This window comes from Cervus elaphus, chromosome 1 (genome assembly GCF_910594005.1).
Source record: "Cervus elaphus chromosome 1, mCerEla1.1, whole genome shotgun sequence".
Lineage (NCBI taxonomy): Eukaryota > Metazoa > Chordata > Mammalia > Artiodactyla > Cervidae > Cervus > Cervus elaphus.
This window is the reverse complement of record NC_057815.1, coordinates 2029518-2101428: the sequence shown is the minus strand read 5'-3', so window position 1 is coordinate 2101428 and position 71911 is coordinate 2029518.

The window sequence follows — 71911 nt, the reverse complement described above, 5'->3', positions numbered from 1 at the left end:
GTGGAAAGGGACCCTTGGTCTCCCGCCTCAGCTGGAGAGGCGTCCCAATTGCCCTGCCAAGCCTCGAGGAGCATCCCCAGTTGTCCCTCGCAACTAGGCAGGAGTCCTGACGTCGCTGAACAAACACGTGGGTGGAAGGGCCATCCCCGTCGTAACTCGAGAATATACCCCAGGTTCCCGCCGCAACTCGAGAAAAACCATGAGACTTCCCCCTCGCCGCGAGATGAGGCCCGATTCCCCTGCACTGCTTGCAGAGCAATTCCGTGTTGCACATCACACATGAAAGGAGCCTTGATTTCCTTGATGGCACTCCAGAGAAACCCCAAGAACACTGTTTCAAGGCTAGAGGGATCCTGAGGTCACTGTAGCCACACGAAAGAGCACCGTGGCCCAAAAATCAACTCGAGATGAAAGGATAGTCCCTGGCTTCGACTCCAGAGGAATACCACCTTACCACAAGCACCTCAAGAGGAGGCTTCTCTCAGCTCTAGGTATGTGAGAGGGACCCTGAGTTTGCGGCCTCAAGTGGAATGGTCACCGCGAAGCCCTGACTCGAAATAAGGCCGGATATCCCTGCAGTGACTTGAATGCAGGCACGTCTTGCATCTCAAAAGACGAAAGGATGTCTGAATCCCCTGTGGAGACCTCAGAGAAAGATCTAGTTCCCACCTCATCGCGACCGGAGGCGTCACATCCTTTGAAAACTTCAGAGGTACGAGGAGATCAGTGCCTCCAAAGGAGACGATGCCTGACTCCTCGTGAAACTTGATAGGAGTCCCAGGATTCCTGTGGCACATGGAAAGGGACCCTTGGTCTCCCGCCTCAGCTGGAGAGGCGTCCCAATTGCCCTGCCAAGCCTCGAGGAAAATCCCGAGTTGTCCCTCGCAAATAGGCAGGAGTCCTGACGTCGCTGTTCAAACACGTGGGTGGAAGGGCCATCCCCGTCGTAACTCGAGAATATACCCCAGGTTCCCGCCGCAACTCGAGAAAAACCATGAGACTTCCCCCTCGCCGCAAGATGAGGCCCGATTCCCCTGCACCGCGTGCAGAGCAATTCCGTGTTGCACATCACACATGAAAGGAGCCTTGATGTCCTTGATGGCACTCTAGAGAAACCCCAAGAACACTGTTACAAGGCTAGAGGAATCCTGAGGTCACTGTAGCAACACGAAAGAGCTCCGTGGACAAAAAATCAACTCGAGATGAGAGGTTAGTCCCTGGCTTCGACTCCAGAGGAATACCACCTTACCACAAGCACCTCAAGAGGAGGCTTCTCTCAGCTCTAGGTATGTGAGAGGGACCCTGAGTTTGCGGCCTCAAGTGGAATGGACACCGCGATGCCCTGACTCGAAATAAGGCCGGATATCCCTGCAGTGACTTGAATGCAGGCTCGTCTTTCATCTGCCAAGACGAAAGGATGTCTGAATCCCCTGTGGAGACCACAGAGAAAGACCTAGCTCCCCACCTCATGGCGACCGGAGGCCTCACATCCTTTGAAAACTCCAGAGGTACGCAGAGATCAGTGCCTCAAAAGGAGACGATGCCTGACTCCTCGTGAAACTTGATAGGAGTCCCAGGATTCCTGTGGCACGTAGAAAGGGACCCTTGGTCTCCCGCCTCAGCTGGAGAGGCGTCCCAATTGCCCTGCCAAGCCTCGAGGAGAATCCCGAGTTGTCCCTCGCAACTAGGCAGGAGTCCTGACGTCGCTGAACAAACACGTTGGTTGAAGGGCCATCCTCGTCGTAACTCGAGAATATACCCCAGGTTCCCGCCGCAACTCGAGAAAAACCATGAGACTTCCCCTTCGCCACGAGATGAGGCCCGATTCCCCTGCACTGCGTGCAGAGCAATTCAGTGTTGCACATCACACATGAAAGGAGCATTGATTTCCTTGATGGCACTCCAGAGAAACCCCAAGAACACTGTTTCAAGGCTAGAGGGATCCTGAGGTCACTGTAGCCACACGAAAGAGCACCGTGGCCCAAAAATCAACTCGAGATGAAAGGATAGTCCCTGGCTTCGACTCCAGAGGAATACCCCCTTACCACAAGCACCTCAAGAGGAGGCTTCTCTCAGCTCTAGGTATGTGAGAGGGACCCTGAGTTTGCGGCCTCAAGTGGAATGGACACCGCGATGCCCTGACTCGAAATAAGGCCGGATATCCCTGCAGTGACTTGAATGCAGGCACGTCTTGCATCTCAAAAGACGAAAGGATGTCTGAATCCCCTGTGGAGACCTCAGAGAAAGATCTAGTTCCCCACCTCATCGCGACCGGAGGCGTCACATCCTTTGAAAACTTCAGAGGTACGAGGAGATCAGTGCCTCCAAAGGAGACGATGCCTGACTCCTCGTGAAACTTGATAGGAGTCCCAGGATTCCTGTGGCACATGGAAAGGGACCCTTGGTCTCCCGCCTCAGCTGGAGAGGCGTCCCAATTGCCCTGCCAAGCCTCGAGGAAAATCCCGAGTTGTCCCTCGCAAATAGGCAGGAGTCCTGACGTCGCTGTTCAAACACGTGGGTGGAAGGGCCATCCCCGTCATAACTCGAGAATATACACCAGGGTCCTACCGCAACTCGAGAAAAACCATGAGACTTCCCCCTCGCCGCGAGATGAGGCCCGATTCTCCTGCACTGCATGCAGAGCAATTCCCTGTTTCACATCACACATGAAAGGAGCCTTGATTTCCTTGATGGCACTCCAGAGAAACTCCAAGAACACTGTTTCAAGGCTAGAGGGATCCTGAGGTTACTGTAGCAACACGAAAGAGGTCCGTGGACCAAAAATCAACTCTAGATGAGAGGTTAGTCCCTGGCTTCGACTCCAGAGGAATACCACCTTACCATAAGCACCTCAAGAGGAGGCTTCTCTCAGCTCTAGGTATGTGAGAGGGACCCTGAGTTTGCGGCCTCAAGTGGAATGGACACCGCGATGCCGTGATGCAAAATAAGGCCGGATATCCCTGCAGTGACTTGAATGCAGGCTCGTCTTTCATCTCCCAAGACGAAAGGATGTCTGAATCCCCTGTGGAGACCACAGAGAAAGACCTAGTTCCCCACCTCATCGCGACCGGAGGCCTCACATCCTTTGAAAACTCCAGAGGTACGCGGAGATCAGTGCCTCCAAAGGAGACGATGCCTGACTCCTCGTGAAACTTGATAGGAGTCCCAGGATTCCTGTGGCACGTGGAAAGGGAACCTTGGTCTCCCGCCTCAGCTGGAGAGGCGTCCCAATTGCCCTGCCAAGCCTCGAGGAGAATCCCGAGTTGTCCCTCGCAACTAGGCAGGAGTCCTGACGTCGCTGAACAAACACGTGGGTGGAAGGGCCATCCCCGTCGTAACTCGCGAATATACCCCAGGTTCCCGCCGCAACTCGAGAAAAACCATGAGACTTCCCCCTCGCCGCGAGATGAGGCCCGATTCCCCTGCACTGCATGCAGAGCAATTCCGTGTTGCACATCACACATGAAAGGAGCCTTAATTTCCTTGATGGCACTCCAGAGAAACCTCAAGAACACTGTTTCAAGGCTAGAGGGATCCTGAGGTCACTGTAGCAACACGAAAGAGCTCCGTGGACCAAAAATCAACTAGAGATGAGAGGTTAGTCCGTGGCTTCGACTCCAGAGGAATACCACCTTACCACAAGCACCTCAAGAGGAGGCTTCTCTCAGCTCTAGGTATGTTAGAGGGACCCTGAGTTTGCGGCCTCAAGTGGAATGGACACCGCGATGCCCTGACTCGAAATAAGGCCGGATATCCCTGCAGTGACTTGAATGCAGGCTCGTCTTGCATCTGCCAAGACGAAAGGATGTCTGAATCCCCTGTGGAGACCACAGAGAAAGACCTAGTTCCCCACATCATCACGACCGGAGGCCTCACATCCTTTGAAAACTTCAGAGGTACGCGGAGATCAGTGCCTCCAAAGGAGACGATGCCTGACTCCTCGTGAAACTTGATAGGAGTCTCAGGATTCCTGTGGCACATGGAAAGGGACCCTTGGTCTCCCGCCTCAGCTGGAGAGGCGTCCCAATTGCCCTGCCAAGCCTCAAGGAGAATCCCGAGTTGTCCCTCGCAACTAGGCAGGAGTCCTGCCGTCGCTGAACAAACACGTGGTTGGAAGGGCCATCCCCGTCGTAACTCGAGAATATACCCCAGGTTCCCGCCGCAACTCGAGAAAAACCATGAGACTTCCCCCTCGCCGCGAGATGAGGCCCGATTCCCCTGCACTGCGTGCAGAGCAATTCCGTGTTGCACATCACACATGAAAGGAGCCTTGATTTCCTTGATGGCACTCCAGAGAAACCCCAAGAACACTGTTTCAAGGCTAGCGGGATCCTGAGGTCACTGTAGCAACACTAAAGAGCTCCGTGGACCAACAATCAACTCGAGATGAGAGGTTAGTCCCTTTCTTCGACTCCAGAGGAATACCACCTTACCACAAGCACCTCAAGAGGAGGCTTCTCTCAGCTCTAGCTATGTGCTGAGTTTGCGGCCTCAAGTGGAATGGACACCGCGATGCCCTGGCTCGAAATAAGGCCGGATATCCCTGCAGTGACTTGAATGCAGGCTCGTCTTGCATCTCCCAAGATGAAAGGATGTCTGAATCCCCTGTGGAGACCACAGAGGAAGACCTAGTTCCCCACCTCATCGCGACCGGAGGCCTCACATCCTTTGATAACTCCAGAGGTACGCGAAGATCAGTGCCTCCAAAGGAGACGATGCCTGACTCCTCGTGAAACTTGATAGGAGTCCCAGGATTCCTGTGGCACATGGAAAGGGACCCTTGGTCTCCCGCCTCAGCTGGAGAGGCGTCCCAATTGCCCTGCCAAGCCTCGAGGAGAATCCCGAGTTGTCCTTCGCAAAAAGGCAGGAGTCCTGACGTCGCTGAACAAACACGTGGGTGGAAGGGCCATCCCCGTCGTAACTCGAGAATATACCCCAGGTTCCCGCCGCAACTCGAGAAAAACCATGAGACTTCCCCTCGCCGCGAGATGAGGCCCGATTCCCCTGCACTGCGTGCAGAGCAATTCCGTGTTGCACATCACACATGAAAGGACCCTTGATTTCCTTGATGGCACTCCAGAGAAACCCCAAGAACACTGTTTCAAGGCTAGAGGGATCCTGAGGTCACTGTAGCCACACGAAAGAGCTCCGTGGCCCAAAAATCAACTCGAGATGACAGGTTAGTCCCTGGCTTCGACTCCGGAGGAATACCACCTTACCACAAGCACCTCAAGAGGAGGCTTCTCTCAGCTCTAGGTATGTGAGATGAGAGGGACCCTGATTTTGCGGCCTCAAGTGGAATGGACACCGCGATGCCCTGACTCGAAATAAGGCCGGATATCCCTGTAGTGACTTGAATGCAGGCTCGTCTTGCATCTCCCAAGACGAAAAGATGTCTGAATCTCCTGTGGAGACCACAGAGAAAGACCTAGTTCCCCACCTCTTAGCGACCAGAGGCCTCACATCCTTTGAAAACTCCAGAGGTACACGGAGATCAGTGCCTCCAAAGGAGACGATGCCTGACTCCTCGTGAAACTTGATAGGAGTCCCAGGATTCCTGTGGCACGTGGAAAGGGACCCTTGGTCTCCCGCCTCAGCTGGAGAGGCGTCCCAATTGCCCTGCCAAGCCTCGAGGAGAATCCCGAGTTGTCCCTCGCAACTAGGCAGGAGTCCTGACATCGCTGAACAAACACGTGGGTGGAAATGCCATCCCCGTCGTAACTCGAGAATATACCCCAGGTTCCCGCCGCAACTCGAGAAAAACCATGAGACTTCCCCCTCGCCGCGAGATGAGGCCCGATTCCCCTGCACTGCATGCAGAGCAATTCCGTGTTGCACATCACACATGAAAGGAGCCTTAATTTCCTTGATGGCACTCCAGAGAAACCCCAAGAACACTCTTTCAAGGCTAGAGGGATCCTGAGGTCACTGTAGCAACACGAAAGAGCTCCATGGACCAAAAATCAACTCGAGATGAGAGGTTAGTCCCTGGCTTCGACTCCAGAGGAATACCACCTTACCACAGGCACCTCAAGAGGAGGCTTCTCTCAGCTCTAGGTATGTGAGAGGGACCCTGAGTTTGCGGCCTCAAGTGGATGGACACCGCGATGCCCTGACTCAAAATAAGGCCGGATATCCCTGCAGTGACTTGAATGCAGGCACGTCTTGCATCTCAAAAGACGAAAGGATGTCTGAATCCCCTGTGGAGACCACAGAGAAAGACCTAGTTCCCCACCTCTTCGCGACCGGAGGCCTCACATCCTTTGAAAACTCCAGAGGTACGCGGAGATCAGTGCCTCCAAAGGAGACGATGCATGACTCCTCGTGAAACTTGATAGGAGTCCCAGGATTCCTGTGGCACGTGGAAAGGGACCCTTGGTCTCCCGCCTCAGCTGGAGAGGCGTCCCAATTGCCCTGCCAAGCCTCGAGGAGAATCCCGAGTTGTCCCTCGCAACTAGGCAGGAGTCCTGACGTCGCTGAACAAACACGTGGGTGGAAGGGCCATCCCCGTCGTAACTCGAGAATATACCCCAGGTTCCCGCCACAACTCGAGAAAAACCATGAGACTTCCCCCTCGCCGCATGATGAGGCCCGATTCCCCTGCACTGCGTGCAGAGCAATTCAGTGTTGCACATCACACATGAAAGGAGCCTTGATTTCCTTGATGGCACTCCAGAGAAACCCCAAGAACACTGTTTCAAGGCTAGAGGGATCCTGAGGTCACTGTAGCCACACGAAAGAGCACCGTGGCCCAAAAATCAACTCGAGATGAGAGGATAGTCCCTGGCTTCGACTCTAGAGGAATACCACCTTAACATAAGCACCTCAAGAGGAGGCTTCTCTCAGCTCTAGGTATGTGAGAGGGACCCTGAGTTTGCGGCCTCAAGTGGAATGGACACCGCGATGCCCTGACTCGAAATAAGGCCGGATATCCCTGCAGTGACTTGAATGCAGGCTCGTCTTGCATCTCCCAAGACGAAAGGATGTCCGAATCCCCTGTGGAGACCTCAGAGAAAGATCTAGTTCCCCACCTCATCGCGACCGGAGGCCTCACATCCTTTGAAAACTCCAGAGGTACGCGGAGATCAGTGCCTCCAAAGGAGACGATGCCTGACTCCTCGTGAAACTTGATAGGAGTCCCAGGATACCTGTGGCACATGGAAAGGGACCCTTGGTCTCCCGCCTCAGCTGGAGAGGCTACCCAATTGCCCTGCCAAGCCTCGAGGAGCATCCCGAGTTGTCCCTCGCAACTAGGCAGGAGTCCTGACGTCGCTGAACAAACACGTGGGTGGAAGGGCCATCCCCGTCGTAACTCGAGAATATACCCCAGGTTCCCGCCGCAACACGAGAAAAACCATGAGACTTCCCCCTCGCCGCGAGATGAGGCCCGATTCCCCTGCACTGCGTGCAGAGCAATTCCGTGTTGCACATCACACATGAAAGGAGCCTTGATTTCCTTGATGGCACTCCAGAGAAACCCCAAGAACACTGTTTCAAGGCTAGAGGGATCCTGAGGTCACTCTAGCAACACGAAAGAGCTCCGTGGACCAAAAGTCAACTCGAGATGAGAGGTTAGTCCCTGGCTTCGACTCCAGAGGAATATCAACTTACCACAAGCACCTCAAGAGGAGGCTTCTCTCAGCTCTAGGTATGTGAGAGGGACCCTGAGTTTGCGGCCTCAAGTGGAATGGACACCGCGATGCCCTGACTCGAAATAAGGCCGGATACCCCTGCAGTGACATGAATGCAGGCTCGTCTTGCATCTCCCAAGATGAAAGTATGTCTGAATCCCCTGTGGAGACCACAGAGAAAGACCTAGTTCCCCACCTCTTCGCGACCGGAGGCCTCACATCCTTTGAAAACTCCAGAGGGACGCGAAGATCAGTGCCTCCAAAGGAGACGATGCCTGACTCCTCGTGAAACTTGATAGGAGTCCCAGGATTCCTGTGGCACGTGGAAAGGGACACTTGGTCTCCCGCCTCAGCTGGAGAGGCATCCCAATTGCCCTGCCAAGCCTCGAGGAGCATCCCGAGTTGTCCCTCGCAACTAGGCAGGAGTCCTGACGTCGCTGAACAAACACGTGGGTGGAAGGGCCATCCCCGTCGTAACTCGAGAATATACCCCAGGTTCCCGCCGCAACTCGAGAAAAACCATGAGACTTCCCCTTCGCCGCGAGATGAGGCCCGATTTCCCTGGTTACACATCACACATGAAAGGACCCTTGATTTCCTTGATGGCACTCCAGAGAAACCCCAAGAACACTGTTTCAAGGCTAGAGGGATCCTGAGGTCACTGTAGCCACACGAAAGAGCACCGTGGCCCAAAAATCAACTCGAGATGAGAGGATAGTCCCTGGTTTCGACTCCAGAGGAATACCACCTTAACACAAGCACCTCAAAAGGAGGCTTCTCTCAGCTCTATGTATGTGAGAGGGACCCTGAGTTTGCGGCCTCAAGTGGAATGGACACCGCGATGCCCTGACACGAAATAACGCCGGATATCCCTGCAGTGACTTGAATGCAGGCGCGTCTTGCATCTCCCAAGACGAAAGGATGTCTGAATCCCCTGTGGAGACCTCAGAGAAAGATCTAGTTCCCCACCTCATCGCTACCGGAGGCCTCAAATCCTTTGAAAACTCCAGAGGTACGCGGAGATCAGTGCCTCCAAAGGAGACGATGCCTGACTCCTCGTGAAACTTGATAGGAGTCCCAGGATTCCTTTGGCACATGGAAAGGGACCTTTGGTCCCCCGCCTCAGCTGGAGAGGCGTCCCAATTGCCCTGCCAAGCCTCGAGGAGAATCCCAAGTTTTCCCTCGCAAATAGGCAGGAGTCCTGACGTCGCTGAGCAAACACGTGGGTGGAAGGGCCATTCCCGTCATAACTCGAGAATATACCCCAGGGTCTCGCCGCAACTTGAGAAAAACCATGAGACTTCCCCCTCGCCGCGAGATGAGGCCCGATTCCCCTGCACTGCATGCAGAGCAATTCCGTATTGCACATCAAACATGAAAGGAGCCTTGATTTCCTTGATGGCACTCCAGAGAAACCCCACGAACACTGTTTCAAGGCTAGAGGGATCCTGAGGTTACTGTAGCAACACGAAAGAGGTCCGTGGACCAAAAATCAACTCGAGATGAGAGGTTTGTCCCTGGCTTCGACTCCAGAGGAATACTACCTTACCACAAGCACCTCAAGAGGAGGCTTCTCTCAGCTCTAGGTATGTGAGAGGGAACCTAATTTTGTGGACTCAAGTGGAATGGACACTGCGATGCCCTGACGCTAAATAAGGCCGGATATCCCTGCAGTGACTTGAATGCAGGCTCGTCTTGCATCCCCCAAGATGAAAGGATGTCTGAATCCCCTGTAGAGACCACAGAAAAAGACCTAGTTCCCCACCTCATGGCGACCGGAGGCCTCACATCCTTTGAAAACTCCAGAAGTACGCGGAGATCAGTGCCTCCAAAGGAGACGATGCCTGACTCCTCGTGAACCTTGATAGGAGTCCCAGGATTCCTGTGGCACGTGGAAAGGGACCCTTGGTCTCCCGCCTCAGCTGGAGAGGCGTCCCAATTGCCCTGCCAAGCCTCTAGGAGAATCCCAAGTTGTCCGTCGCAACTAGGCAGGAGTCATGACGTCGCTGATCAAACACGTGGGTGGAAGGGCCATCCCCGTCGTAACTCGAGAATATACCCCAGATTCCCGCCGCAACTCGAGAAAAATCATGAGACTTTCCCCTCGCCGCGAGATGAGGCCCGATTTCCCTTCACTGCGTTCAGATCAATTCCGTGTTGCACATCACACATGAAAGGAGCCTTGATTTCCTTGATGGCACTCCAGAGAAACCCCAAGAACACTACTTCAAGGCTAGAGGGAACCTGAGGTCACTGTAGCAACACGAAAGAGCTCCGTGGACCAAAAGTCAACTCGAGATGAGAGGTTAGTCCCTGGCTTCGACTCCAGAGGAATACCACCTTACCACAAGCACCTCAAGAGGAGGCTTCTCTCAGCTCTAGCTATGTGCTGAGTTTGCGGCCTCAAGTGGAATGGACACCGCGATGCCCTGACTCGAAATAAGGCCGGATATCCCTGCAGTGACTTGAATGCAGGCTCGTCTTGCATCTCCCAAGACGAAAGGGTGTCCGAATCCCCTGTGGAGACCACAGAGAAAGACCTAGTTCCCCACCTCATCGCGACCGGAGGCCTCACATCCTTTGAAAACTCCAGAGGTACGCGGAGATCAGTGCCTCCAAAGGAGACGATGCCTGACTCCTCGTGAAACTTGATAGGAGTCCCAGGATTCCTGTGGCACGTGGAAAGGGACCCTTGGTCTTCCGCCTCAGCTGGAGAGGCGTCCCAATTGCCCTGCCAAGCCTCGAAGAGAATCCCGAGTTGTCCCTCGCAACTAGGCAGGAGTCCTGACGTCGCTGAACAAACACGTGTGTGGAAGGCTATCCCCGTCGTAACTCGAGAATATACCCCAGGTTCCCGCCGCAACTCGAGAAAAACCATGAGACTACCCCCTCGCCGCGAGATGAGGTCCGATTAACCTGCACTGCGTGCAGAGCAATTCCGTGTTGCACATAACACATGAAAGGAGCCTTGATTTCCTTGATGGCACTCCAGAGAAACCCCAAGAACACTATTTCAAGGCTAGAGGGATCCTGAGGTCACTGTAGCAACACGAAAGAGCTCCGTGGACGAAAAATCAACTCGAGATGAGAGGTTAGTCCCTGGCTTCGAATCCAGAGGAATACCATCTTACCACAAGCACCTCAAGAGGAGGCTTCTCTCAGCTCTAGGTATGTGAGAGGGACCCTGAGTTTGCGGCCTCAAGTGGAATGGAGACCGCGATGCCCTGACTCGAAATAAGGCCGGATATCCGTGCAGTGACTTGAATGCAGGCTCGTCTTGCATCTCCCAAGATGAAAGGATGTCTGAATCCCCTGTGGAGACCTCAGACAAAGACCTAGTTCCCCACCTCATCGCGACCGGAGGCCTCACATCCTTTGAAAACTCCAGAGGTACGCGGAGATCAGTGCCTCCAAAGAAGACGATGCCTGACTCCTCGTGAAACTTGATAGGAGTCCCAGGATTCCTGTGGCACGTGGAAAGGGACCCTTGGTCTCCCGCCTCAGCTGGAGAGGCGTCCCAATTGCCCTGCCAAGCCTCGAGGAGAATCCCGAGTTGTCCCTCGCAACTAGGCAGGAGTCCTGACGTCGCTGAACAAACACGTGGGTGGAAGGGCCATCCCCGTCGTAACTCGAGAATATACACCAGGTTCCCGCCGCAAGTCGAGAAAAACCATGAGACTTCCCCCTCGCCGCGAGATGAGGCCCGATTCCCCTGCACTGCGTGCAGAGCAATTCCGTGTTGCACATCACACATGAAAGGAGCCTTGATTTCCTTGATGGCACTCCAGAGAAACCCCAAGAACACTGTTTCAAGGTTGAGGGATCGTGAGGTCACTGTAGCAACACGAAAGAGCTCCGTGGACCAAAAATCAACTCGAGATGAGAGGTTAGTCCCTGGCTTCGACTCCAGAGGAATACCACCTTACCACAAGCTCCTCAAGAGGAGGCTTCTCTCAGCTCTAGGTATGTGAGAGGGACCCTGATTTTGTGGACTCAAGTGGAATGGACACGGCGATGCCCTGACGCTAAATAAGGCCGGATATCCCTGCAGTGACTTGAATGCAGGCTCGTCTTGCATCCCCCAAGATGAAAGGATGTCTGAATCCCCTGTGGAGACCACAAAGAAAGACCTAGTTCCCCACCTCATGGCGACCGGAGGCCTCACATCCTTTGAAAACTCCAGAGGTACGCGGAGATCAGTGCCTCCAAAGGAGACGATGCCTGACTCCTCGTGAAACTTGATAGGAGTCCCAGGATTCCTGTGGCACGTGGAAAGGGACCCTTGGTCTCCCGCCTCAGCTGGAGAGGCGTCCCAATTGCCCTGCCAAGCCTCGAGGAGAATCCCGAGTTGTCCCTCGCAACTAGGCAGGAGTCCTTACGTCGCTGAAAAAACACGTGGGTGGAAGGGCCATCCCCGTCGTAACTCGCGAATATACCCCAGGTTCCCGCCGCAACTCGAGAAAAACCATGAGACTTCCCCCTCACCGCGTGATGAGGCCCGATTCCCCTGCACTGAGTGCAGAGCAATTCAGTGTTGCATATCACACATGAAAGGAGCCTTGATTTCCTTGATGGCACTCTAGAGAAACCCCAAGAACACTGTTTCAAGGCTAGAGGGATCCTGAGGTCACTGTAGCCACACGAAAGAGCACCGTGGCCCAAAAATCAACTGGAGATGAGAGGATAGTCCCTGGCTTCGACTCCAGAGGAATACCACCTTAACACAAGCACCTCAAGAGGAGGCTTCTCTCAGCTCTAAGTATGTGAGAGGGACCCTGAGTTTGCGGCCTCAAGTGGAATGGACACCGCGATGCCCTGACTCGAAATAAGGCCGGATATCCCTGCAGTGACTTGAATGCATGCGCGTCTTGCATCTCCCAAGACGAAAGGATGTCTGAATCCCCTGTGGAGATCTCAGAGAAAGACCTAGTTCCCCACCTCATCGCGACCGGAGGCGTCAAATCCTTTGAAAACTCCAGAGGTACGCGGAGATCAGTGCCTCCAAAGGAGACGATGCCTGACTCCTCGTGAAACTTGATAGGAGTCCCAGGATACCTGTGGCACGTGGAAAGGGACCCTTGGTCTCCCGCCTCAGCTGGAGAGGCGTCCCAATTGCCCTGCCAAGCCTCGAGGAGAATCCCGAGTTGTCCCTCGCAACTAGGCAGGAGTCCTGCCGTCGCTGAACAAACACGTGGTTGGAAGGGCCATCCCAGTCGTAACTCGAGAATATACCCCAGGTTCCCGCCACAATTCGAGAAAAACCATGAGACTTCCCCCTCACCGCGAGATGAGGCCCGATTCCCCTGCACTGCGTGCAGAGCAATTCGGTGTTGCACATCACACATGAAAGGAGCCTTGATTTCCTTGATGGCACTCCAGAGAAACCCCAAGAACACTGTTTCAAGGCTAGCGGGATCCTGAGGTCACTGCAGCAACAGGAATGAGCTCCGTGGACCAAAAATCAACTCGAGATGAGAGGTTAGTCCCTGGCTTCGACTCCAGAGGAATAGCACCTTACCACAAGCACCTCAAGAGGAGGCTTCTCTCAGCTCTAGCTATGTGCTGAGTTTGCGGATTCAAGTGGAATGGACACCGCGATGCCCTGACTCGAAATAAGGCCGGATATCCCTGCAGTGACTTGAATGCAGGCTCGTCTTGCATCTCCCAAGACGAAAGGATGTCCGAATCCCCTGTGGAGACCACAGAAAAAGACCTAGTTCCCCACCTCATCGCGACCGGAGGCCTCACATCCTTTGAAAACTCCAGAGGTACGCGGAGATCAGTGCCTCCAAAGGAGACGATGCCTGACTCCTCGTGAAACTTGATAGGAGTCCCAGGATTCCTGTGGCACGTGGAAAGGGACCCTTGGTCTCCCGCCTCAGCTGGAGAGGCGTCCCAATTGCCCTGCCAAGCCTCGAGGAGAATCCCGAGTTGTCCCTCGCAACTAGGCAGGAGTCCTGCCATCGCTGAACAAACACGTGTGTGGAAGGGCCATCCCCATCGTAACTCGAGAATATACCGCAGGTTCCCGCCGCAAGTCGAGAAAAACCATGAGACTTCCCCCTCGCCGCGAGATGAGGCCCGAGTCCCCTGCACTGCGTGCAGAGCAATTCAGTGTTGCACATCACACATGAAAGGAGCCTTGATTTCCTTGATGGCACTCCAGAGAAACCCGAAGAACACTGTTTCAAGGCTAGAGGGATCCTGAGGTCACTGTAGCCACACGAAAGAGCACCGTGGCCCAAAAATCAACTCGAGATGAGAGGTTATTCCCTGGCTTCGACTTCAGAGGAATACCACCTTACCACAAGCACCTCAAGAGGAGGCTTCTCTCAGCTCTAGGTATGTGAGAGGGACCCTGAGTTTGCGGCCTCAAGTGGAATGGACACCGCGATGCCCTGACGCAAAATAAGGCCGGATATCCCTGCAGTGACTTGAATGCAGGATCGTCTTGCATCTCCCAAGACGAAAGGATGTCTGAATCCCCTGTGGAGACCACAGAGAAAGACCTAGTTCCCCACCTCTTCGCGACCGGAGGCCTCACATCCTTTGAAAACTCCAGAGGGACGCGAAGATCAGTGCCTCCAAAGGAGACGATGCCTGACTCCTCGTGAAACTTGATAGGAGTCCCAGGATTCCTGTGGCACGTGGAAAGGGACACTTGGTCTCCCGCCTCAGCTGGAGAGGCATCCCAATTGCCCTGCCAAGCCTCGAGGAGCATCCCGAGTTGTCCCTCGCAACTAGGCAGGAGTCCTGACGTCGCTGAACAAACACGTGGGTGGAAGGGCCATCCCCGTCGTAACTCGAGAATATACCCCAGGTTCCCGCCGCAACTCGAGAAAAACCATGAGACTTCCCCTTCGCCGCGAGATGAGGCCCGATTTCCCTGGTTACACATCACACATGAAAGGACCCTTGATTTCCTTGATGGCACTCCAGAGAAACCCCAAGAACACTGTTTCAAGGCTAGAGGGATCCTGAGGTCACTGTAGCCACACGAAAGAGCACCGTGGCCCAAAAATCAACTCGAGATGAGAGGATAGTCCCTGGTTTCGACTCCAGAGGAATACCACCTTAACACAAGCACCTCAAAAGGAGGCTTCTCTCAGCTCTATGTATGTGAGAGGGACCCTGAGTTTGCGGCCTCAAGTGGAATGGACACCGCGATGCCCTGACACGAAATAACGCCGGATATCCCTGCAGTGACTTGAATGCAGGCGCGTCTTGCATCTCCCAAGACGAAAGGATGTCTGAATCCCCTGTGGAGACCTCAGAGAAAGATCTAGTTCCCCACCTCATCGCTACCGGAGGCCTCAAATCCTTTGAAAACTCCAGAGGTACGCGGAGATCAGTGCCTCCAAAGGAGACGATGCCTGACTCCTCGTGAAACTTGATAGGAGTCCCAGGATTCCTTTGGCACATGGAAAGGGACCTTTGGTCCCCCGCCTCAGCTGGAGAGGCGTCCCAATTGCCCTGCCAAGCCTCGAGGAGAATCCCAAGTTTTCCCTCGCAAATAGGCAGGAGTCCTGACGTCGCTGAACAAACACGTGGGTGGAAGGGCCATTCCCGTCATAACTCGAGAATATACCCCAGGGTCTCGCCGCAACTTGAGAAAAACCATGAGACTTCCCCCTCGCCGCGAGATGAGGCCCGATTCTCCTGCACTGCATGCAGAGCAATTCCGTATTGCACATCAAACATGAAAGGAGCCTTGATTTCCTTGATGGCACTCCAGAGAAACCCCACGAACACTGTTTCAAGGCTAGAGGGATCCTGAGGTTACTGTAGCAACACGAAAGAGGTCCGTGGACCAAAAATCAACTCGAGATGAGAGGTTTGTCCCTGGCTTCGACTCCAGAGGAATACTACCTTACCACAAGCACCTCAAGAGGAGGCTTCTCTCAGCTCTAGGTATGTGAGAGGGAACCTAATTTTGTGGACTCAAGTGGAATGGACACTGCGATGCCCTGACGCTAAATAAGGCCGGATATCCCTGCAGTGACTTGAATGCAGGCTCGTCTTGCATCCCCCAAGATGAAAGGATGTCTGAATCCCCTGTAGAGACCACAGAAAAAGACCTAGTTCCCCACCTCATGGCGACCGGAGGCCTCACATCCTTTGAAAACTCCAGAAGTACGCGGAGATCAGTGCCTCCAAAGGAGACGATGCCTGACTCCTCGTGAACCTTGATAGGAGTCCCAGGATTCCTGTGGCACGTGGAAAGGGACCCTTGGTCTCCCGCCTCAGCTGGAGAGGCGTCCCAATTGCCCTGCCAAGCCTCTAGGAGAATCCCAAGTTGTCCGTCGCAACTAGGCAGGAGTCATGACGTCGCTGATCAAACACGTGGGTGGAAGGGCCATCCCCGTCGTAACTCGAGAATATACCCCAGATTCCCGCCGCAACTCGAGAAAAATCATGAGACTTTCCCCTCGCCGCGAGATGAGGCCCGATTTCCCTTCACTGCGTTCAGATCAATTCCGTGTTGCACATCACACATGAAAGGAGCCTTGATTTCCTTGATGGCACTCCAGAGAAACCCCAAGAACACTACTTCAAGGCTAGAGGGAACCTGAGGTCACTGTAGCAACACGAAAGAGCTCCGTGGACCAAAAGTCAACTCGAGATGAGAGGTTAGTCCCTGGCTTCGACTCCAGAGGAATACCACCTTACCACAAGCACCTCAAGAGGAGGCTTCTCTCAGCTCTAGCTATGTGCTGAGTTTGCGGCCTCAAGTGGAATGGACACCGCGATGCCCTGACTCGAAATAAGGCCGGATATCCCTGCAGTGACTTGAATGCAGGCTCGTCTTGCATCTCCCAAGACGAAAGGGTGTCCGAATCCCCTGTGGAGACCACAGAGAAAGACCTAGTTCCCCACCTCATCGCGACCGGAGGCCTCACATCCTTTGAAAACTCCAGAGGTACGCGGAGATCAGTGCCTCCAAAGGAGACGATGCCTGACTCCTCGTGAAACTTGATAGGAGTCCCAGGATTCCTGTGGCACGTGGAAAGGGACCCTTGGTCTTCCGCCTCAGCTGGAGAGGCGTCCCAATTGCCCTGCCAAGCCTCGAAGAGAATCCCGAGTTGTCCCTCGCAACTAGGCAGGAGTCCTGACGTCGCTGAACAAACACGTGTGTGGAAGGCTATCCCCGTCGTAACTCGAGAATATACCCCAGGTTCCCGCCGCAACTCGAGAAAAACCATGAGACTACCCCCTCGCCGCGAGATGAGGTCCGATTAACCTGCACTGCGTGCAGAGCAATTCCGTGTTGCACATAACACATGAAAGGAGCCTTGATTTCCTTGATGGCACTCCAGAGAAACCCCAAGAACACTATTTCAAGGCTAGAGGGATCCTGAGGTCACTGTAGCAACACGAAAGAGCTCCGTGGATGAAAAATCAACTCGAGATGAGAGGTTAGTCCCTGGCTTCGAATCCAGAGGAATACCATCTTACCACAAGCACCTCAAGAGGAGGCTTCTCTCAGCTCTAGGTATGTGAGAGGGACCCTGAGTTTGCGGCCTCAAGTGGAATGGAGACCGCGATGCCCTGACTCGAAATAAGGCCGGATATCCGTGCAGTGACTTGAATGCAGGCTCGTCTTGCATCTCCCAAGATGAAAGGATGTCTGAATCCCCTGTGGAGACCTCAGAGAAAGACCTAGTTCCCCACCTCATCGCGACCGGAGGCATCACATCCTTTGAAAACTCCAGAGGTACGCGGAGATCAGTGCCTCCAAAGAAGACGATGCCTGACTCCTCGTGAAACTTGATAGGAGTCCCAGGATTCCTGTGGCACGTGGAAAGGGACCCTTGGTCTCCCGCCTCAGCTGGAGAGGCGTCCCAATTGCCCTGCCAAGCCTCGAGGAGAATCCCGAGTTGTCCCTCGCAACTAGGCAGGAGTCCTGACGTCGCTGAACAAACACGTGGGTGGAAGGGCCATCCCCGTCGTAACTCGAGAATATACACCAGGTTCCCGCCGCAAGTCGAGAAAAACCATGAGACTTCCCCCTCGCCGCGAGATGAGGCCCGATTCCCCTGCACTGCGTGCAGAGCAATTCCGTGTTGCACATCACACATGAAAGGAGCCTTGATTTCCTTGATGGCACTCCAGAGAAACCCCAAGAACACTGTTTCAAGGTTGAGGGATCGTGAGGTCACTGTAGCAACACGAAAGAGCTCCGTGGACCAAAAATCAACTCGAGATGAGAGGTTAGTCCCTGGCTTCGACTCCAGAGGAATACCACCTTACCACAAGCTCCTCAAGAGGAGGCTTCTCTCAGCTCTAGGTATGTGAGAGGGACCCTGATTTTGTGGACTCAAGTGGAATGGACACGGCGATGCCCTGACGCTAAATAAGGCCGGATATCCCTGCAGTGACTTGAATGCAGGCTCGTCTTGCATCCCCCAAGATGAAAGGATGTCTGAATCCCCTGTGGAGACCACAAAGAAAGACCTAGTTCCCCACCTCATGGCGACCGGAGGCCTCACATCCTTTGAAAACTCCAGAGGTACGCGGAGATCAGTGCCTCCAAAGGAGACGATGCCTGACTCCTCGTGAAACTTGATAGGAGTCCCAGGATTCCTGTGGCACGTGGAAAGGGACCCTTGGTCTCCCGCCTCAGCTGGAGAGGCGTCCCAATTGCCCTGCCAAGCCTCGAGGAGAATCCCGAGTTGTCCCTCGCAACTAGGCAGGAGTCCTTACGTCGCTGAAAAAACACGTGGGTGGAAGGGCCATCCCCGTCGTAACTCGCGAATATACCCCAGGTTCCCGCCGCAACTCGAGAAAAACCATGAGACTTCCCCCTCACCGCGTGATGAGGCCCGATTCCCCTGCACTGAGTGCAGAGCAATTCAGTGTTGCATATCACACATGAAAGGAGCCTTGATTTCCTTGATGGCACTCTAGAGAAACCCCAAGAACACTGTTTCAAGGCTAGAGGGATCCTGAGGTCACTGTAGCCACACGAAAGAGCACCGTGGCCCAAAAATCAACTGGAGATGAGAGGATAGTCCCTGGCTTCGACTCCAGAGGAATACCACCTTAACACAAGCACCTCAAGAGGAGGCTTCTCTCAGCTCTAAGTATGTGAGAGGGACCCTGAGTTTGCGGCCTCAAGTGGAATGGACACCGCGATGCCCTGACTCGAAATAAGGCCGGATATCCCTGCAGTGACTTGAATGCATGCGCGTCTTGCATCTCCCAAGACGAAAGGATGTCTGAATCCCCTGTGGAGACCTCAGAGAAAGACCTAGTTCCCCACCTCATCGCGACCGGAGGCGTCAAATCCTTTGAAAACTCCAGAGGTACGCGGAGATCAGTGCCTCCAAAGGAGACGATGCCTGACTCCTCGTGAAACTTGATAGGAGTCCCAGGATACCTGTGGCACGTGGAAAGGGACCCTTGGTCTCCCGCCTCAGCTGGAGAGGCGTCCCAATTGCCCTGCCAAGCCTCGAGGAGAATCCCGAGTTGTCCCTCGCAACTAGGCAGGAGTCCTGCCGTCGCTGAACAAACACGTGGTTGGAAGGGCCATCCCAGTCGTAACTCGAGAATATACCCCAGGTTCCCGCCACAATTCGAGAAAAACCATGAGACTTCCCCCTCACCGCGAGATGAGGCCCGATTCCCCTGCACTGCGTGCAGAGCAATTCGGTGTTGCACATCACACATGAAAGGAGCCTTGATTTCCTTGATGGCACTCCAGAGAAACCCCAAGAACACTGTTTCAAGGCTAGCGGGATCCTGAGGTCACTGCAGCAACAGGAATGAGCTCCGTGGACCAAAAATCAACTCGAGATGAGAGGTTAGTCCCTGGCTTCGACTCCAGAGGAATAGCACCTTACCACAAGCACCTCAAGAGGAGGCTTCTCTCAGCTCTAGCTATGTGCTGAGTTTGCGGATTCAAGTGGAATGGACACCGCGATGCCCTGACTCGAAATAAGGCCGGATATCCCTGCAGTGACTTGAATGCAGGCTCGTCTTGCATCTCCCAAGACGAAAGGATGTCCGAATCCCCTGTGGAGACCACAGAAAAAGACCTAGTTCCCCACCTCATCGCGACCGGAGGCCTCACATCCTTTGAAAACTCCAGAGGTACGCGGAGATCAGTGCCTCCAAAGGAGACGATGCCTGACTCCTCGTGAAACTTGATAGGAGTCCCAGGATTCCTGTGGCACGTGGAAAGGGACCCTTGGTCTCCCGCCTCAGCTGGAGAGGCGTCCCAATTGCCCTGCCAAGCCTCGAGGAGAATCCCGAGTTGTCCCTCGCAACTAGGCAGGAGTCCTGCCATCGCTGAACAAACACGTGTGTGGAAGGGCCATCCCCATCGTAACTCGAGAATATACCGCAGGTTCCCGCCGCAAGTCGAGAAAAACCATGAGACTTCCCCCTCGCCGCGAGATGAGGCCCGATTCCCCTGCACTGCGTGCAGAGCAATTCAGTGTTGCACATCACACATGAAAGGAGCCTTGATTTCCTTGATGGCACTCCAGAGAAACCCCAAGAACACTGTTTCAAGGCTAGAGGGATCCTGAGGTCACTGTAGCCACACGAAAGAGCACCGTGGCCCAAAAATCAACTCGAGATGAGAGGTTATTCCCTGGCTTCGACTTCAGAGGAATACCACCTTACCACAAGCACCTCAAGAGGAGGCTTCTCTCAGCTCTAGGTATGTGAGAGGGACCCTGAGTTTGCGGCCTCAAGTGGAATGGACACCGCGATGCCCTGACGCAAAATAAGGCCGGATATCCCTGCAGTGACTTGAATGCAGGATCGTCTTGCATCTCCCAAGACGAAAGGATGTCTGAATCCCCTGTGGAGACCACAGAGAAAGACCTAGTTCCCCACCTCATCGCGACCGGAGGCCTCACATCCTTTGAAAACTCCAGAGGTACGCGGAGATCAGTGCCTCCAAAGGAGACGATGCCTGACTCCTCGTGAAACTTGATAGGAGTCCCAGGATTCCTGTGGCACATGGAAAGGGACCCTTGGTCTCCCGCCTCAGCTGGAGAGGCGTCCCAATTGCCCTGCCAAGCCTCGAGGAGAATCCCGAGTTGTCCCTCGCAACTAGGCAGGAGTCCTGACGTCGCTGAACAAACACGTGGTTGGAAGGGCCATCCTCGTCGTAACTCGAGAATATACCCCAGTTTCCCGCCGCAACTCGAGAAAAACCATGAGACTTCCCCCTCGCCGTGAGATGAGGCCCGATTCCCCTGCACTGCGTTCAGAGCAATTCCGTGTTGCACATCACACATGAAAGGAGCCTTAATTTCCTTGATGGTACTCCAGAGAAACCCCAAGAACACTGTTTCAAGGCTAGAGGGATCCTGAGGTCACTGTAGCAACACGAAAGAGCTCCGTGGACCAAAAATCAACTCGAGATGAGAGGTTAGTCCCTGGCTTCGACTCCAGAGGAATACCACGTTACCACAAGCACCTCAAGAGGAGGCTTCTCTCAGCTCTAGGTATGTGAGAGGGACCCTGAGTTTGCGGCCTCAAGTGGAATGGACACCGCGATGCCCTGACTCGAAATAAGGCCGGATATCCGTGCAGTGACTTGAATGCAGGCGCGTCTTGCATCTGCCAAGACGAAAGGATGTCTGAATCCCCTGTGGAGACCACAGAGAAAGACCTAGTTCCCCACCTCATCGCGACCGGAGGCCTCACATCCTTTGAAGACTTCAGAGGTACGCGGAGATCAGTGCCTCCAAAGGAGACGATGCCTGACTCCTCGTGAAACTTGATAGGAGTCCCAGGATTCCTGTGGCACATGGAAAGGGACCCTTGGTCTCCCGCCTCAGCTGGAGAGGCGTCCCAATTGCCCTGCCAAGCCTCGAGGAGAATCCCGAGTTGTCCCTCGCAACTAGGCAGGAGTCCTGCCGTCGCTGAACAAACACGTGGTTGGAAGGGCCATCCCCGTCGTAACTCGAGAATATTCCCCAGGTTCCCGCCGCAACTCGAGAAAAACCATGAGACTTCCCCCTCGCCGCAAAATGAGGCCGGATATCCTGCACTGCGTGCAGAGCAATTCGGTGTTGCACATCACACATGAAAGGAGCCTTGATTTCCTTGATGGCACTCCAGAGAAACCCCAAGAACACTGTTTCAAGGCTAGCGGGATCCTGAGGTCACTGCAGCAACAGGAATGAGCTCCGTGGACCAACAATCAACTCGAGATGAGAGGTTAGTCCCTGGCTTCGTCTCCAGAGGAATAGCACCTTACCACAAGCACCTCAAGAGGAGGCTTCTCTCAGCTCTAGCTATGTGCTGAGTTTGTGGCCTCAAGTGGAATGGACACCGCGATGCCCTGATTCGAAATAAGGCCGGATATCCCTGCAGTGACTTGAATGCAGGCTCGTCTTGCATCTCCCAAGACGAAAGGATGTCTGAATCCCCTGTGGAGACCTCAGAGAAAGATCTAGTTCCCCACCTCATCGCGACCGGAGGCGTCACATCCTTTGAAAACTCCAGAGGTACGCGGAGATCAGTGCCTCCAAAGGAGACGATGCCTGACTCCTCGTGAAACTTGATAGGAGTCCCAGGATACCTGTGGCACATGGAAAGGGACCCTTGGTCTCCCGCCTCAGCTGGAGAGGCGTCCCAATTGCCCTGCCAAGCCTCGAGGAGAATCCCGAGTTGTCCCTCGCAACTAGGCAGGCGTCCTGCCGTCGCTGAACAAACACGTGGTTGGAAGGGCCATCCCAGTCGTAACTCGAGAATATACCCCAGGTTCCCGCCACAATTTGAGAAAAACCATGAGACTTCCCCCTCACCGCGAGATGAGGCCCGATTCCCCTGCACTGCGTGCAGAGCAATTCGGTGTTGCACATCACATATGAAAGGAGCCTTGATTTCCTTGATGGCACTCCAGAGAAACCCCAAGAACACTGTTTCAAGGCTAGCGGGATCCTGAGGTCACTGCAGCAACAGGAATGAGCTCCGTGGACCAACAATCAACTCGAGATGAGAGGTTAGTCCCTGGCTTCGACTCCAGAGGAATAGCACCTTACCACAAGCACCTCAAGAGGAGGCTTCTCTCAGCTCTAGGTATGTGAGAGGGACCCTGATTTTGCGGACTCAAGTGGAATGGACACCGCGATGCCCTGACGCGAAATAAGGCCGGATATCCCTGCAGTGACTTGAATGCAGGCTCGTCTTGTATCTCCCAAGACGAAAGGATGTCCGAATCCCCTGTGGAGAACACAGAAAAAGAACTCGTTCCCCACCTCATCGCGACCGGATGCCTCACATCCTTTGAAAACTCCAGAGGGACGCGGAGATCAGTGCCTCCAAAGGAGACGATGACTGACTCCTCGTGAAACTTGATAGGAGTCCCAGGATTCCTGTGGCACGTGGATAGGGACCCTTGGTCTCCCGCCTCAGCTGGAGTGGCGTCCCAGTTGCCCTGCCAAGCCTCGAGGAGAATCCCGAGTTGTCCCTCGCAACTAGGCAGGAGTCCTGACGTCGCTGAACAAACACGTGGGTGGAAGGGCCATCCCCGTCATAACTCGAGAATATACCCCAGGTTCCCGCCGCAACTCGAGAAAAACCATGAGACTTCCCCCTCGCCGCGAGATGAGGCCCGATTCCCCTGCACTGCATGCAGAGCAATTCAGTGTTGCACATCACACATGAAAAGAGCCTTAATTTCCTTGATGGTACTCCAGAGAAACCCCAAGAACACTGTTTCAAGGCTAGAGGGATCCTGAGGTCACTGTAGCAACACCAAAGAGCTCCGTGGACCAAAAATCAACTCGAGATGAGAGGTTAGTCCCTGGCTTCGACTCCAGAGGAATACCACGTTACCACAAGCACCTCAAGAGGAGGCTTCTCTCAGCTCTAGGTATGTGAGAGGGACCCTGATTTTGCGGCCTCAAGTGGAATGGCCACCGCGATGCCCTGGCTCGAAATAAGGCCGGATATCCCTGCAGTGACTTGAATGCAGGATCGTCTTGCATCTCCCAAGACGAAAGGATGTCTGAATCCCCTGTGGAGACCACAGAGAAAGACCTATTTCCCCACCTCATCGCGACCGGAGGCCTCACTTCCTTTGAAAACTCCAGAGGTACGCGGAGATCAGTGCCTCCAAAGGAGACGATGCCTGACTCCTCGTGAAACTTGATAGGAGTCCCAGGATTCCTGTGGCACGTGGAAAGGGACCCTTGGTCTCCCGCCTCAGCTGGAGAGGCGTCCCAATTGCCCTGCCAAGCCTCGAGGAGAATCCCGAGTTGTCCCTCGCAACTAGGCAGGAGTCCTGACGTCGCTGAACAAACACGTGGTTGGAAGGGCCATCCTCGTCGTAACTCGAGAATATACCCCAGTTTCCCGCCGCAACTCGAGAAAAACCATGAGACTTCCCCCTCGCCGCGAGATGAGGCCCGATTCCCCTGCACTGCATGCAGAGCAATTCCGTGTTGCACATCACACATGAAAGGAGCCTTGATTTCCTTGATGGTACTTCAGAGAAACCCCAAGAACACTGTTTCAAGGCTAGAGGGATCCTGAGGTCACTGTAGCAACACGAAAGAGCTCCGTGGACCAAAAATCAACTCGAGATGAGAGGTTAGTCCCTGGCTTCGACTCCAGAGGAATACCACGTTACCACAAGCACCTCAAGAGGAGGCTTCTCTCAGCTCTAGGTATGTGAGAGGGACCCTGAGTTTGCGGCCTCAAGTGGAATGGACACCGCGATGCCCTGACTCGAAATAAGGCCGGATATCCGTGCAGTGACTTGAATGCAGGCGCGTCTTGCATCTGCCAAGACGAAAGGATGTCTGAATCCCCTGTGGAGACCACAGAGAAAGACCTAGTTCCCCACCTCATCGCGACCGGAGGCCTCACATCCTTTGAAAACTTCAGAGGTACGCGGAGATCAGTGCCTCCAAAGGAGACGATGCCTGACTCCTCGTGAAACTTGATAGGAGTCCCAGGATTCCTGTGGCACATGGAAAGGGACCCTTGGTCTCCCGCCTCAGCTGGAGAGGCGTCCCAATTGCCCTGCCAAGCCTCGAGGAGAATCCCGAGTTGTCCCTCGCAAAAAGGCAGGAGTCCTGACGTGGCTGAACAAACACGTGGGTGGAAGGGCCATCCCCGTCGTAACTCGAGAATATACCCCAGGTTCCCGCCGCAACTCGAGAAAAACCATGAGACTTCCCCCTCGCCGCGAGATGAGGACCAATTCCCCTGCACTGCGTGCAGAGCAATTCCGTGTTGCACATCACACATGAAAGCACCCTTGATTTCCTTGATGGCACTCCAGAGAAACCCCAAGAACACTGTTTCAAGGCTAGAGGGATCCTGAGGTCACTGTAGCCACACGAAAGAGCTCCGTGGCCCAAAAATCAACTCGAGATGAGAGGTTAGTCCCTGGCTTCGACTCCAGAGGAATACCACCTTACCACAAGCACCTCAAGAGGAGGCTTCTCTCAGCTCTAGGTATGTGAGAGGGACCCTGATTTTGCGGCCTCAAGTGGAATGGACACCGCGATGCCCTGACTCGAAATAAGGCCGGATATCCCTGCAGTGACTTGAATGCAGGCTCGTCTTGCATCTCCCAAGACGAAAGGATGTCCGAATCCCCTGTGGAGACCACAGAAAAAGACCTAGTTCCCCACCTCATCGCGACCGGAGGCCTCACATCCTTTGAAAACTCCAGAGGTACGCGGAGATCAGTGCCTCCAAAGGAGACGATGCCTGACTCCTCGTGAAACTTGATAGGAGTCCCAGGATTCCTGTGGCACGTGGAAAGGGACCCTTGGTCTCCCGCCTCAGCTGGAGAGGCGTCCCAATTGCCCTGCCAAGCCTCGAGGAGAATCCCTAGTTGTCCGTGGCAACTAGGCAGGAGTCCTGACGTCGCTGATCAAACACGTGGGTGGAAGGGCCATCCCCGTCGTAACTCGAGAATATACCCCAGGTTTCCGCCGCAACTCGAGAAAAATCATGAGACTTCCCCCTCGCCGCGAGATGAGGCCCGATTCCCCGGCACTGCGTTCAGAGCAATTCCGTGTTGCGCATCACACATGAAAGGAGCCTTGATTTCCTTAATGGCACTCCAGAGAAACCCCAAGAACACTGCTTCAAGGCTAGAGGGAACCTGAGGTCACTGTAGCAACACGAAAGAGCTCCGTGAACCAAAAGTCAACTGGAGATGAGAGGTTAGTCCCTGGCTTCGACTTCAGAGGAATACCACCTTACCACAAGCACCTCAAGAGGAGGCTTCTCTCAGCTCTAGGTATGTGAGAGGGACCCTGAGTTTGCGGCCTCAAGTGGAATGGACACCGCGATGCCCTGACTCGCAATAAGGCCGGATATCCCTGCAGTGACTTGAATGCAGGCTCGTCTTGCATTTCCCAAGACGAAAGGATGTCCGAATCCCCTGTGGAGACCACAGACAAACACCTAGTTCCCCACCTCATCGCGACCGGAGGCGTCACATCCTTTGAAAACTCCAGAGGTACGCGGAGATCAGTGCCTCCAAAGGAGACGATGCCTGACTCCTCGTGAAACTTGATAGGAGTCCCAGGATACCTGTGGCACATGGAAAGGGACCCTTGGTCTCCCGCCTCAGCTGGAGAGGCGTCCCAATTGCCCTGCCAAGCCTCGAGGAGAATCCCGAGTTGTCCCTCGCAACTAGGCAGGCGTCCTGCCGTCGCTGAACAAACACGTGGTTGGAAGGGCCATCCCAGTCGTAACTCGAGAATATACCCCAGGTTCCCGCCACAATTTGAGAAAAACCATGAGACTTCCCCCTCACCGCGAGATGAGGCCCGATTCCCCTGCACTGCGTGCAGAGCAATTCGGTGTTGCACATCACACATGAAAGGAGCCTTGATTTCCTTGATGGCACTCCAGAGAAACCCCAAGAACACTGTTTCAAGGCTAGCGGGATCCTGAGGTCACTGCAGCAACAGGAATGAGCTCCGTGGACCAACAATCAACTCGAGATGAGAGGTTAGTCCCTGGCTTCGACTCCAGAGGAATAGCACCTTACCACAAGCACCTCAAGAGGAGGCTTCTCTCAGCTCTAGGTATGTGAGAGGGACCCTGATTTTGCGGACTCAAGTGGAATGGACACCGCGATGCCCTGACGCGAAATAAGGCCGGATATCCCTGCAGTGACTTGAATGCAGGCTCGTCTTGTATCTCCCAAGACGAAAGGATGTCCGAATCCCCTGTGGAGAACACAGAAAAAGAACTCGTTCCCCACCTCATCGCGACCGGATGCCTCACATCCTTTGAAAACTCCAGAGGTACGCGGAGATCAGTGCCTCCAAAGGAGACGATGACTGACTCCTCGTGAAACTTGATAGGAGTCCCAGGATTCCTGTGGCACGTGGATAGGGACCCTTGGTCTCCCGCCTCAGCTGGAGTGGCGTCCCAGTTGCCCTGCCAAGCCTCGAGGAGAATCCCGAGTTGTCCCTCGCAACTAGGCAGGAGTCCTGACGTCGCTGAACAAACACGTGGGTGGAAGGGCCATCCCCGTCATAACTCGAGAATATACCCCAGGTTCCCGCCGCAACTCGAGAAAAACCATGAGACTTCCCCCTCGCCGCGAGATGAGGCCTGATTCCCCTGCACTGCATGCAGAGCAATTCAGTGTTGCACATCACACATGAAAAGAGCCTTAATTTCCTTGATGGTACTCCAGAGAAACCCCAAGAACACTGTTTCAAGGCTAGAGGGATCCTGAGGTCACTGTAGCAACACGAAAGAGCTCCGTGGACCAAAAATCAACTCGAGATGAGAGGTTAGTCCCTGGCTTCGACTCCAGAGGAATACCACGTTACCACAAGCACCTCAAGAGGAGGCTTCTCTCAGCTCTAGGTATGTGAGAGGGACCCTGATTTTGCGGCCTCAAGTGGAATGGCCACCGCGATGCCCTGGCTCGAAATAAGGCCGGATATCCCTGCAGTGACTTGAATGCAGGATCGTCTTGCATCTCCCAAGACGAAAGGATGTCTGAATCCCCTGTGGAGACCACAGAGAAAGACCTATTTCCCCACCTCATCGCGACCGGAGGCCTCACATCCTTTGAAAACTCCAGAGGTACGCGGAGATCAGTGCCTCCAAAGGAGACGATGCCTGACTCCTCGTGAAACTTGATAGGAGTCCCAGGATTCCTGTGGCACGTGGAAAGGGACCCTTGGTCTCCCGCCTCAGCTGGAGAGGCGTCCCAATTGCCCTGCCAAGCCTCGAGGAGAATCCCGAGTTGTCCCTCGCAACTAGGCAGGAGTCCTGACGTCGCTGAACAAACACGTGGTTGGAAGGGCCATCCTCGTCGTAACTCGAGAATATACCCCAGTTTCCCGCCGCAACTCGAGAAAAACCATGAGACTTCCCCCTCGCCGCGAGATGAGGCCCGATTCCCCTGCACTGCATGCAGAGCAATTCCGTGTTGCACATCACACATGAAAGGAGCCTTAATTTCCTTGATGGTACTTCAGAGAAACCCCAAGAACACTGTTTCAAGGCTAGAGGGATCCTGAGGTCACTGTAGCAACACGAAAGAGCTCCGTGGACCAAAAATCAACTCGAGATGAGAGGTTAGTCCCTGGCTTCGACTCCAGAGGAATACCACGTTACCACAAGCACCTCAAGAGGAGGCTTCTCTCAGCTCTAGGTATGTGAGAGGGACCCTGAGTTTGCGGCCTCAAGTGGAATGGACACCGCGATGCCCTGACTCGAAATAAGGCCGGATATCCGTGCAGTGACTTGAATGCAGGCGCGTCTTGCATCTGCCAAGACGAAAGGATGTCTGAATCCCCTGTGGAGACCACAGAGAAAGACCTAGTTCCCCACCTCATCGCGACCGGAGGCCTCACATCCTTTGAAAACTTCAGAGGTACGCGGAGATCAGTGCCTCCAAAGGAGACGATGCCTGACTCCTCGTGAAACTTGATAGGAGTCCCAGGATTCCTGTGGCACATGGAAAGGGACCCTTGGTCTCCCGCCTCAGCTGGAGAGGCGTCCCAATTGCCCTGCCAAGCCTCGAGGAGAATCCCGAGTTGTCCCTCGCAAAAAGGCAGGAGTCCTGACGTGGCTGAACAAACACGTGGGTGGAAGGGCCATCCCCGTCGTAACTCGAGAATATACCCCAGGTTCCCGCCGCAACTCGAGAAAAACCATGAGACTTCCCCCTCGCCGCGAGATGAGGACCAATTCCCCTGCACTGCGTGCAGAGCAATTCCGTGTTGCACATCACACATGAAAGGACCCTTGATTTCCTTGATGGCACTCCAGAGAAACCCCAAGAACACTGTTTCAAGGCTAGAGGGATCCTGAGGTCACTGTAGCCACACGAAAGAGCTCCGTGGCCCAAAAATCAACTCGAGATGAGAGGTTAGTCCCTGGCTTCGACTCCAGAGGAATACCACCTTACCACAAGCACCTCAAGAGGAGGCTTCTCTCAGCTCTAGGTATGTGAGAGGGACCCTGATTTTGCGGCCTCAAGTGGAATGGACACCGCGATGCCCTGACTCGAAATAAGGCCGGATATCCCTGCAGTGACTTGAATGCAGGCTCGTCTTGCATCTCCCAAGACGAAAGGATGTCCGAATCCCCTGTGGAGACCACAGAAAAAGACCTAGTTCCCCACCTCATCGCGACCGGAGGCCTCACATCCTTTGAAAACTCCAGAGGTACGCGGAGATCAGTGCCTCCAAAGGAGACGATGCCTGACTCCTCGTGAAACTTGATAGGAGTCCCAGGATTCCTGTGGCACGTGGAAAGGGACCCTTGGTCTCCCGCCTCAGCTGGAGAGGCGTCCCAATTGCCCTGCCAAGCCTCGAGGAGAATCCCGAGTTGTCCCTCGCAACTAGGCAGGAGTCCTGACGTCGCTGATCAAACACGTGGGTGGAAGGGCCATCCCCGTCGTAACTCGAGAATATACCCCAGGTTTCCGCCGCAACTCGAGAAAAATCATGAGACTTCCCCCTCGCCGCGAGATGAGGCCCGATTCCCCGGCACTGCGTTCAGAGCAATTCCGTGTTGCGCATCACACATGAAAGGAGCCTTGATTTCCTTAATGGCACTCCAGAGAAACCCCAAGAACACTGCTTCAAGGCTAGAGGGAACCTGAGGTCACTGTAGCAACACGAAAGAGCTCCGTGAACCAAAAGTCAACTGGAGATGAGAGGTTAGTCCCTGGCTTCGACTTCAGAGGAATACCACCTTACCACAAGCACCTCAAGAGGAGGCTTCTCTCAGCTCTAGGTATGTGAGAGGGACCCTGAGTTTGCGGCCTCAAGTGGAATGGACACCGCGATGCCCTGACTCGAAATAAGGCCGGATATCCCTGCAGTGACTTGAATGCAGGCTCGTCTTGCATTTCCCAAGACGAAAGGATGTCCGAATCCCCTGTGGAGACCACAGACAAACACCTAGTTCCCCACCTCATCGCGACCGGAGGCCTCACATCCTTTGAAAATTCCAGAGGTACGCGGAGATCAGTGCCTCCAAAGGAGACGATGCCTGACTCCTCGTAAAACTTGATAGGAGTCCCAGGATTCCTGTGGCATGTGGAAAGGGACCCTTGGTCTCCCGCCTCAGCTGGAGAGGCGTCCCAATTGCCCTGCCACGCCTCGAGGAGAATCCCGAGTTGTCCCTCGCAACTAGGCAGGAGTCCTGCCATCGCTGAACAAACATGTGGGTGGAAGGGCCATCCCCGTCGTAACTCGAGAATATACCGCAGGTTCCCGCCGCAAGTCGAGAAAAACCATGAGACTTCCCCCTCGCCGCGAGATGAGGCCCGATTCCCCTGCACTGCGTGCAGAGCAATTCAGTGTTGCACATCACACATGAAAGGAGCCTTGATTTCCTTGATGGCACTCCAGAGAAACCCCAAGAACACTGTTTCAAGGCTAGAGGGATCCTGAGGTCACTGTAGCCACACGAAAGAGCACCGTGGCCCAAAAATCAACTCGAGATGAGAGGATAGTCCCTGGCTTCGATTCCAGTGAATACCACCTTACCACAAGCACCTCAAGAGGAGGCTTCTCTCAGCTCTAGGTATGTGAGAGGGACCCTGAGTTTGCGGCCTCAAGTGGAATGGACACCGCGATGCCCTGACTCGAAATAAGGCCGGATATCCCTGCAGTGACTTGAATGCAGGCGCGTCTTGCATCTCCCAAGACGAAAGGATGTCCGAATCCCCTGTGGAGAACACAGAAAAAGAACTCGTTCCCCACCTCATCGCGACCGGAGGCCTCACATCCTTTGAAAACTCCAGAGGTACGCGGAGATCAGTGCCTCTAAAGGAGACGATGACTGACTCCTCGTGAAACTTGATAGGAGTCCCAGGATTCCTGTGGCACGTGGAAAGGGACCCTTGGTCTCCCGCCTCAGCTGGAGAGGCGTCCCAATTACCCTGCCAAGCCTCGAGGAGAATCCCGAGTTGTCCCTCGCAACTAGGCAGGAGTCCAGACGTCGCTGAACAAACACGTGGGTGGAAGGGCCATCCCCGTCGTAACTCGCGAATATACCCCAGGTTCCCGCCGCAACTCGAGAAAAACCATGAGACTTCATCCTCGCCGCGAGATGAGGCCCGATTCCCCTGCACTGCGTGCAGAGCAATTCCGTGTTGCACATCACACATGAAAGGAGCCTTGATTTCCTTGATGGCACTCCAGAGAAACCCCAAGAACACTGTTTCAAGGATAGAGGGATCCTGAGGTCACTGTAGCAACACGAAAGAGCTCCGTGGACCAAAAATCAACTCGAGATGAGAGCTTAGTCCCTGGCTTCGACTTCAGAGGAATACCACCTTACCACAAGCACCTCAAGAGGAGGCTTCTCTCAGCTCTAGGTATGTGAGAGGGACCCTGATTTTGCGGCCTCAAGTGGAATGGACACCGCGATGCCCTGGCTCGAAATAAGGCCGGATATCCCTGCAGTGACTTGAATGCAGGATTGTCTTGCATCTCCCAAGACGAAAGGATGTCTGAATCCCCTGTGGAGACCACAGAGAAAGACCTAGTTCCCCACCTCATCGCGACCGGAGGCCTCACATCCTTTGAAAACTCCAGAGGTACGCGGAGATCAGTGCCTCCAAAGGAGACGATGCCTGACTCATCGTGAAACTTGATAGGAGTTCCAGGATTCCTGTGGCACGTGGAAAGGGACCCTTGGTCTCCCGCCTCAGCTGGAGAGGCGTCCCAATTGCCCTGCCAAGCCTCGAGGAGAATCCCGAGTTGTCCCTCGCAACTAGGCAGGAGTCCTGACGTCACTGAACAAACACGTGGGTGGAAGGGCCATCCCCGTCGTAACTCGAGAATATACCCCAGGTTCCCGCCGCAACTCGAGAAAAACCATGAGACTTCCCCCTCGCCGCGAGATGAGGCCCGATTCCCCTGCACTGCATGCAGAGCAATTCCGTGTTGCACATCACACATGAAAGGAGCCTTAATTTCCTTGATGGTACTCCAGAGAAACCCCAAGAACACTGTTTCAAGGCTAGAGGGATCCTGAGGTCACTGTAGCAACACGAAAGAGCTCCGTGGACCAACAATCAACTCGAGATGAGAGGTTAGTCCCTGGCTTCGACTCCAGAGGAATACCACCTTACCACAAGCACCTCAAGAGGAGGCATCTCTCAGCTCTAGCTATGTGCTGAGTTTGCGGCCTCAAGTGGAATGGACACCGCGATGCCCTGACTCGAAATAAGGCCGGATATCCCTGCAGTGACTTGAATGCAGGCTCGTCTTGCATCTCTCAAGACGAAAGGATGTCCGAATCCCCTGTGGAGACCACAGAATAAGACCTAGTTCCCCACCTCTTCACGACCGGAGGCTTCACATCCTTTGAAAACTCCAGAGGTACGCGGAGATCAGTGCCTCCAAAGGAGACGATGCCTGACTCCTCGTGAAACTTGATAGGAGTCCCAGGATTCCTGTGGCACGTGGAAAGGGAACCTTGGTCTCCCGCCTCAGCTGGAGAGGGGTCCCAATTTCCCTGCCAAGCCTCGAGGAGAATCCCGAGTTGTCCCTCGCAACTAGGCAGGTGTCCTGACGTCGCTGAACAAACACGTGGTGGAAGGGCCATCCCCGTCGTAACTCGAGAATATACCCCAGGTTCCCGCCGCAACTCGAGAAAAACCATGAGACTTCCCCCTCGCCGCGAGATGAGGCCCGATTCCCCTGCACTGCGTGCAGAGCAATTCAGTCTTGCACATCACACCTGAAAGGAGCCTTGATTTCCTTGATGGCACTCCAGAGAAACCCCAAGAACACTGTTTCAAGGCTAGAGGGATCCTGAGGTCACTGTAGCCACACGAAAGAGCACCGTGGCCCAAAAATCAACTCGAGATGAGAGGATAGTCCCTGGCTTCGACTCCAGAGGAATACCACCTTACCACAAGCACCTCAAGAGGAGGCTTCTCTCAGCTCTAGGTATGTGAGAGGGACCCTGAGTTTGCGGCCTCAAGTGGAATGGACACCGCGATGCCCTGACTCGAAATAAGGCCGGATATCCCTGCAGTGACTTGAATGCAGGCACGTCTTGCATCTCCCAAGACGAAAGGATGTCTGAATCCCCTGTGGAGACCTCAGAGAAAGATCTAATTTCCCACCTCATCGCGACCGGAGGCGTCACATCCTTTGAAAACTCCAGAGGTACGCGAAGATCAGTGCCTCCAAAGGAGACGATGCCTGACTCCTCGTGAAACTTGATAGGAGTTCCAGGATTCCTGTGGCACATGGAAAGGGACCCTTGGTCTCCCGCCTCCCGCCTCAGCTGGAGAGGCGTCCCAATTGCCCTGCCAAGCCTCGAGGAGAATCCCAAGTTGTCCCTCGCAACTAGGCAGGAGTCCTTCCGTCGCTGAACAAACACGTGGGTGGAAGGGCCATCCCCGTCATAACTCGAGAATATACCCCAGGTTCCCGCCGCAACTCGAGAAAAACCATGAGACGTCCCCCTCGCCGCGAGATGTGGCCCGATTCCCCTGCACTGAGTGCAGAGCAATTCCGTGTTGCACATCACACATGAAAGGAGCCTTGATTTCCTTGATGGCCCTCCAGAGAAACCCCAAGAACACTGTTTCAAGGCTAGAGGGATCCTGAGGTCACTGTAGCAACACGAAAGAGCTCCGTGGACCAACAATCAACTCGAGATGAGAGGTTAGTCCCTGGCTTCGACTCCAGAGGAATACCACCTTACCACAAGCACCTCAAGAGGAGGCATCTCTCAGCTCTAGCTATGTGCTGAGTTTGCGGCCTCAAGTGGAATGGACACCGCGATGCCCTGACTCGAAATAAGGCCGGATATCCCTGCAGTGACTTGAATGCAGGCTCGTCTTGCATCTCCCAAGATGAAAGGATGTCCGAATCCCCTGTGGAGACCACAGAATAAGACATAGTTCCCCACCTCTTTGCGACCGGAAGCTTCACATATTTTGAAAACTCCAGAGGTACGCGGAGATCAGTGCCTCCAAAGGAGACGATGCCTGACTCCTCGTGAAACTTGATAGGAGTCCCAGGATTCCTGTGGCACATGGAAAGGGACCCTTGGTCTCCCGCCTCAGCTGGAGAGGCGTCCCAATTTCCCTGCCAAGCCTCGAGGAGAATCCCGAGTTGTCCCTCGCAAAAAGGCAGGAGTCCTGACGTGGCTGAACAAACACGTGGGTGGAAGGGCCATCCCCGTCGTAACTCGAGAAATTACCCCAGGTTCCCGCCGCAACTCGAGAAAAACCATGAGACTTCCCCCTCGCCGCGAGATGAGGCCCGATTCCCCTGCACTGCGTGCAGAGCAATTCCGTGTTGCACATCACACATGAAAGGACCCTTGATTTCCTTGATGGCACTCCAGAGAAACCCCAAGAACACTGTTTCAAGGCTAGAGGGATCCTGAGGTCACTGTAGCCACACGAAAGAGCTCCGTGGCCCAAAAATCAACTCGAGATGAGAGGTTAGTCCCTGGCTTCGACTCCAGAGGAATACCACCTTACCACAAGCACCTCAAGAGGAGGCTTCTCTCAGCTCTAGGTATGTGAGAGGGACCCTGATTTTGCGGCCTCAAGTGGAATGGACACCGCGATGCCCTGACTCGAAATAAGGCCGGATATCCCTGCAGTGACTTGAATGCAGGCTCGTCTTGCATCTCCCAAGACGAAAGGATGTCCGAATCCCCTGTGGAGACCACAGAAAAAGACCTAGTTCCCCACCTCATCGCGACCGGAGGCCTCACATCCTTTGAAAACTCCAGAGGTACGCGGAGATCAGTGCCTCCAAAGGAGACGATGCCTGACTCCTCGTGAAACTTGATAGGAGTCCCAGGATTCCTGTGGCACGTGGAAAGGGACCCTTGGTCTCCCGCCTCAGCTGGAGAGGCGTCCCAATTGCCCTGCCAAGCCTCGAGGAGAATCCCGAGTTGTCCGTCGCAACTAGGCAGGAGTCCTGACGTCGCTGATCAAACACGTGGGTGGAAGGGCCATCCCCGTCGTAACTCGAGAATATACCCCAGATTCCCGCCGCAACTCGAGAAAAATCATGAGACTTCCCCCTCGCCGCGAGATGAGGCCCGATTCCCCGGCACTGCGTTCAGAGCAATTCCGTGTTGCACATCACACATGAAAGGAGCCTTGATTTCCTTAATGGCACTCCAGAGAAACCCCAAGAACACTGCTTCAAGGCTAGAGGGAACCTGAGGTCACTGTAGCAACACGAAAGAGCTCCGTGGACCAAAAGTCAACTGGAGATGAGAGGTTAGTCCCTGGCTTCGACTCCAGAGGAATACCACCTTACCACAAGCACCTCAAGAGGAGGCTTCTCTCAGCTCTAGGTATGTGAGAGGGACCCTGAGTTTGCGGCCTCACGTGGAATGGACACCGCGATGCCCTGACTCGAAATAAGGCCGGATATCCCTGCAGTGACTTGAATGCAGGCTCGTCTTGCATCTCCCAAGACGAAAGGATGTCCGAATCCCCTGTGGAGACCACAGACAAACACCTAGTTCCCCACCTCATCGCGACCGGAGGCCTCACATTCTTTGAAAATTCCAGAGGTACGCGGAGATCAGTGCCTCCAAAGGAGACGATGCCTGACTCCTCGTGAAACTTGATAGGAGTCCCAGGATTCCTGTGGCATGTGGAAAGGGACCCTTGGTCTCCCGCCTCAGCTGGAGAGGCGTCCCAATTGCCCTGCCACGCCTCGAGGAGAATCCCGAGTTGTCCCACGCAACTAGGCAGGAGTCCTGCCATCGCTGAACAAACATGTGGGTGTAAGGGCCATCCCCGTCGTAACTCGAGAATATACCGCAGGTTCCCGCCGCAAGTCGAGAAAAACCATGAGACTTCCCCCTCGCCGCGAGATGAGGCCCGATTCCCCTGCACTGCGTGCAGAGCAATTCAGTGTTGCACATCACACATGAAAGGAGCCTTTATTTCCTTGATGGCACTACAGAGAAACCCCAAGAACACTGTTTCAAGGCTAGAGGGATCCTGAGGTCACTGTAGCCACACGAAAGAGCACCGTGGCCCAAAAATCAACTCGAGATGAGAGGATAGTCCCTGGCTTCGATTCCAGTGAATACCACCTTACCACAAGCACCTCAAGAGGAGGCTTCTCTCAGCTCTATGTATGTGAGAGGGACCCTGAGTTTGCGGCCTCAAGTGGAATGGACACCGCGATGCCCTGACTCGAAATAAGGCCGGATATCCCTGCAGTGACTTGAATGCAGGCGCGTCTTGCATCTCCCAAGACGAAAGGATGTCCGAATCCCCTGTGGAGAACACAGAAAAAGAACTCGTTCCCCACCTCATCGCGACCGGAGGCCTCACATCCTTTGAAAACTCCAGAGGTACGCGGAGATCAGTGCCTCCAAAGGAGACGATGACTGACTCCTCGTGAAACTTGATAGGAGTCCCAGGATTCCTGTGGCACGTGGAAAGGGACCATTGGTCTCCCGCCTCAGCTGGAGAGGCGTCCCAATTACCCTGCCAAGCCTCGAGGAGAATCCCGAGTTGTCCCTCGCAACTAGGCAGGAGTCCTGACGTCGCTGAACAAACACGTGGGTGGAAGGGCCATCCCCGTCGTAACTCGCGAATATACCCCAGGTTCCCGCCGCAACTCGAGAAAAACCATGAGACTTCCCCCTCACAGCGTGAAGAGGCCCGATTCCCCTGCACTGCGTGCAGAGCAATTCAGTGTTGCACATCACACATGAAAGGAGCCTTGATTTCCTTGATGGCACTCCAGAGAAACCCCAAGAACAATGTTTTAAGGCTAGAGGGATCCTGAGGTCACTGTAGCCACACGAAAGAGCACCGTGGCCCAAAAATCAACTCGAGATGAGAGGATAGTCCCTGGCTTCGACTCCAGAGGAATACCACCTTAACACAAGCACCTCAAGAGGAGGCTTCTCTCAGCTCTAGGTATGTGAGAGGGACCCTGAGTTTGCGGCCTCAAGTGGAATGGACACCGCGATGCCCTGACTCGAAATAAGGCCGGATATCCCTGCAGTGACTTGAATGCATGCGCGTCTTGCATCTCCCAAGACGAAAGGATGTCTGAATCCCCTGTGGAGACCTCAGAGAAAGATCTAGTTCCCCACCTCATCGCGACCGGAGGCGTCACTTCCTTTGAAAACTCCAGAGGTACGCGGAGATCAGTGCCTCCAAAGGAGACGATGCCTGACTCCTCGTGAAACTTGATAGGAGTTCCAGGATTAATGTGGCACATGGAAAGGGACCCTTGGTCTCCCGCCTCCCGCCTCAGCTGGAGAGGCGTCCCAATTGCCCTGCCAAACCTCGAGGAGAATCCCAAGTTGTCCCTCGCAACTAGGCAGGAGTCCTTCCGTCGCTGAACAAACACGTGGGTGGAAGGGCCATCCCCGTCATAACTCGAGAATATACCCCAGGTTCCCGCCGCAACTCGAGAAAAACCATGAGACGTCCCCCTCGCCGCGAGATGAGGCCCGATTCCCCTGCACTGAGTGCAGAGCAATTCCGTGTTGCACATCACACATGAAAGGAGCCTTGATTTCCTTGATGGCACTCCAGAGAAACCCCAAGAACACTGTTTCAAGGCTAGAGGGATCCTGAGGTCACTGTAGCAACACGAAAGAGCTCCGTGGACCAACAATCAACTCGAGATGAGAGGTTAGTCCCTGGCTTCGACTCCAGAGGAATACCACCTTACCACAAGCACCTCAAGAGGAGGCATCTCTCAGCTCTAGCTATGTGCTGAGTTTGCGGCCTCAAGTGGAATGGACACCGCGATGCCCTGACTCGAAATAAGGCCGGATATCCCTGCAGTGACTTGAATGCAGGCTCGTCTTGCATCTCCCAAGACGAAAGGATGTCCGAATCCCCTGTGGAGACCACAGAATAAGACATAGTTCCCCACCTCTTCGCGACCGGAAGCTTCACATCCTTTGAAAACTCCAGAGGTACGCGGAGATCAGTGCCTCCAAAGAAGACGATGCCTGACTCCTCATGAAACTTGATAGGAGTCCCAGGATTCCTGTGGTACATGGAAAGGGACCCTTGGTCTCCCGCCTCAGCTGGAGAGGCGTCCCAATTGCCCTGCCAAGCCTCGAGGAGAATCCTGAGTAGTCCCTCGCAACTAGGCAGGAGTCCTGACGTCGCTGAAGAAACACGTGTGTGGAAGGGCCATCCCCGTCGTAACTCGAGAATATACCCCAGGTTCCCGCCGCAACTCGAGAAAAACCATGAGACTTCCCCCTCGCCGCGAGATGAGGCCCGATTCCCCTGCACTGCGTGCAGAGCAATTCCGTGTTGCACATCACACATGAAAGGAGCCTTGATTTCCTTGGTGGCACTCCAGAGAAACCCCAAGAACACTGTTTCAAGGCTAGAGGGATCCTGAGGTCACTGTAGCAACACGAAAGAGCTCCATGGACGAAAAATCAACTCGAGATGAGAGGTTAGTCCCTGGCTTCGACTCCAGAGGAATACCACCTTACCACAAGCATCTCAAGAGGAGGCTTCTCTCAGCTCTAGGTATGTGAGAGGGACCCTGAGTTTGCGGCCTCAAGTGAAATGGACACCGCGATGCCCTGACTCGAAATGAGGCCGGATATCCCTGCAGTGACTGAATGCAGGCTCGTCTTGCATCTCCCAAGACGAAAGGATGTCTGAATCCCCTGTGGAGACCACAGAGAAAGACCTAGTTTCCCACCTCATCGCGACCGGAGGCCTCAAATCCTTTGAAAACTCCAGAGGTACGCGGAGATCAGTGCCTCCAAAGGAGACGATGCCTGACTCCTCGTGAAACTTGATAGGAGTCCCAGGATTCCTGTGGTACATGGAAAGGGACCCTTGGTCTCCCGCCTCAGCTGGAGAGGCGTCCCAATTGCCCTGCCAAGCCTCGAGGAGAATCCTGAGTTGTCCCTCGCAACTAGGCAGGAGTCCTTACGTCGCTGAACAAACACGTGGTTGGAAGGTCCATCCCCATCGTAACTCGAGAATATACCCCAGGTTCCCGCCGCAACTCGAGAAAAACCATGAGACTTCCCCCTCGCCGCGAGATGAGGCCCGATTCCCCTGCACTGCGTGCAGAGCAATTCCGTGTTGCACATCACACATGAAAGGAGCCTTGATTTCCTTGGTGGCACTCCAGAGAAACCCCAAGAACACTGTTTCAAGGCTAGAGGGATCCTGAGGTCACTGTAGCAACATGAAAGAGCTCCGTGGACCAAAAATCAACTCGAGATGAGAGGTTAGTCCCTGGCTTCGACTCCAGAGGAATACCACCTTACCACAAGCACCTCAAGAGGAGGCTTCTCTCAGCTCTAGGTATGTGAGAGGGACCCTGAGTGCGCGGCCTGAAGTGGAATGGACACCGCGGTGCCCTGACTCGAAATAAGGCCGGATATCCCTGCAGTGACTTGAATGCAGGCTCGTCTTGCATCTGCCAAGACGAAAGGATGTCTGAATCCCCTGTGGAGACCACAGAGAAAGACCTAGTTTCCCACCTCATCGCGACCGGAGGCCTCAAATCCTTTGAAAACTCCAGAGGTACGCGGAGATCAGTGCCTCCAAAGGAGACGATGCCTGACTCCTCGTGAAACTTGATAGGAGTCCCAGGATTCCTGTGCACGTGGAAAGGGAACCTTGGTCTCCCGCCTCAGCTGGAGAGGCGTCCCAATTGCCCTGCCAAGCCTCGAGGAGAATCCCGAGTTGTCCCTCGCAACTAGGCAGGAGTCCAGACGTCGCTGAACAAACACGTGTGTGGAAGGGCCATCCCCGTCGTAACTCGAGAGTATACCCCAGGTTCCCGCCGCCACTCGAGAAAAATCATGAGACTTCCCCCTCGCCGCGAGATGAGGCCCGATTCCCCTGCACTGCGTGCAGAGCAATTCCGTGTTTCACATCACACATGAAAGGAGCCTTGATTTCCTTAATGGCACTCCAGAGAAACTCCAAGAACACTGTTTCAAGGCTAGAGGGAAACTGAGTTCACTGTAGCAACACGAAAGAGCTCCGTGGACCAAAAATCAACTCGAGATGAGAGGTTAGTCCCTGGCTTCGACTCCAGAGGAATACCACCTTACCACAAGCACCTCAAGAGGAGGCTTCTCTCAGCTCTAGGTATGTGAGAGGGACCCTGAGTTTGCGGCCTCAAGTGGAATGGACACCGCGATGCCCTGACTCGAAATAAGCCCGGATATCCCTGCAGTGACTTGAATGCAGGCTCGTCTTGCATCGCCCAAGACGAAAGGATGTCTGAATCCCCTGTGGAGACCACAGAGAAAGACCTAGTTCCCCACCTCATCGCGACCGGAGGCCTCACATCCTTTGAAAACTCCAGAGGTACGCGGAGATCAGTGCCTCCAAAGGAGACGATGCCTGACTCCTCGTGAATCTTGATAGAAGTTCCAGGATTCCTGTGGCACGTGTAAAGGGACACTTGGTCTCCCGCCTGAGCTGGAGAGGCGTCCCAATTGCCCTGCCAAGCCTCGAGGAGAATCCCGGGTTGTCCCTCGCAACTAGGCAGGAGTCCTGACGTCGCTGAACAAACACGTGGGTGGAAGGGCCATCCACGTCGTAACTCGAGAATATACCCCAGATTCCCGCCGCAGCTCGAGAAAAACCACGAGACTTCCCCCTCGCCGCGAGATGAGGCCCGATTCCCCTGCACTGCATGCAGAGCAATTCCGTGTTGCACATCAAACATGGAAGGAGCCTTGATTTCCTTGGTGGCACTCCAGAGAAATCCCAAGAACACTGTTTCAAGGCTAGAGGGATCCTGAGGTCACTGTAGCAACACGAAAGAGCTCCATGGACCAAAAATCAACTCGAGATGTGAGGTTAGTCCCTGGCTTCGCCTCCAGAGGAATACCACCTTACCACAAGCACCTCAAGAGGAGGCTTCTCTCAGCTCTAGGTATGTGAGAGGGACCCTGAGTTTGCGGCCTCAAGTGGAATGGACACCGCGATGCCCTGAATCGAAATGAGGCCGGATATCCCTGCAGTGACTGAATGCAGGCTCGTCTTGCATCTCCCAAGACGAAAGGATGTCTGAATCCCCTGTGGAGACCACAGAGAAAGATCTAGTTTCCCACCTCATCACGACCGGAGGCCTCAAATCCTTTGAAAACTCCAGAGGTACGCGGAGATCAGTGCCTCCAAAGGAGACGATGCCTGACTCCTCGTGAAACTTGATAGGAGTCCCAGGATTCCTGTGGTACATGGAAAGGGACACTTGGTCTCCCGCCTCAGCTGGAGAGGCGTCCCAATTGCCCTGCCAAGCCTCGAGGAGAATCCTGAGTTGTCCCTCGCAACTAGGCAGGAGTCCTTACGTCGCTGAACAAACACGTGGTTGGAAGGTCCATCCCCATCGTAACTCGAGAATATACCCCAGGTTCCCGCCGCAACTCGAGAAAAACCATGAGACTTCCCCCTCGCCGCGAGATGAGGCCCGATTCCCCTGCACTGCGTGCAGAGCAATTCCGTGTTGCACATCACACATGAAAGGAGCCTTGATTTCCTTGGTGGCACTCCAGAGAAACCCCAAGAACACTGTTTCAAGGCTAGAGGGATCCTGAGGTCACTGTAGCAACATGAAAGAGCTCCGTGGACCAAAAATCAACTCGAGATGAGAGGTTAGTCCCTGGCTTCGACTCCAGAGGAATACCACCTTACCACAAGCACCTCAAGAGGAGGCTTCTCTCAGCTCTAGGTATGTGAGAGGGACCCTGAGTGAGCGGCCTGAAGTGGAATGGACACCGCGATGCCCTGACTCGAAATAAGGCCGGATATCCCTGCAGTGACTTGAATGCAGGCTCGTCTTGCATCTCCCAAGAAGAAAGGATGTCTGAATCCCCTGTGGAGACCACAGAGAAAGACCTAGTTCCCCACCTCATCGCGACCGGAGGCCTTACATCCTTTGAAAACTCCAGAGGTACGCGGAGATCAGTGCCTCCAAAGGAGACGATGCCTGACTCCTCGTGAAACTTGATAGGAGTCCCAGGATTCCTGTGCACGTGGAAAGGGAACCTTGGTCTCCCGCCTCAGCTGGAGAGGCTTCCCAATTGCCCTGCCAAGCCTCGAGGAGAATCCCGAGTTGTCCCTCGCAACTAGGCAGGAGTCCTGATGTCGCTGAACAAACACGTGTGTGGAAGGGCCATCCCCGTCGTAACTCGAGAGTATACCCCAGGTTCCCGCCGCCACTCGAGAAAAATCATGAGACTTCCCCCTCGCCGCGAGATGAGGCCCGATTCCCCTGCACTGCGTGCAGAGCAATTCCGTGTTGCACATCACACATGAAAGGAGCCTTGATTTCCTTAATGGCACTCCAGAGAAACTCCAAGAACACTGTTTCAAGGCTAGAGGGAAACTGAGTTCACTGTAGCAACACGAAAGAGCTCCGTGGACCAAAAATCAACTCGAGATAAGAGGTTAGTCCCTGGCTTCGACTCCAGAGGAATACCACCTTACCACAAGCACCTCAAGAGGAGGCTTCTCTCAGCTCTAGGTATGTGAGAGGGACCCTGAGTTTGCGGCCTCAAGTGGAATGGACACCGCGATGCCCTGACTCAAAATAAGGCCGGATATCCCTGCAGTGACTTGAATGCAGGCTCGTCTTGCATCGCCCAAGACGAAAGGATGTCTGAATCCCCTGTGGAGACCACAGAGAAAGACCTAGTTCCCCACCTCATCGCGACCGGAGGCCTCACATCCTTTGAAAACTCCAGAGGTACGCGGAGATCAGTGCCTCCAAAGGCGACGATGCCTGACTCCTCGTGAATCTTGATAGAAGTTCCAGGATTCCTGTGGCACGTGTAAAGGGACACTTGGTCTCCCGCCTGAGCTGGAGAGGCGTCCCAATTGCCCTGCCAAGCCTCGAGGAGAATCCCGGGTTGTCCCTCGCAACTAGGCAGGAGTCCTGACGTCGCTGAACAAACACGTGGGTGGAAGGGCCATCCCCGTCGTAACTCGAGAATATACCCCAGGTTCCCGCCGCAACTCGAGAAAAACCATGAGACTTCCCCCTCGCCGCGAGATGAGGCCCGATTCCCCTGCACTGCATGCAGAGCAATTCCGTGTTGCACATCAAACAGGGAAGGAGCCTTGATTTCCTTGGTGGCACTCCACAGAAACCCCAAGAACACTGTTTCAAGGTTAGAGAGATCCTGAGGTCACTGTAGCAACACGAAAGAGCTCCATGGACCAGAAATCAACTCGAGATGAGAGGTTAGTCCCTGGCTTCGACTCCAGAGGAATACCACCTTACCACAAGCACCTCAAGAGGAGGCTTCTCTCAGCTCTAGGTATGTGAGAGGGACCCTGAGTTTGCGGCCTCAAGTGAAATGGACACCGCGATGCCCTGAATCGAAATGAGGCCGGATATCCCTGCAGTGACTGAATGCAGGCTCGTCTTGCATCTCCCGAGACGAAAGGATGTCTGAATCCCCTGTGGAGACCACAGAGAAAGATCTAGTTTCCCACCTCATCGCGACCGGAGGCCTCAAATCCTTTGAAAACTCCAGAGGTACGCGGAGATCAGTGCCTCCAAAGGAGACGATGCCTGACTCCTCGTGAAACTTGATAGGAGTCCCAGGATTCCTGTGGTACATGGAAAGGGACCCTTGGTCTCCCGCCTCAGCTGGAGAGGCGTCCCAATTGCCCTGCCAAGCCTCGAGGAGAATCCTGAGTTGTCCCTCGCAACTAGGCAGGAGTCCTGACGTCGCTGAAGAAACACGTGTGTGGAAGGGCCATCCCCGTCGTAACTCGAGAATATACCCCAGGTTCCCGCCGCAACTCGAGAAAAACCATGAGACTTCCCCCTCGCCGCGAGATGAGGCCCGATTCCCCTGCACTGCGTGCAGAGCAATTCCGTGTTGCACATCACACATGAAAGGAGCCTTGATTTCCTTGGTGGCACTCCAGAGAAACCCCAAGAACACTGTTTCAATGCTAGAGGGATCCTGAGGTCACTGTAGCAACATGAAAGTGCTCCGTGGACCAAAAATCAACTCGAGATGAGAGGTTAGTCCCTGGCTTCGACTCCAGAGGAATACCACCTTACCACAAGCACCTCAAGAGGAGGCTTCTCTCAGCTCTAGGTATGTGAGAGGGACCCTGAGTGTGCGGCCTCAAGTGGAATGGACACCGCGATGCCCTGACTCGAAATAAGGCCGGATATCCCTGCAGTGACTTGAATGCAGGCTCGTCTTGCATCTCCCAAGATGAAAGGATGTCTGAATCCCCTGTGGAGGCCACAGAGAAAGACCTAGTTCCCCACCTCATCGCGACCGGAGGCCTCACATCCTTTGAAAACTCCAGAGGTACGCGGAGATCAGTGCCTCCAAAGGGAACGATGCCTGACTCCTCGTGAAACTTGATAGGAGTTCCAGGATTCCTGTCGCACGTGGAAAGGGACCCTTGGTCTCCCGCCTCAGCTGGGGAGACATCCCAATTGCCCTGCCAAGCCTCGAGGAGAATCCTGAGTTGTCCCTCATGAAAAGGCAGGAGTCCAGACGTCACTGAACAAACACGTGGGTGGAAGGGCTATCCCCGTCGTAACTCGAGAATATACCCCAGGTTCCCAACGCAACTCGAGAAAACCATGAGACTTCCCCCTCGCCGCAAAATGAGGCCCGATACCCTGCACTGCGTGCAGAGCAATTCCGTGTTGCACATCACACATGAAAGGAGCCTTGATTTCCTTGATGGCACTCCAGAGAAACCCCAAGAAGACTGTTTCAAGGCTAGAGGGAACCTGAGGTCACTGTAGCAACAAGAAAGAGCTCCATGAACCAAAAATCAACTCTAGATGAGAGGTTAGTCCCTGGCTTCGACTCCAGAGGAATACCACCTTACAACAAGCACCTCAAGAGGAGGCTTCTCTCAGCTCTATGTATGTGAGAGGGACCCTGAGTTTGCGGCCTCAAGTGGAATGGACACCGCGATGCCCTGACTCGAAATAAGGCCGGATATCCCTGCAGTGACTTGAATGCAGGCTCGTCTTGCATCTCCCAAGACGAAAGGATGGCTGAATCCCCTGTGGAGACCACAGAGAAAGCCCTAGTTCCCCACCTCATCGCGACCGGAGGCCTCAAATCCTTTGAAAACTCCAGAGGTACGCGGAGATCAGTGCCTCCAAAGGAGACGATGCCTGACTCCTCGTGAAACTTGATAGGAGTCCCAGGATTCCTGTGGTACATGGAAAGGGACCCTTGGTCTCCCGCCTCAGCTGGAGAGGCGTCCCAATTGCCCTGCCAAGCCTCGAGGAGAATCCTGAGTTGTCCCTCGCAACTAGGCAGGAGTCCTGACGTCGCTGAACAAACACGTGGTTGGAAGGTCCATCCCCATGGTAACTCGAGAATATACCCCAGGTTCCCGCCGCAACTCGAGAAAAACCATGAGACTTCCCCCTCGCCGCGAGATGAGGCCCGATTCCCCTGCACTGCGTGCAGAGCAATTCCGTGTTGCACATCACACATGAAAGGTGCCTTGATTTCCTTGGTGGCACTCCAGAGAAACCCCAAGAACACTGTTTCAAGGCTAGAGGGATCCTGAGGTCACTGTAGTAACATGAAAGAGCTCCGTGGACCAAAAATCAACTCGAGATGAGAGGTTAGTCCCTGGCTTCGACTCCAGAGGAATACCACCTTACCACAAGCACCTCAAGAGGAGGCTTCTCTCAGCTCTAGGTATGTGAGAGGGACCCTGAGTGAGCGGCCTGAAGTGGAATGGACACCGCGGTGCCCTGACTCGAAATAAGGCCGGATATCCCTGCAGTGACTTGAATGCAGGCTCGTCTTGCATCTCCCAAGAAGAAAGGATGTCTGAATCCCCTGTGGAGACCACAGAGAAAGACCTAGTTCCCCACCTCATCGCGACCGGAGGCCTTACATCCTTTGAAAACTCCAGAGGTACGCGGAGATCAGTGCCTCCAAAGGAGACGATGCCTGACTCCTCGTGAAACTTGATAGGAGTCCCAGGATTCCTGTGCACGTGGAAAGGGAACCTTGGTCTCCCGCCTCAGCTGGAGAGGCGTCCCAATTGCCCTGCCAAGCCTCGAGGAGAATCCCGAGTTGTCCCTCGCAACTAGGCAGGAGTCCAGACGTCGCTGAACAAACACGTGTGTGGAAGGGCCATCCCCGTCGTAACTCGAGAGTATACCCCAGGTTCCCGCCGCCACTCGAGAAAAATCATGAGACTTCCCCCTCGCCGCGAGATGAGGCCCGATTCCCCTGCACTGCGTGCAGAGCAATTCCGTGTTGCACATCACACATGAAAGGAGCCTTGATTTCCTTGATGGCACTCCAGAGAAACCCCAAGAACACTGTTTCAAGGCTAGAGGGAAACTGAGTTCACTGTAGCAACAGGAAAGAGCTCCGTGGACCAAAAATCAACTCGAGATGAGAGGTTAGTCCCTGGCTTCGACTCCAGAGGAATACCACCTTACCACAAGCACCTCAAGAGGAGGCTTCTCTCAGCTCTAGGTATGTGAGAGGGACCCTGAGTTTGCGGCCTCAAGTGGAATGGACACCGCGATGCCCTGACTCGAAATAAGGCCGGATATCCCTGCAGTGACTTGAATGCAGGCTCGTCTTGCATCGCCCAAGACGAAAGGATGTCTGAATCCCCTGTGGAGACCACAGAGAAAGACCTAGTTCCCCACCTCATCGCGACCGGAGGCCTCACATCCTTTGAAAACTCCAGAGGTACGCGGAGATCAGTGCCTCCAAAGGAGACGATGCCTGACTCCTCGTGAATCTTGATAGAAGTTCCAGGATTCCTGTGGCACGTGTAAAGGGACACTTGGTCTCCCGCCTGAGCTGGAGAGGCGTCCCAATTGCCCTGCCAAGCCTCGAGGAGAATCCCGGGTTGTCCCTCGCAATTAGGCAGGAGTCCTGACGTCGCTGAACAAACACGTGGGTGGAAGGGCCATCCACGTCGTAACTCGAGAATTTACCCCAGGTTCCCGCCGCAGCTCGAGAAAAACCACGAGACTTCCCCCTCGCCGCGAGATGAGGCCCGATTCCCCTGCACTGCGTGCAGAGCAATTCCGTGTTGCACATCAAACATGGAAGGAGCCTTGATTTCCTTGGTGGCAGTCCAGAGAAACCCCAAGAACACTGTTTCAAGGCTAGAGGGATCCTGAGGTCACTGTAGCAACACGAAAGAGCTCCATGGACCAAAAATCAACTCGAGATGTGAGGTTAGTCCCTGGCTTCGCCTCCAGAGGAATACCACCTTACCACAAGCACCTCAAGAGGAGGCTTCTCTCAACTCTAGGTATGTGAGAGGGACCCTGAGTTTGCGGCCTCAAGTGGAATGGACACCGCGATGCCCTGAATCGAAATGAGGCCGGATATCCCTGCAGTGACTGAATGCAGGCTCGTCTTGCATCTCCCAAGACGAAAGGATGTCTGAATCCCCTGTGGAGACCACAGAGAAAGATCTAGTTTCCCACCTCATCACGACCGGAGGCCTCAAATCCTTTGAAAACTCCAGAGGTACGCGGAGATCAGTGCCTCCAAAGGAGACGATGCCTGACTCCTCGTGAAACTTGATAGGAGTCCCAGGATTCCTGTGGTACATGGAAAGGGACCCTTGGTCTCCCGCCTCAGCTGGAGAGGCGTCCCAATTGCCCTGCCAAGCCTCGAGGAGAATCCTGAGTTGTCCCTCGCAACTAGGCAGGAGTCCTGAAGTCGCTGAAGAAACACGTGTGTGGAAGGGCCATCCCCGTCGTAACTCGAGAATATACCCCAGGTTCCCGCCGCAACTCGAGAAAAACCATGAGACTTCCCCCTCGCCGCGAGATGAGGCCCGATTCCCCTGCACTGCGTGCAGAGCAATTCCGTGTTGCACATCACACATGAAAGGAGCCTTGATTTCCTTGGTGGCACTCCAGAGAAACCCCAAGAACACTGTTTCAAGGCTAGAGGGATCCTGAGGTCACTGTAGCAACATGAAAGAGCTCCGTGGACCAAAAATCAACTCGAGATGAGAGGTTAGTCCCTGGCTTCGACTCCAGAGGAATACCACCTTACCACAAGCACCTCAAGAGGAGGCTTCTCTCAGCTCTAGCTATGTGAGAGGGACCCTGAGTGAGCGGCCTGAAGTGGAATGGACACCGCGGTGCCCTGACTCGAAATAAGGCCGGATATCCCTGCAGTGACTTGAATGCAGGCTCGTCTTGCATCTCCCAAGAAGAAAGGATGTCTGAATCCCCTGTGGAGACCACAGAGAAAGACCTAGTTCCCCACCTCATCGCGACCGGAGGCCTTACATCCTTTGAAAACTCCAGAGGTACGCGGAGATCAGTGCCTCCAAAGGAGACGATGCCTGACTCCTCGTGAAACTTGATAGGAGTCCCAGGATTCCTGTGCACGTGGAAAGGGAACCTTGGTCTCCCGCCTCAGCTGGAGAGGCGTCCCAATTGCCCTGCCAAGCCTCGAGGAGAATCCCGAGTTGTCCCTCGCAACTAGGCAGGAGTCCAGACGTCGCTGAACAAACACGTGTGTGGAAGGGCCATCCCCGTCGTAACTCGAGAGTATACCCCAGGTTCCCGCCGCCACTCGAGAAAAATCATGAGACTTCCCCCTCGCCGCGAGATGAGGCCCGATTCCCCTGCACTGCGTGCAGAGCAATTCCGTGTTGCACATCACACATGAAAGGAGCCTTGATTTCCTTAATGGCACTCCAGAGAAACTCCAAGAACACTGTTTCAAGGCTAGAGGGAAACTGAGTTCACTGTAGCAACACGAAAGAGCTCCGTGGACCAAAAATCAACTCGAGATGAGAGGTTAGTCCCTGGCTTCGACTCCAGAGGAATACCACCTTACCACAAGCACCTCAAGAGGAGGCTTCTCTCAGCTCTAGGTATGTGAGAGGGACCCTGAGTGTGCGGCCTCAAGTGGAATGGACACCGCGATACCCTGACTCGAAATAAGGCCGGATATCCCTGCAGTGACTTGAATGCAGGCTCGTCTTGCATCGCCCAAGACGAAAGGATGTCTGAATCCCCTGTGGAGACCACAGAGAAAGACCTAGTTCCCCACCTCATCGCGACCGGAGGCCTCACATCCTTTGAAAACTCCAGAGGTACGCGGAGATCAGTGCCTCCAAAGGAGACGATGCCTGACTCCTCGTGAATCTTGATAGAAGTTCCAGGATTCCTGTGGCACGTGTAAAGGGACACTTGGTCTCCCGCCTGAGCTGGAGAGGCGTCCCAATTGCCCTGCCAAGCCTCGAGGAGAATCCCGGGTTGTCCCTCGCAACTAGGCAGGAGTCCTGACGTCGCTGAACAAACACGTGGGTGGAAGGGCCATCCACGTCGTAACTCGAGAATATACCCCAGGTTCCCGCCGCAGCTCGAGAAAAACCACGAGACTTCCCCCTCGCCGCGAGATGAGGCCCGATTCCCCTGCACTGCATGCAGAGCAATTCCGTGTTGCACATCACACATGAAAGGAGCCTTGATTTCCTTGGTGGCACTCCAGAGAAACCCCAAGAACACTGTTTCAAGGCTAGAGGGATCCTGAGGTCACTGTAGCAACACGAAAGAGCTCCATGGACCAAAAATCAACTCGAGATGTGAGGTTAGTCCCTGGCTTCGCCTCCAGAGGAATACCACCTTACCACAAGCACCTCAAGAGGAGGCTTCTCTCAGCTCTATGTATGTGAGAGGGACCCTGAGTTTGCGGCCTCAAGTGGAATGGACACCGCGATGCCCTGAATCGAAATGAGGCCGGATATCCCTGCAGTGACTGAATGCAGGCTCGTCTTGCATCTCCCAAGACGAAAGGATGTCTGAATCCCCTGTGGAGACCACAGAGAAAGATCTAGTTTCCCACCTCATCGCGACCGGAGGCCTCAAATCCTTTGAAAACTCCAGAGGTACGCGGAGATCAGTGCCTCCAAAGGAGACGATGCCTGACTCCTCGTGAAACTTGATAGGAGTCCCAGGATTCCTGTGGTACATGGAAAGGGACCCTTGGTCTCCCGCCTCAGCTGGAGAGGCGTCCCAATTGCCCTGCCAAGCCTCGAGGAGAATCCTGAGTTGTCCCTCGCAACTAGGCAGGAGTCCTGACGTCGCTGAAGAAACACGTGTGTGGAAGGGCCATCCCCGTCGTAACTCGAGAATATACCCCAGGTTCCCGCCGCAACTCGAGAAAAACCATGAGACTTCCCCCTCGCCGCGAGATGAGGCCCGATTCCCCTGCACTGCGTGCAGAGCAATTCCGTGTTGCACATCACACATGAAAGGAGCCTTGATTTCCTTGGTGGCACTCCAGAGAAACCCCAAGAACACTGTTTCAAGGCTAGAGGGATCCTGAGGTCACTGTAGCAACATGAAAGTGCTCCGTGGACCAAAAATCAACTCGAGATGAGAGGTTAGTCCCTGGCTTCGACTCCAGAGGAATACCACCTTACCACAAGCACCTCAAGAGGAGGCTTCTCTCAGCTCTAGGTATGTGAGAGGGACCCTGAGTGTGCGGCCTCAAGTGGAATGGACACCGCGATGCCCTGACTCGAAATAAGGCCGGATATCCCTGCAGTGACTTGAATGCAGGCTCGTCTTGCATCTCCCAAGATGAAAGGATGTCTGAATCCCCTGTGGAGGCCACAGAGAAAGACCTAGTTCCCCACCTCATCGCGACCGGAGGCCTCACATCCTTTGAAAACTCCAGAGGTACGCGGAGATCAGTGCCTCCAAAGGGAACGATGCCTGACTCCTCGTGAAACTTGATAGGAGTTCCAGGATTCCTGTCGCACGTGGAAAGGGACCCTTGGTCTCCCGCCTCAGCTGGGGAGACATCCCAATTGCCCTGCCAAGCCTCGAGGAGAATCCTGAGTTGTCCCTCATGAAAAGGCAGGAGTCCAGACGTCACTGAACAAACACGTGGGTGGAAGGGCTATCCCCGTCGTAACTCGAGAATATACCCCAGGTTCCCAACGCAACTCGAGAAAACCATGAGACTTCCCCCTCGCCGCAAAATGAGGCCCGATACCCTGCACTGCGTGCAGAGCAATTCCGTGTTGCACATCACACATGAAAGGAGCCTTGATTTCCTTGATGGCACTCCAGAGAAACCCCAAGAAGACTGTTTCAAGGCTAGAGGGAACCTGAGGTCACTGTAGCAACAAGAAAGAGCTCCGTGGACCAAAAATCAACTCTAGATGAGAGGTTAGTCCCTGGCTTCGACTCCAGAGGAATACCACCTTACAACAAGCACCTCAAGAGGAGGCTTCTCTCAGCTCTATGTATGTGAGAGGGACCCTGAGTTTGCGGCCTCAAGTGGAATGGACACCGCGATGCCCTGACTCGAAATAAGGCCGGATATCCCTGCAGTGACTTGAATGCAGGCTCGTCTTGCATCTCCCAAGACGAAAGGGTGGCTGAATCCCCTGTGGAGACCACAGAGAAAGCCCGAGTTCCCCACCTCATCGCGACCGGAGGCCTCAAATCCTTTGAAAACTCCAGAGGTACGCGGAGATCAGTGCCTCCAAAGGAGACGATGCCTGACTCCTCGTGAAACTTGATAGGAGTCCCAGGATTCCTGTGGTACATGGAAAGGGACCCTTGGTCTCCCGCCTCAGCTGGAGAGGCGTCCCAATTGCCCTGCCAAGCCTCGAGGAGAATCCTGAGTTGTCCCTCGCAACTAGGCAGGAGTCCTGACGTCGCTGAACAAACACGTGGTTGGAAGGTCCATCCCCATGGTAACTCGAGAATATACCCCAGGTTCCCGCCGCAACTCGAGAAAAACCATGAGACTTCCCCCTCGCCGCGAGATGAGGCCCGATTCCCCTGCACTGCGTGCAGAGCAATTCCGTGTTGCACATCACACATGAAAGGTGCCTTGATTTCCTTGGTGGCACTCCAGAGAAACCCCAAGAACACTGTTTCAAGGCTAGAGGGATCCTGAGGTCACTGTAGTAACATGAAAGAGCTCCGTGGACCAAAAATCAACTCGAGATGAGAGGTTAGTCCCTGGCTTCGACTCGAGAGGAATACCACCTTACCACAAGCACCTCAAGAGGAGGCTTCTCTCAGCTCTAGGTATGTGAGAGGGACCCTGAGTGAGCGGCCTGAAGTGGAATGGACACCGCGGTGCCCTGACTCGAAATAAGGCCGGATATCCCTGCAGTGACTTGAATGCAGGCTCGTCTTGCATCTCCCAAGAAGAAAGGATGTCTGAATCCCCTGTGGAGACCACAGAGAAAGACCTAGTTCCCCACCTCATCGCGACCGGAGGCCTTACATCCTTTGAAAACTCCAGAGGTACGCGGAGATCAGTGCCTCCAAAGGAGACGATGCCTGACTCCTCGTGAAACTTGATAGGAGTCCCAGGATTCCTGTGCACGTGGAAAGGGAACCTTGGTCTCCCGCCTCAGCTGGAGAGGCGTCCCAATTGCCCTGCCAAGCCTCGAGGAGAATCCCGAGTTGTCCCTCGCAACTAGGCAGGAGTCCAGACGTCGCTGAACAAACACGTGTGTGGAAGGGCCATCCCCGTCGTAACTCGAGAGTATACCCCAGGTTCCCGCCGCCACTCGAGAAAAATCATGAGACTTCCCCCTCGCCGCGAGATGAGGCCCGATTCCCCTGCACTGCGTGCAGAGCAATTCCGTGTTGCACATCACACATGAAAGGAGCCTTGATTTCCTTGATGGCACTCCAGAGAAACCCCAAGAACACTGTTTCAAGGCTAGAGGGAAACTGAGTTCACTGTAGCAACAGGAAAGAGCTCCGTGGACCAAAAATCAACTCGAGATGAGAGGTTAGTCCCTGGCTTCGACTCCAGAGGAATACCACCTTACCACAAGCACCTCAAGAGGAGGCTTCTCTCAGCTCTAGGTATGTGAGAGGGACCCTGAGTTTGCGGCCTCAAGTGGAATGGACACCGCGATGCCCTGACTCGAAATAAGGCCGGATATCCCTGCAGTGACTTGAATGCAGGCTCGTCTTGCATCGCCCAAGACGAAAGGATGTCTGAATCCCCTGTGGAGACCACAGAGAAAGACCTAGTTCCCCACCTCATCGCGACCGGAGGCCTCACATCCTTTGAAAACTCCAGAGGTACGCGGAGATCAGTGCCTCCAAAGGAGACGATGCCTGACTCCTCGTTAATCTTGATAGAAGTTCCAGGATTCCTGTGGCACGTGTAAAGGGACACTTGGTCTCCCGCCTGAGCTGGAGAGGCGTCCCAATTGCCCTGCCAAGCCTCGAGGAGAATCCCGGGTTGTCCCTCGCAATTAGGCAGGAGTCCTGACGTCGCTGAACAAACACGTGGGTGGAAGGGCCATCCACGTCGTAACTCGAGAATTTACCCCAGGTTCCCGCCGCAGCTCGAGAAAAACCACGAGACTTCCCCCTCGCCGCGAGATGAGGCCCGATTCCCCTGCACTGCGTGCAGAGCAATTCCGTGTTGCACATCAAACATGGAAGGAGCCTTGATTTCCTTGGTGGCAGTCCAGAGAAACCCCAAGAACACTGTTTCAAGGCTAGAGGGATCCTGAGGTCACTGTAGCAACACGAAAGAGCTCCATGGACCCAAAATCAACTCGAGATGTGAGGTTAGTCCCTGGCTTCGCCTCCAGAGGAATACCACCTTACCACAAGCACCTCAAGAGGAGGCTTCTCTCAGCTCTAGGTATGTGAGAGGGACCCTGAGTTTGCGGCCTCAAGTGGAATGGACACCGCGATGCCCTGAATCGAAATGAGGCCGGATATCCCTGCAGTGACTGAATGCAGGCTCGTCTTGCATCTCCCAAGACGAAAGGATGTCTGAATCCCCTGTGGAGACCACAGAGAAAGATCTAGTTTCCCACCTCATCACGACCGGAGGCCTCAAATCCTTTGAAAACTCCAGAGGTACGCGGAGATCAGTGCCTCCAAAGGAGACGATGCCTGACTCCTCGTGAAACTTGATAGGAGTCCCAGGATTCCTGTGGTACATGGAAAGGGACCCTTGGTCTCCCGCCTCAGCTGGAGAGGCGTCCCAATTGCCCTGCCAAGCCTCGAGGAGAATCCTGAGTTGTCCCTCGCAACTAGGCAGGAGTCCTGAAGTCGCTGAAGAAACACGTGTGTGGAAGGGCCATCCCCGTCGTAACTCGAGAATATACCCCAGGTTCCCGCCGCAACTCGAGAAAAACCATGAGACTTCCCCCTCGCCGCGAGATGAGGCCCGATTCCCCTGCACTGCGTGCAGAGCAATTCCGTGTTGCACATCACACATGAAAGGAGCCTTGATTTCCTTGGTGGCACTCCAGAGAAACCCCAAGAACACTGTTTCAAGGCTAGAGGGATCCTGAGGTCACTGTAGCAACATGAAAGAGCTCCGTGGACCAAAAATCAACTCGAGATGAGAGGTTAGTCCCTGGCTTCGACTCCAGAGGAATACCACCTTACCACAAGCACCTCAAGAGGAGGCTTCTCTCAGCTCTAGGTATGTGAGAGGGACCCTGAGTGAGCGGCCTGAAGTGGAATGGACACCGCGGTGCCCTGACTCGAAATAAGGCCGGATATCCCTGCAGTGACTTGAATGCAGGCTCGTCTTGCATCTCCCAAGAAGAAAGGATGTCTGAATCCCCTGTGGAGACCACAGAGAAAGACCTAGTTCCCCACCTCATCGCGACCGGAGGCCTTACATCCTTTGAAAACTCCAGAGGTACGCGGAGATCAGTGCCTCCAAAGGAGACGATGCCTGACTCCTCGTGAAACTTGATAGGAGTCCCAGGATTCCTGTGCACGTGGAAAGGGAACCTTGGTCTCCCGCCTCAGCTGGAGAGGCGTCCCAATTGCCCTGCCAAGCCTCGAGGAGAATCCCGAGTTGTCCCTCGCAACTAGGCAGGAGTCCAGACGTCGCTGAACAAACACGTGTGTGGAAGGGCCATCCCCGTCGTAACTCGAGAGTATACCCCAGGTTCCCGCCGCCACTCGAGAAAAATCATGAGACTTCCCCCTCGCCGCGAGATGAGGCCCGATTCCCCTGCACTGCGTGCAGAGCAATTCCGTGTTTCACATCACACATGAAAGGAGCCTTGATTTCCTTAATGGCACTCCAGAGAAACTCCAAGAACACTGTTTCAAGGCTAGAGGGAAACTGAGTTCACTGTAGCAACACGAAAGAGCTCCGTGGACCAAAAATCAACTCGAGATGAGAGGTTAGTCCCTGGCTTCGACTCCAGAGGAATACCACCTTACCACAAGCACCTCAAGAGGAGGCTTCTCTCAGCTCTAGGTATGTGAGAGGGACCCTGAGTTTGCGGCCTCAAGTGAAATGGACACCGCGATGCCCTGACTCGAAATGAGGCCGGATATCCCTGCAGTGACTGAATGCAGGCTCGTCTTGCATCTCCCAAGACGAAAGGATGGCTGAATCCCCTGTGGAGACCACAGAGAAAGACCTAGTTTCCCACCTCATCGCGACCGGAGGCCTCAAATCCTTTGAAAACTCCAGAGGTACGCGGAGATCAGTGCCTCCAAAGGAGACGATGCCTGACTCCTCGTGAAACTTGATAGGAGTCCCAGGATTCCTGTGGTACATGGAAAGGGACCCTTGGTCTCCCGCCTCAGCTGGAGAGGCGTCCCAATTGCCCTGCCAAGCCTCGAGGAGAATCCTGAGTTGTCCCTCGCAACTAGGCAGGTGTCCTTACGTCGCTGAACAAACACGTGGTTGGAAGGTCCATCCCCATCGTAACTCGAGAATATACCCCAGGTTCCCGCCGCAACTCGAGAAAAACCATGAGACTTCCCCCTCGCCGCGAGATGAGGCCCGATTCCCCTGCACTGCGTGCAGAGCAATTCCGTGTTGCACATCACACATGAAAGGTGCCTTGATTTCCTTGGTGGCACTCCAGAGAACCCCCAAGAACACTGTTTCAAGGCTAGAGGGATCCTGAGGTCACTGTAGTAACATGAAAGAGCTCCGTGGACCAAAAATCAACTCGAGATGAGAGGTTAGTCCCTGGCTTCGACTCGAGAGGAATACCACCTTACCACAAGCACCTCAAGAGGAGGCTTCTCTCAGCTCTAGGTATGTGAGAGGGACCCTGAGTGAGCGGCCTGAAGTGGAATGGACACCGCGGTGCCCTGACTCGAAATAAGGCCGGATATCCCTGCAGTGACTTGAATGCAGGCTCGTCTTGCATCTCCCAAGAAGAAAGGATGTCTGAATCCCCTGTGGAGACCACAGAGAAAGACCTAGTTCCCCACCTCATCGCGACCGGAGGCCTTACATCCTTTGAAAACTCCAGAGGTACGCGGAGATCAGTGCCTCCAAAGGAGACGATGCCTGACTCCTCGTGAAACTTGATAGGAGTCCCAGGATTCCTGTGCACGTGGAAAGGGAACCTTGGTCTCCCGCCTCAGCTGGAGAGGCGTCCCAATTGCCCTGCCAAGCCTCGAGGAGAATCCCGAGTTGTCCCTCGCAACTAGGCAGGAGTCCAGACGTCGCTGAACAAACACGTGTGTGGAAGGGCCATCCCCGTCGTAACTCGAGAGTATACCCCAGGTTCCCGCCGCCACTCGAGAAAAATCATGAGACTTCCCCCTCGCCGCGAGATGAGGCCCGATTCCCCTGCACTGCGTGCAGAGCAATTCCGTGTTTCACATCACACATGAAAGGAGCCTTGATTTCCTTAATGGCACTCCAGAGAAACTCCAAGAACACTGTTTCAAGGCTAGAGGGAAACTGAGTTCACTGTAGCAACACGAAAGAGCTCCGTGGACCAAAAATCAACTCGAGATGAGAGGTTAGTCCCTGGCTTCGACTCCAGAGGAATACCACCTTACCACAAGCACCTCAAGAGGAGGCTTCTCTCAGCTCTAGGTATGTGAGAGGGACCCTGAGTTTGCGGCCTCAAGTGGAATGGACACCGCGATGCCCTGACTCGAAATAAGGCCGGATATCCCTGCAGTGACTTGAATGCAGGCTCGTCTTGCATCGCCCAAGACGAAAGGATGTCTGAATCCCCTGTGGAGACCACAGAGAAAGACCTAGTTCCCCACCTCATCGCGACCGGAGGCCTCACATCCTTTGAAAACTCCAGAGGTACGCGGAGATCAGTGCCTCCAAAGGAGACGATGCCTGACTCCTCGTGAAACTTGATAGGAGTCCCAGGATTCCTGTGGTACATGGAAAGGGACCCTTGGTCTCCCGCCTCAGCTGGAGAGGCGTCCCAATTGCCCTGCCAAGCCTCGAGGAGAATCCTGAGTTGTCCCTCGCAACTAGGCAGGAGTCCTTACGTCGCTGAACAAACACGTGGTTGGAAGGTCCATCCCCATCGTAACTCGAGAATATACCCCAGGTTCCCGCCGCAACTCGAGAAAAACCATGAGACTTCCCCCTCGCCGCGAGATGAGGCCCGATTCCCCTGCACTGCGTGCAGAGCAATTCCGTGTTGCACATCACACATGAAAGGAGCCTTGATTTCCTTGGTGGCACTCCAGAGAACCCCCAAGAACACTGTTTCAAGGCTAGAGGGATCCTGAGGTCACTGTAGCAACATGAAAGAGCTCCGTGGACCAAAAATCAACTCGAGATGAGAGGTTAGTCCCTGGCTTCGACTCCAGAGGAATACCACCTTACCACAAGCACCTCAAGAGGAGGCTTCTCTCAGCTCTAGGTATGTGAGAGGGACCCTGAGTGAGCGGCCTGAAGTGGAATGGACACCGCGGTGCCCTGACTCGAAATAAGGCCGGATATCCCTGCAGTGACTTGAATGCAGGCTCGTCTTGCATCTCCCAAGAAGAAAGGATGTCTGAATCCCCTGTGGAGACCACAGAGAAAGACCTAGTTCCCCACCTCATCGCGACCGGAGGCCTTACATCCTTTGAAAACTCCAGAGGTACGCGGAGATCAGTGCCTCCAAAGGAGACGATGCCTGACTCCTCGTGAAACTTGATAGGAGTCCCAGGATTCCTGTGCACGTGGAAAGGGAACCTTGGTCTCCCGCCTCAGCTGGAGAGGCGTCCCAATTGCCCTGCCAAGCCTCGAGGAGAATCCCGAGTTGTCCCTCGCAACTAGGCAGGAGTCCAGACGTCGCTGAACAAACACGTGTGTGGAAGGGCCATCCCCGTCGTAACTCGAGAGTATACCCCAGGTTCCCGCCGCCACTCGAGAAAAATCATGAGACTTACCCCTCGCCGCGAGATGAGGCCCGATTCCCCTGCACTGCGTGCAGAGCAATTCCGTGTTTCACATCACACATGAAAGGAGCCTTGATTTCCTTAATGGCACTCCAGAGAAACTCCAGGAACACTGTTTCAAGGCTAGAGGGAAACTGAGTTCACTGTAGCAACACGAAAGAGCTCCGTGGCCCAAAAATCAACTCGAGATGAGAGGTTAGTCCCTGGCTTCGACTCCAGAGGAATACCACCTTACCACAAGCACCTCAAGAGGAGGCTTCTCTCAGCTCTAGGTATGTGAGAGGGACCCTGAGTTTGCGGCCTCAAGTGGAATGGACACCGCGATGCCCTGACTCGAAATAAGGCCGGATATCCCTGCAGTGACTTGAATGCAGGCTCGTCTTGCATCGCCCAAGACGAAAGGATGTCTGAATCCCCTGTGGAGACCACAGAGAAAGACCTAGTTCCCCACTTCATCGCGACCGGAGGCCTCACATCCTTTGAAAACTCCAGAGGTACGCGGAGATCAGTGCCTCCAAAGGAGACGATGCCTGACTCCTCGTGAATCTTGATAGAAGTTCCAGGATTCCTGTGGCACGTGTAAAGGGACACTTGGTCTCCCGCCTGAGCTGGAGAGGCGTCCCAATTGCCCTGCCAAGCCTCGAGGAGAATCCCGGGTTGTCCCTCGCAACTAGGCAGGAGTCCTGACGTCGCTGAACAAACACGTGGGTGGAAGGGCCATCCACGTCGTAACTCGAGAATATACCCCAGGTTCCCGCCGCAGCTCGAGAAAAACCACGAGACTTCCCCCTCGCCGCGAGATGAGGCCCGATTCCCCTGCACTGCATGCAGAGCAATTCCGTGTTGCACATCAAACATGGAAGGAGCCTTGATTTCCTTGGTGGCACTCCAGAGAAACCCCAAGAACACTGTTTCAAGGCTAGAGGGATCCTGAGGTCACTGTAGCAACATGAAAGTGCTCCGTGGACCAAAAATCAACTCGAGATGAGAGGTTAGTCCCTGGCTTCGACTCCAGAGGAATACCACCTTACCACAAGCACCTCAAGAGGAGGCTTCTCTCAGCTCTAGGTATGTGAGAGGGACCCTGAGTGTGCGGCCTCAAGTGGAATGGACACCGCGATGCCCTGACTCGAAATAAGGCCGGATATCCCTGCAGTGACTTGAATGCAGGCTCGTCTTGCATCTCCCAAGAAGAAAGGATGTCTGAATCCCCTGTGTAGACCACAGAGAAAGACCTAGTTCCCCAACTCATCGCGACCGGAGGCCTTACATCCTTTGAAAACTCCAGAGGTACGCCGAGATCAGTGCCTCCAAAGGAGACGATGCCTGACTCCTCATGAAACTTGATAGGAGTCCCAGGATTCCTGTGGCACGTGGAAAGGGACCCTTGGTCTTCCGCCTCAGCTGGAGAGGCGTCCCAATTGCCCTGCCAAGCCTCGAAGAGAATCCCGAGTTGTCCCTCGCAACTAGGCAGGAGTCCTGACGTCGCTGAACTAACACGTGGTTGGAAGGGCCATCCCCGTCGTAACTCGAGAGTATACCCCAAGTTCCCACCGCAACTCGAGAAAAACCATGAGACTTCCCCCTTGCCGCAAAATGAGGCCCGATAACCTGCACTGCGTGCAGAGCAATTCCGTGTTGCACATCACACATGAAAGGAGCCTTGATTTCCTTGATGGCACTGCAGAGAAACCCCAAGAACAGTGTTTTAAGGCGAGAGGGATCCTGAGGTCACTGTAGCAACAAGAAAGAGCTCCGTGGACCAAAAATCAACTCGAGATGAGAGGTTAGTCCCTGGCTTCGACTCCAGAGGAATACCACCTTACCACAAGCACCTCAAGAGGAGGCTTCTCTCAGCTCTAGGTATGTGAGAGGGACCCTGAGTTTGCGGCCTCAAGTGGAATGGACACCGCGATTCCCTGACTCGAAATAAGGCCGGATATCCCTGCAGTGACTTGAATGCCGGCTCGTCTTGCATCTCCCAAGATGAAAGGATGTCTGAATCCCCTGTGGAGACCACAGAGAAAGACCTAGTTCCCCACCTCATCGCGACCGGAGGCCTCACATCCTTTGAAAACTCCAGAGGTACGCGGAGATCAGTGCCTCCAAAGGGAACGATGCCTGACTCCTCGTGAAACTTGATAGGAGTTCCAGGATTCCTGTCGCACGTGGAAAGGGACCCTTGGTCTCCCGCCTCAGCTGGGGAGACATCCCAATTGCCCTGCCAAGCCTCGAGGAGAATCCTGAGTTGTCCCTCGTAAATAGGCAGGAGTCCAGACGTCACTGAACAAACACGTGGGTGAAAGGGCCATCCCCGTCGTAACTCGAGAATATACCCCAGGTTCCCAACGCAACTCGAGAAAACCATGAGACTTCCCCCTCGCCGCAAAATGAGGCCCGATTCCCCTGCACTGCGTGCAGAGCAATTCCGTGTTGCACATCACACATGAAAGGAGCCTTGATTTCCTTGGTGGCACTCCAGAGAAACCCCAAGAACACTGTTTCAAGGCTAGAGGGATCCTGAGGTCACTGTAGCAACACGAAAGAGCTCCATGGACCAAAAATCAACTCGAGATGAGAGGTTAGTCCCTGGCTTCGACTCCAGAGGAATACCACCTTACCACAAGCACCTCAAGAGGAGGCTTCTCTCAGCTCTAGGTATGTGAGAGGGACCCTGAGTTTGCGTCCTCAAGTGAAATGGACACCGCGATGCCCTGACTCGAAATGAGGCCGGATATCCCTGCAGTGACTGAATGCAGGCTCGTCTTGCATCTCCCAAGACGAAAGGATGTCTGAATCCCCTGTGGAGACCACAGAGAAAGATCTAGTTTCCCACCTCATCGCGACCGGAGGCCTCAAATCCTTTGAAAACTCCAGAGGTACGCGGAGATCAGTGCCTCCAAAGGAGACGATGCCTGACTCCTCGTGAAACTTGATAGGAGTCCCAGGATTCCTGTGGTACATGGAAAGGGACCCTTGGTCTCCCGCCTCAGCTGGAGAGGCATCCCAATTGCCCTGCCAAGCCTCGAGGAGAATCCTGAGTTGTCCCTCGCAACTAGGCAGGAGTCCTTATGTCGCCGAACAGACACGTGGTTGGAAGGTCCATCCCCATCGTAACTCGAGAATATACCCCAGGTTCCCGCCGCAACTCGAGAAAAACCATGAGACTTCCCCCTCGCCGCGAGATGAGGCCCGATTCCCCTGCACTGCGTGCAGAGCAATTCCGTGTTGCACATCACACATGAAAGGAGCCTTGATTTCCTTGGTGGCACTCCAGAGAAACCCCAAGAACACTGTTTCAAGGCTAGAGGGATCCTGAGGTCACTGTAGCAACATGAAAGAGCTCCGTGGACCAAAAATCAACTCGAGATGAGAGGTTAGTCCCTGGCTTCGACTCCAGAGGAATACCACCTTACCACAAGCACCTCAAGAGGAGGCTTCTCTCAGCTCTAGGTAGGTGAGAGGGACCCTGAGTGCGCGGCCTGAAGTGAAATGGACACCGCGGTGCCCTGACTCGAAATAAGGCCGGATATCCCTGCAGTGACTTGAATGCAGGCTCGTCTTGCATCTCCCAAGAAGAAAGGATGTCTGAATCCCCTGTGGAGACCACAGAGAAAGACCTAGTTCCCCACCTCATCGCGACCGGAGGCCTTACATCCTTTGAAAACTCCAGAGGTACGCGGAGATCAGTGCCTCCAAAGGAGACGATGCCTGACTCCTCGTGAAACTTGATAGGAGTCCCAGGATTCCTGTGCACGTGGAAAGGGAACCTTGGTCTCCCGCCTCAGCTGGAGAGGCGTCCCAATTGCCCTGCCAAGCCTCGAGGAGAATCCCGAGTTGTCCCTCGCAACTAGGCAGGAGTCCAGACGTCGCTGAACAAACACGTGTGTGGAAGGGCCATCCCCGTCGTAACTCGAGAGTATACCCCAGGTTCCCGCCGCCACTCGAGAAAAATCATGAGACTTCCCCCTCGCCGCGAGATGAGGCCCGATTCCCCTGCACTGCGTGCAGAGCAATTCCGTGTTTCACATCACACATGAAAGGAGCCTTGATTTCCTTAATGGCACTCCAGAGAAACTCCAAGAACACTGTTTCAAGGCTAGAGGGAAACTGAGTTCACTGTAGCAACACGAAAGAGCTCCGTGGACCAAAAATCAACTCGAGATGAGAGGTTAGTCCCTGGCTTCGACTCCAGAGGAATACCACCTTACCACAAGCACCTCAAGAGGAGGCTTCTCTCAGCTCTAGGTATGTGAGAGGGACCCTGAGTTTGCGGCCTCAAGTGGAATGGACACCGCGATGCCCTGACTCGAAATAAGGCCGGATATCCCTGCAGTGACTTGAATGCAGGCTCGTCTTGCATCGCCCAAGACGAAAGGATGTCTGAATCCCCTGTGGAGACCACAGAGAAAGACCTAGTTCCCCACCTCATCGCGACCGGAGGCCTCACATCCTTTGAAAACTCCAGAGGTATGCGGAGATCAGTGCCTCCAAAGGAGACGATGCCTGACTCCTCGTGAATCTTGATAGAAGTTCCAGGATTCCTGTGGCACGTGTAAAGGGACACTTGGTCTCCCGCCTGAGCTGGAGAGGCGTCCCAATTGCCCTGCCAAGCCTCGAGGAGAATCCCGGGTTGTCCCTCGCAACTAGGCAGGAGTCCTGACGTCGCTGAACAAACACGTGGGTGGAAGGGCCATTCACGTCGTAACTCGAGAATATACCCCAGGTTCCCGCCGCAGCTCGAGAAAAACCACGAGACTTCCCCCTCGCCCCGAGATGAGGCCCGATTCCCCTGCACTGCATGCAGAGCAATTCCGTGTTGCACATCAAACATGGAAGGAGCCTTGATTTCCTTGGTGGCACTCCAGAGAAACCCCAAGAACACTGTTTCAAGGCTAGAGGGATCCTGAGGTCACTGTAGCAACACGAAAGAGCTCCGTGGAACAAAAATCAACTCGAGATGTGAGGTTAGTCCCTGGCTTCGCCTCCAGAGGAATACCACCTTACCACAAGCACCTCAAGAGGAGGCTTCTCTCAGCTCTAGGTATGTGAGAGGGACCCTGAGTTTGCGGCCTCAAGTGGAATGGACACCGCGATGCCCTGAATCGAAATGAGGCCGGATATCCCTGCAGTGACTGAATGCAGGCTCGTCTTGCATCTCCCAAGACGAAAGGATGTCTGAATCCCCTGTGGAGACCACAGAGAAAGATCTAGTTTCCCACCTCATCGCGACCGGAGGCCTCAAATCCTTTGAAAACTCCAGAGGTACGCGGAGATCAGTGCCTCCAAAGGAGACGATGCCTGACTCCTCGTGAAACTTGATAGGAGTCCCAGGATTCCTGTGGTACATGGAAAGGGACCCTTGGTCTCCCGCCTCAGCTGGAGAGGCGTCCCAATTGCCCTGCCAAGCCTCGAGGAGAATCCTGAGTTGTCCCTCGCAACTAGGCAGGAGTCCAGACGTCGCTGAACAAACACGTGTGTGGAAGGGCCATCCCCGTCGTAACTCGAGAGTATACCCCAGGTTCCCGCCGCCACTCGAGAAAAATCATGAGACTTCCCCCTCGCCGCGAGATGAGGCCCGATTCCCCTGCACTGCGTGCAGAGCAATTCCGTGTTTCACATCACACATGAAAGGAGCCTTGATTTCCTTAATGGCACTCCAGAGAAACTCCAAGAACACTGTTTCAAGGCTAGAGGGAAACTGAGTTCACTGTAGCAACACGAAAGAGCTCCGTGGACCAAAAATCAACTCGAGATGAGAGGTTAGTCCCTGGCTTCGACTCCAGAGGAATACCACCTTACCCCAAGCACCTCAAGAGGAGGCTTCTCTCAGCTCTAGGTATGTGAGAGGGACCCTGAGTTTGCGGCCTCAAGTGGAATGGACACCGCGATGCCCTGACTCGAAATAAGGCCGGATATCCCTGCAGTGACTTGAATGCAGGCTCGTCTTGCATCTCCCAAGAAGAAAGGATGTCTGAATCCCCTGTGTAGACCACAGAGAAAGACCTAGTTCCCCAACTCATCGCGACCGGAGGCCTTACATCCTTTGAAAACTCCAGAGGTACGCCGAGATCAGTGCCTCCAAAGGAGACGATGCCTGACTCCTCGTGAAACTTGATAGGAGTCCCAGGATTCCTGTGGCACGTGGAAAGGGACCCTTGGTCTTCCGCCTCAGCTGGAGAGGCGTCCCAATTGCCCTGCCAAGCCTCGAAGAGAATCCCGAGTTGTCCCTCGCAACTAGGCAGGAGTCCTGACGTCGCTGAACTAACACGTGGTTGGAAGGGCCATCCCCGTCGTAAATCGAGAGTATACCCCAAGTTCCCACCGCAACTCGAGAAAAACCATGAGACTTCCCCCTTGCCGCAAAATGAGGCCCGATAACCTGCACTGCGTGCAGAGCAATTCCGTGTTGCACATCACACATGAAAGGAGCCTTGATTTCCTTGATGGCACTGCAGAGAAACCCCAAGAACAGTGTTTTAAGGCGAGAGGGATCCTGAGGTCACTGTAGCAACAAGAAAGAGCTCCGTGGACCAAAAATCAACTCGAGATGAGAGGTTAGTCCCTGGCTTCGACTCCAGAGGAATACCACCTTACCACAAGCACCTCAAGAGGAGGCTTCTCTCAGCTCTAGGTATGTGAGAGGGACCCTGAGTTTGCGGCCTCAAGTGGAATGGACACCGCGATTCCCTGACTCGAAATAAGGCCGGATATCCCTGCAGTGACTTGAATGCCGGCTCGTCTTGCATCTCCCAAGATGAAAGGATGTCTGAATCCCCTGTGGAGACCACAGAGAAAGACCTAGTTCCCCACCTCATCGCGACCGGAGGCCTCAAATCCTTTGAAAACTCCAGAGGTACGCGGATATCAGTGCCTCCAAAGGAAACGATGCCTGACTCCTCGTGAAACTTGATAGGAGTTCCAGGATTCCTGTCGCACGTGGAAAGGGACCCTTGGTCTCCCGCCTCAGCTGGGGAGACATCCCAATTGCCCTGCCAAGCCTCGAGGAGAATCCTGAGTTGTCCCTCGTAAATAGGCAGGAGTCCAGACGTCACTGAACAAACACGTGGGTGGAAGGGCTATCCCCGTCGTAACTCGAGAATATACCCCAGGTTCCCAACGCAACTCGAGAAAACCATGAGACTTCCCCCTCGCCGCAAAATGAGGCCCGATTCCCCTGCACTGCGTGCAGAGCAATTCCGTGTTGCACATCACACATGAAAGGAGCCTTGATTTCCTTGGTGGCACTCCAGAGAAACCCCAAGAACACTGTTTCAAGGCTAGAGGGATCCTGAGGTCACTGTACCCACAGGAAAGAGCTCCGTGGACCAAAAATCAACTCGAGATGAGAGGTTAGTCCCTGGCTTCGACTCCACAGGAATACCACCTTACCACAAGCACCTCAAGAGGAGGCTTCTCTCAGCTCTAGGTATGTGAGAGGGACCCTGAGTTTGCGGCCTCAAGTGGAATAGACACCGCGATGCCCTGACTCGATATAAGGCTGGATATCCCTGCAGTGACTTGAATGCAGGCTCGTCTTGCATCTCCCAAGACGAAAGGATGTCTGAATCCCCTGTGTAGACCACAGAAAAAGACCTAGTTCCCCACCTCATCACGACCGGAGGCCTTACATCCTTTGAAAACTCCAGAGGTACGCGGAGATCAGTGCCTCCAAAGGAGACGATGCCTGACTCCTCATGAAACTTGATACGAGTCCCAGGATTCCTGTGGCACGAGGAAAGGGACCCTTGGTCTCCCGCCTCAGCTGGAGAGGCGTCCCAATTGCCCTGCCAAGCCTCGAGGAGAATCCCGAGTTGTGCCTCGCAACTAGGCAGGAGTCCTGATGTCGCTGAACGAACACGTGTGTGGAAGGGCCATCCCCGTCGTAATTCGAGAATATACCCCAGGTTCCCGCCGCAACTCGAGAAAAACCATGAGACTTCCCCCTCGCCGCTAGATGAGGCCCGATTCCCCTGCACTGCTTGCAGAGCAATTCCGTGTTGCACATCACACATGAAAGGAACCTTGATTTCCTTGATGGCACTGCAGAGAAACCCCAAGAACACTGTTTCAAGGCTAGAGGGATCCTGAGGTCACTGTAGCAACACGAAAGAGCTCCGTGGACCAAAAATCAACTGGAGATGAGAGGTTAGTCCCTGGCTTCGACTCCAGAGGAATACCACCTTACCACAAGCACCTCAAGAGGAGGCTTCTCTCAGCTCTAGCTATGTGAGAGGGACCCTGAGTTTGCGGCCTCAAGTGGAATGGACACCGCGATTCCCTGACTCGAAATAAGGCCGGATATCCCTGCAGTGACTTGAATGCCGGCTCGTCTTGCATCTCCCAAGATGAAAAGATGTTTGAATCCCCTGTGGAGACCACAGAGAAAGACCTAGTTCCCCACCTCATCGCGACCGGAGGCCTCACATCCTTTGAAAACTCCAGAGGTACGCGGAGATCAGTGCCTCCAAAGGAGACGATGCCTGACTCCTCGTGAAACTTGATAGGAGTTCCAGGATTCCTGTGGCACGTGGAAAGGGACTCTTGGTCTTCCGCCCCAGCTGGAGAGGCATCCCAATTGCCCTGCCAAGCCTCGAGGAGAATCCCGAGTTGTCCCTCGTAACTAGGCAGGAGTCCTGACGTCACTGAACAAACACGTGGGTGGAAGGGCTATCCCCATCGTAACTCGAGAATATACCCCAGGTTCCCACCGCAACTCGAGAAAACCATGAGACTTCCCCCTCGCCGCAAAATGAGGCCCGATACCCTGCACTGCGTGCAGAGCAATTCCGTGTTGCACATCACACATGAAAGGAGCCTTGATTTCCTTGATGGCACTCCAGAGAAACTCCAAGAACACTGTTTCAAGGCTAGAGGGAACCTGAGGTCACTGTAGCAACAAGAAAGAGCTCCGTGGACCAAAAATCAACTCGAGATGAGAGGTTAGTCCCTGGCTTCGACTCCAGAGGAATACCACCTTACCACAAGCACCTCAAGAGGAGGCTTCCTTCAGCTCTAGGTATGTGAGAGGGACCCTGAGTTTGCGGCCTCAAGTGGAATGGACACCGCGATTCCCTGACTCGAAATAAGGCCGGATATCCCTGCAGTGACTTGAATGCCGGAACGTCTTGCATCTCCCAAGATGAAAGGATGTTTGAATCCCCTGTGGAGACCACAGAGAAAGACCTAGTTCCCCACCTCATCGCGACCGGAGGCCTCACATCCTTTGAAAACTCCAGAGGTACGCGGAGAACAGTGCCTCCAAAGGGGACGATGCCTGACTCCTCGTGAAACTTGATAGGAGTTCCAGGATTCCTGTCGCACGTGGAAAGGGACCCTTGGTCTCCCGCCTCAGCTGGGGAGGCATCCCAATTGCCCTGCCAAGCCTCGAGGAGAATCCTGAGTTGTCCCTCGTAAATAGGCAGGAGTCCAGACGTCACTGAACAAACACGTGGGTGGAAGGGCTATCCCCGTCGTAACTCGAGAATATACCCCAGGTTCCCAACGCAAGTCGAGAAAACCATGAGACTTCCCCCTCGCCGCAAAATGAGGCCCGAAACCCTGCACTGCGTGCAGAGCAATTCCGTGTTGCACGTCACACATGAAAGGAGCCTTGATTTCCTTGATGGCACTCCAGAGAAACCCCAAGAACACTGTTTCAAGGCTAGAGGGATCCTGAGGTCACTGTAGCAACAAGAAAGAGCTCCGTGGACCAAAAATCAACTCGAGATGAGGGGTTAGTCCCTGGCTTCGACTCCAGAGGAATACCACCTTACCACAAGCACCTCAAGAGGAGGCTTCTCTCAGCTCTAGGTATGTGAGAGGGACCCTGAGTTTGCGGCCTCAAGTGGAATTGACACCGCGATGCCCTGACTCGAAATAAGGCCGGATATCCCTGCAGTGACTTGAATGCGGGCTCGTCTTGCATCTCCCAAGACGAAAGGATGTCTGAATCCCCTGTGGAGACCACAGAGAAGACCTACTTCCCCACCTCATCACGACCGGAGGCCTCACATCCTTTGAGAACTTCAGAGGTATGCGGAGATCAGTGCCTCCAAAGGAGACGATGCCTGACTCCTCATGAAACTTGATAGGAGTCCCAGGATTCCTGTGGCAGGTGGAAAGGGACGCTTGGTCTCCCGCCTCAGCTGGAGAGACGTCCCAATTGCCCTACCAAGCCTCGAGGAGAATCTCGAGTTGTCCCTCGCAACTAGGCAGGAGTCCTGACGTCGCTGAACAAACACGTGGGTGGAAGGGCCATCCCCGTCGTAACTCGAGAATATACCCCAGGTTCCCGCCGCAACTCGAGAAAACCAGTGAGACTTCCCCCTCGCCGCGAGATGAGGCCCGATTCCCCTGCAATGCGTGCAGAGAAATTCCGTGTTGCACATCACACATGAAAGGAGCCTTGATTTCCTTGATGGCACTCCAGAGAAACCCCAAGAACACTGTTTCAAGGCTAGAGGGATCCTGAGGTCACTGTAGCAACACGAAAGAGCTCCATGGACCAAAAATCAACTCGAGATGAGAGGTTAGTCCCTGGCTTCGACTCCAGAGGAATACCACCTTACCACAAGCACCTCAAGAGGAGGCTTCTCTCAGCTCTAGGTATGTGAGAGGGACCCTGAGTTTGCGGCGTCAAGTGGAATGGACACTGCGATGCCCTGACGCGAAATAAGGCCAGATATCCCTGCAGTGACTTGAATGCAGGCTCGTCTTGCATCTCCCAAGACGAAAGGATGTCTGAATCCCCTGTGGAGACCACAGAGAAAGACCTAGTTCCCCACCTCATCGCGACCGAAGGCCTCACATCCTTTGAAAACTCCAGAGGTACGCGGAGATCAGTGCCTCCAAAGGAAACGATGCCTGACTCCTCATGAAACTTGATAGGAGTCCCAGGATTCCTGTGGCACGTGGAAAGGGACGCTTGGTCTCCCGCCTCAGCTGGAGAGGCGTCCCAATTGCCCTGCCAAGCCTCGAGGAGAATCCCGAGTTGTCCCTTGCAACTAGGCAGGAGTCCTGACGTCGCAGAACAAACACGTGTGTGGAAGGGCCATCCCCGTCGTAACTCGAGAATATACCCCAGGTTCCCGCCGCAACTCGAGAAAAACCATGAGACTTCCCCCTCGCTGCAAAATGAGGCCCGATTCCCCTGCACTGCGTGCAGAGCAATTCTGTGTTGCACGTCACACATGAAAGGAGCCTTGATTTCCTTGATGGCACTCCAGAGAAACCCCAAGAACACTGTTTCAGGGCTAGAGGGATCCTGAGGTCACTGTAGCAACACGAAAGAGCTCCTTGGACCAAAAATCAACTCGAGATGAGGGGTTAGTCCCTGGCTTCGACTCCAGAGGAATACCACCTTACCACAAGCACCTCAAGAGGAGGCTTCTCTCAGCTCTATGTATGTGAGAGGGACCCTGAGTTTGCGGCCTCAAGTGGAAAGGACACCGCGATGCCCTGACTCGAAATAAGGCCGGATATCCCTGCAGTGACTTGAATGCAGGCTCGTCTTGCATCTCCCAAGACGAAAGGATGTCTGAATCCCCTGTGGAGAATACAGAGAAGACCTACTTCCCCACCTCATCACGACCGGGGCCTCACATCCTTTGAGAACTTCAGAGGTACGCGGAAATCAGTGCCTCCAAAGGAGACGATGCCTGACTCCTCATGAAACTTGATATGAGTCCCAGGATTCCTGTGGCTGGTGGAAAGGGACGCTTGGTCGCCCGCCTCAGCTGGAGAGGCGTCCCAATTGCCCTGCAAGCCTCGAGGAGAATCCCGAGTTGTCCCTTGCAACTAGGCAGGAGTCCTGACGTCGCTGAACAAACACGTGTGTGGAAGGGCCATCCCCGTCGTAACTCGAGAATATACCCCAGGTTCCCGCGGCAACTCGAGAAAAACCATGAGACTTCCCCCTCGCCGCGAGATGAGGCCCGATTCCCCTGCACTGCGTGCAGAGCAATTCCGTGTTGCACATCACACATGAAAGGAGCCTTGATTTGCTTGATGGCACTCCAGAGAAACCCCAAGAACACTGTTTCAAGGCTAGAGGGATCCTGAGGTCACTGTAGCAACACGAAAGAGCTCCGTGGACCAAAAATCAACTCGAGATTAGAGGTTAGTCCCCGCTTCAAATCCAGAGGAATACCACCTTACCACAAGCACCTCAAGAGGAGGCTTCTCTCAGCTCTAGGTATGTGAGAGGGACCCTGAGTTTGCGGCCTCAACTGGAATGGACACCGCGATGCCCTGACTCGATATAAGGCCGGATATCCCTGCTGTTTCTTGAATGCAGGCTCGTCTTGCATCTCCCAAGACAAAAGGTTGTGTGAATCCCCTGTGGAGACCACAGAGAAAGACGTAGTTCCCCACCTCATCGCGACCGGAAGCCTCACATCCTTTGAAATCTCCAGAGGTACGCGGAGATCAGTGCCTCCAAAGGAGACAGTGCCTGACTCCTCGTGAAACTTGATAGGAGTCCCAGTGTTCCTGTTGCACGTGGCAAGGGACACTTGTTCTACCGCCTCAGATGGTGAGGCGTCCCAATTGCCCTGCCAAGCCTCGAGGAGAACCCCGAGTTGTCCCTCGCAACTAGGCAGGAGTCCTGACGTCGCTGAACAAACACGTGGGTGGAAGGGCTATCCCCGTCGTAACTCTAGAATATACCCCAGGTTCCCGCCGCAACTCGAGAAAAACCATGAGACTTCCCCCTCGCCGCGAGATGAGGTCCGATTCCCCTACACTGCGTGCAGAGCAATTCCGTGTTGCACAACACACATGAAAGGAGCCTTGATTTGCTTGATGGTACTCCAGAGAAACCCCAAGAACACTGTTTCAAGGCTAGAGGGATCCTGAGGTCACTATAGCAACATGAAAGAGCTCCGTGGACCAAAAATCAACTCGAGATGAGAGGTTAGTCCCTGGCTTCGACTCCAGAGGAATACCACCTTACCACAAGCACCTCAAGAGGAGGCTTCTCTCAGCTCTAGGTATGTGAGAGGTACCCTGAGTTTGCGGCGTCAAGTGGAATGGACACTGCGATGCCCTGACGCGAAATAAGGCCGGATATCCCTGCAGTGACTTGAATGCAGGCTCGTCTTGCATCTCCCAAGACGAAAGGATGTCTGAATCCCCTGTGGAGACCACAGAGAAAGACCTAGTTCCCCACCTCACCGCGACCGGAGGCTTCACATCCTTTCAAAATTCCAGAGGTACGCGGAGATCAGTGCCTCCAAAGGAAACGATGCCTGACTCCTCATGAAACTTGATAGGAGTCCCAGGATTCCTGTGGCACGTGGAAAGGGACACTTGGTCTCCCGCCTCAGCTGGAGAGGCGTCCCAATTGCCCTGCCAAGCCTCGAGGAGAATGCCGAGTTGTCCCTTGCAACTAGGCAGGAGTCCTGACGTCGCTGAACAAACACGTGTGTGGAAGGGCCATCCCTGTCCTAACTCGAGAATATACCCCAGGTTCCCGCCGCAACTCGAGAAAAACCATGAGACTTCCCCCTCGCTGCAAAATGAGGCCCGATTCCCCTGCACTGCGTGCAGAGCAATTCCGTGTTGCACGTCACACATGAAAGGAGCCTTGATTTCCTTGATGGCACTCCAGAGAAACCCCAAGAACACTGTTTCAGGGCTAGAGGGATCCTGAGGTCACTGTAGCAACACGAAAGAGCTCCTTGGACCAAAAATCAACTCGCGATGAGGGGTTAGTCCCTG